This window comes from Delphinapterus leucas, chromosome 15, assembly GCF_059928025.1.
Source record: "Delphinapterus leucas isolate spDelLeu-1000000601 "Yukka" chromosome 15, BTC_Dleu_Yukka2, whole genome shotgun sequence".
Classification (NCBI taxonomy): Eukaryota; Metazoa; Chordata; class Mammalia; order Artiodactyla; family Monodontidae; genus Delphinapterus; species Delphinapterus leucas.
In genome coordinates, this window is record NC_143143.1 from 965730 (window position 1) to 1033743 (window position 68014).

Below are 68014 nucleotides of genomic sequence, written 5' to 3' on the forward strand. Positions count from 1 at the left end.
ATGGAGCTCTTCCTGAGCTGAAGCCTCTGCGATGCACCTGTCCTGAGTATAATGATTTCCCACGTTCTGTGCTTTGTTCACATAGTGAATTATTGCACCTGAGGTCAGGTTCATGGGAACCCCTGAATCTGTAGTCAGCCAGGTAGACTGGAGGGAGCCTGGGGACCCGGGGCTCAGAACAGGCACCTGAAATTGTGGAGGGACCTCTTGGGACCGAGCCCTCACCCAGAGGACTTACTGGTGGAGTTGAATCGAGCCGTAGGATGCCCCGTTGGTGTCGGAGAGTCACAGGATTGGTTGGTGTTTGGAAAAACCAAGCAGTTCCTTTTATGACCTACCTGCCTGGACGGCATGGCACTTCCACCGTCCTCTGTGGGTCAAAGCTGTCACGAAGGCCTGGCCCGGTTTCCGGGTAGAGGACACCCGCTCCACTAGTTGGAGGACGATGTTTTCGGGGCCGTTCCGGGGCACACGGCGCTACAGTCGTGAAATCGTGACTTGGCGATTGGCCCGCTGCTGACCACGGCATCCGGTAACGAGCCGTGCCCGCGGGTTGGTGGACGCGTGGGCTGTTTCAGTTTGGGGAGATTACAAATAAGGCCAGAATAAACACCTGTGCACAGGCCTGTCACTTGGACCGACTTCACTGCACCCAAATACCCAGGCGTGGTTCTCTGTCCTCCTTAACTTGGAGGTGACAAAGCTGTCTTGCTGGGTTCTTCAGCGGGGGTTGCGGGGGGGTGGGTAATGAATACAGCTAAGCGCCTCACCCTGTGTCTGGGGCAGAAAAGGACTCAAAACGCAGCTATTAATATCCTTGTTGTTGTGGGAGGGTGGGGAGAGACAGGTGACTTGCATTTCCCCCGAGCAGTTCCTTAACATTTTGTACTGGATAATTCTTTGTTTTCTGGGGCCACATCCTGTGCATTGTAGGACGTTTAGCAGCATCCCTGGCCTCGACCCACTGGGTGCCAGTAGCAATTTTTTTTCTTGGTAGAACAGGGGGAAGAACCATTCAGAATTTACTCCTAAAGAGCCTACAGCATGTGCAGGGAAAACTACAGGCGTTTCTCCGCAGATCGCACGTACACAAGGCATTATTGGCTTCACAGGTGAGAGAGCCTCTGGTGTGTTCTCTGTAACAAAATCCACATCACCGTGTAAGCAGGTACCACTGTCGTGTTCACTTACGATTCCAGGAGGAAAGGCACGATTTGGCAAAAAATAAGAATAATAATTTTGTTTTTGGATCCTAAAGTCAAGTGCAATTATTGAGAGATGCACTTCTGACAACAGTCTTCTGTCACTTCTCCAAGCTAGGACAGCCAAGAATACAAAAATGTGTCCTGTCTCGGCCAAGTGTCCCCTAGGCCAAATCATCCTGGATGAGAACCCCTGCCCTCCAGCGTCTCTAAATTCCAAGGGCAGGAAAGGCTATTTATTTGCAGAATAAAAGGCACATCTCCTGGGGTGAGGGAGGGAACGCAGCACGGCTCTCCCTGCCCCAAGGGTACCTGGTAAGGACCTGGTATCAGAGCCTTGGTCACTGCTGGCCCCCCCACTTTGTAATTCACAGGCCCTCAGTCAAGGGAACCAGCAAGTTCAGTGACACACTGGTGGCCACGAGCACAAGTTTGCCATCACCTGGGTCTCAGGTGTCCCACCTGGAAAATGGGACCAAGTTGCATCTGTGTAGCCGTCAGTACCAGTTTGAGGAGTGGCTGCAGACCCCAAGAGCAGCCAGTATGTCCTCGCCAACTGGCCGGCCGGCAGTTGACGGGCTGGAAATATTAGGGGGAACCCCACCCGGGGGTGTGGTGCTTTGCAGAGGACACTGCTGTCGCCGGCAGTCGGGCAGGGGGTTGCAGGGGGAAGGGAGGTTAGGGATCTTGACAGAGCTGTTCTCAAATTGTGACTGGGAATCGGCTATATTATTTAATAATACATGAACACGCAATAACCATAATCATGATAACGGGAGTCTTTTCCTTTGAGAACAGTTGACCTTCTACAAAGAGCTCCCCTCCCTGCATGTGATCCTCAAAGTCAATCCTATTCCCAGTTCAAGGGTGCAGAGACAGGCCCAGACATGACCACACAGAGGAGGCTTTGGAAGCCAAACTCTGCTGCTTCCCTCTCCGGGGCCCCTCGCTCCCCTCCTAGATTTGAGATGCCCAGGGGCCCCTTTCCCCTTGGCTAGGGGAGGAGGAGACCCTTTCAGGACTCAGGGCTCCAGACCGCTCCTGCCCACCACCTCCTTCACCCCAGAAGCCAGGAGGGGATAAGCGGTCAGGCTCACAGCCGCCCCCCCAACCCCTGCCACAGCCCTGCCCCCCGGCAGAGGTCCGGGCTGCAGGAGGCATTCCCAGGAGGGACCTTGGCCCTGGGGAAGCTTTCTGGAGGGAGGGACAGGGACGGCTGCAGCCCAGCAGGGCCCTGAGAGCAGGTGCGTTGGTGGCACGGTGGAAGGCCAAGGAGGGGACCTGGCTCTGCCCGGCCAGTGCCCTCCTCCCCGAGCCTCAGGTCCGTCATCCTCAAAGGGCAGCCGTGGTCAGCACTGGGCAAGGGGAGGGCACCGCTGGCTGGGCCGAGGGCAGGAGTCATTTGTTCTTGGGTCAGCAAACATCCCCCCGCAAAGGCAGCCCCGTCACAGGCGTGGGGTGCCAATACCAGCCCTTCAGTTCCTAGAGAGCCCCACTGGCCTGCCCGTGGAGGGGTGGGGCCTGCAGCAGGTGCCCCATGGTCCGGCCCATCCAAGGTTCCACCCCCTACCTTTCTGGGGTCCGGGACTCTGGGGACAACTGTGAGGATCCTGAGGGGTAGTAAGTGCTGGGAGACCCTCGCGGCTAGAGCTGCCCCTCACCTCCCTGCTGAGTAATTGATTTCGGGGCCCCAGTGTCCCTCAGTTTCCCTGGACCTTGGCCAGGGCCCCCTGAGTCTGCCCACGGCACGCCCGACCTCCAGCTCTCCGGAAGGAGGGGGCGGGGTGGACCCTGGGCCGGGAGGGGGGCCCAGGCTCCTCCCTAAGAACCAGCTCTGCCCAGCTGGGCGATGGGCAGGTCTGTCTACCCCAGGCGTGGGCCGTGATGGTCACAAGACTCTTCCCAGGGCAAAGAGGAGCAGTGTATCTGGATAAGCAGCGCTGTCTCTGCCATAAAGCCATCATAAAAGGACAATTTATTAAGGCCAACCAGGGACCCGGTGCTGTGCGAAGGTCTTCACGGCCATTTAGGAACTGCACTCTCACAGCAGTCCTGTAAGGTCGGCATAGTTCCCTCCATTTTATTTCATTTTTAATTTGATTCTGTAGCTTTGAATAGCTAATACATTTCACGGTCTGGCAGTCAGAATGACATAAGGAAGTTGACATAGCAATCTCATTTCTATCCGCGCCCCATCGTCCCCCAACGGCCAAAGGCAACCCTTTTCCTTAGTTTCCTTTTTATCCTCCCAGGCTTCCTTCTGCAGGTACAGACATGAATACAGTCGCTGGCCCTCCACGGATACCAAACTCTGAGGATGCTCAGGCCCCTTACATAAAATAACACAGTATTTGCATGAAACCTATGCACATATACTTTCAGTCATCTCTAGATTACTTATAACACATAATACAATGTAAATGCCATGTAAACAGTTGCCACTGTGTTGCAAACTCGAGTTTTTGCTTTCTGGAACTTTCCAGAATTTTTTCCCGCAAATATTTTCAGTCTGAGATTGGTTGCATCCCGGGACACGGAACCCAAAGGTACAGAGGACTGACAGTATACATTTTTATAACCCTCCCTTCCTTACGCTAAAGGTAGCACGTCACACACCCCCAGGTCTGCACCTTGATTTCTCATTTACAACAGACCCCGAGGTCTTCAGTATCAGTGTACGGGGATCTCCTGCATTCCTTTTGCATGGCCGTGTACTACTATATCATACAGGCGTCCCACAGCTTATTTAGCTGGTCCCTCGATGAGGACAACTTGGTGGTCTCCCATCTTCCTTTATTATAGCCGCTGCCCCAATGCTGAGCTTGTACACCCCCAATTTCACATTTGACCAGGTGCATGTGTGGCACAGATTTCCAGGAGTGGGATGGCTGGGTCAGAGGACAAGTAAGGTCCAAGGTAAGTATGGAAGAAGCTGCCAGATGCCCCTCCTGCACCCTTGCCAGCAGTGTACTTGAGGGCCCGTTCGCCCAGCCCTGCCATCAGAGGAAGGGGTCTGACTCTTGGATTCTGACAGATGAGCAATGGCGTTGCAACGCCATTATCACGTGCGTTTTCTCTTATGACAAACATCTTTCCTGTGTTTGTCATTTAGATGTCCTTTTCTATGAAGGATCTCTTCGTATCCTTTGTTCCTTTCTAATATTTATTTATTTTGGCTGCACCAGGTCTTAGTTGCGGCACACGGGATCTTCGTTGCGGCATGCAGACTTCTTAGTTGTGGCATGTGGGATCTAGTTCCCCAACCAGGGATTCAACCCCGGCCCCCTGCATTGGGAGCACGGAGTCTTACCCACTGGGCCACTAGGGAAATCTCTCCTTTGCTCCTTTTTATTTGTCTTTTTCTTTTACATTTCTAGGAGCCCTCTGTACATGAGGAAGACCGTCGTAGTCTGTACTTTGTGTTGTGACTTGCTTATGGTGATTTTTGCCTTAAACCACTTTTATGTGTCTGGATTTTTAATCATGATTAGAAAAAACTGTCCCCACTGCAAAGTTTTAAAGGAAGTCACTCACGTATTCTTCAATATTTTAATGCTTTTTTAATCTTATTCTTTTTATTGTGGTGACGTGCACATAACGTGATATTCACTATTTTAACCGTTTTCAGTTCAGTGGCATCAAGTATATTCGCATCGTTGTGCAACCACCGCCATCCATTTCCAGAACCTTTTCATCATTTCATGGTTTCTTTTTAAAAATGTTAATTCTTTGATCCATTCAAAATGTATAATACTGCTGGACCGTGTGGGTAAACCATGGACCCAACTTTATGTTTTACTAAATGGTTATCATGTTGTCTCAACATCATTTATTTAAAAAGCCCCTCTTCGTTTCATTTTATCAAGCCCATTTTATTTTTGTATTTATTAAAAAAAATTTTATTTTGTATTGAAGTAAGTAGAGTTTATTTATTTATTTTTATTTACTTACTTATTTTTGGCTGCGTTGGGTATTCGTTGCTATGCACGGGCTTTCTCTAGTTGTGGTGAGAGGGGCCTGCTCTTCGTTGCAGAGCACAGGCTCTAGGCGTGTGGGCTTCAGTAGTTGTGGCACGTTGGCTCAGTAGTTGTAGCTCGTGGGTTCTAGAGTGCAGGCTCAGTAGTTGTGGCGCACGGGCTTAGTTGCTCCACGGCATGTGAGATTTTCCTGGACCAAGGATCAAACCCGTGTCCCCTGAACCGGCAGGCGGATTCTTAACCACTGCTCCACCAGGGAAGCCCCAGAGTAAGTAGAGTTGATTAACAATGTTGTGTTGGTTTCAGGGGTACAGAAAAGTGATTCAGTTATACATACACATGTATCCTTTTTTCAAATTCTTTTCCCATTTAGGTTATTACAGAGTACTGAGCAGAGTTCCATGTGCTGTACAGTAGGTCCTTGTTGGTTATCTATTTTATTTTTCAAAATATTTATTTAGTTGGCTGTGCTGGATCTTAGTTGCAGCATGCAGGATCTAGTTCCCTGACCAGAGATTGAACCCAGGCACCCTGCATTGGGAGCACAGAGTCTTAACCACTGGACCACCACAGAAGTCCCTGGTTATCTATTTTATTTTATTTTTTAATACATTTTTTAAAATTTTACTTTTATTTATTTTTGGCTGTGTTGGGTCTTTGTTGCTGCACGCGGGCTTTCTCTAGTTGTGGTGAGCGGGGGCTACTCTTCGTTGTGGTGCACAGGCTTCTCATTGGGGTGGCTTCTCATTGCGGAGCACAAGCTCTAGGCGCGTGGGCTTCAGTAGTTGCGGCACGGGCTCAGTAGTTGTGGCTCGCGGGCTCTAGAGCACAGGCTCAGTAGTTGTGGCGCACCGGCTTAGTTGCTCCGCGGCATGTGGGATCTTCCAGACCAGGGATCAAACCCGTGTCCCCTGCATCGGCAGGCAGATTCTTAACCACTGCACCACCAGGGAAGCCCCTGGTTATCTATTTTATTTTTGTTTTCTTTATTTTTGTTTTGGTTTTTTTTTGCGGTACGCGGGCCTCTCACTGCTGTGGCCTCTCCCGCCGCGGAGCACAGGCCCCGGATGCGCAGGCCCAGCGGCCGTGGTCCACGGGCCCAGCCGCTCCGCGGCATGTGGGATCCTCCCGGACCAGGACACGAACCCGCGTCCCCTGCATCGGCAGGCGGACTCTCAACCACTGCGCCACCTGGGAAGCCCCTGGTTATCTATTTTAAATACAGCAGTGTGTACACGTCAATCCCAAAGTCCCAATCGTTCCCTCCCCAGCTCCTTCCCCGACGCCCCCCCGCCCCCCACCCCCCCAACCATAAGTTCCTTCTCTAAGTCTGTGAGTCTGTTTCTGTTTTGTAAATAAGTTTGTTTACCAAGCCCATTTTACAGTCGAGGAAACTAAGACCCAGAAGTGAACCGATGCGAACGGCTCCAGCACAGGTGTGATCTCTCTCCCAGGTCCACCCTAATGCAGCCTCCCCGGGCCCTGCTTTCCTGATGTTGATGAGACTATTTAGACAGTGCTCTTAGTAACCAAAGGTTACATGAAGAGACTGCGGTCCAGTTAGGGAAATGAGAACAGCGAGGAGAGAGTCAGTTACACCGATCACTCACTGTGGTGTCCTGCTGAGAGGGCCACAAAGCAACAGCCTCTGAGGACAGAGGGTGTGGGCTAAGGGAAGGGGAAACACCTTTCAAATTCCGGCTCTGAAAACATCCTGGAGAGATGGGCTACTGCTGCTGCCGCTGTGTTTATTGGCAGCCGTTCCTGTTGAGGCTGGCAGCAAGCTCCAGTGTGCCTGGTTGCCCCACGAGGCCAGGGGGCCCCAGCAGAGCAGGTCACTCAGAAGGAAGCCCACCCGTGGTACCGGCTGCAAACGCAAGACCTGCAAACCTCTCAGTACTTTCTCCCGTTCCCTGAGCGGCCTGAGATGGTGGGAGGCCTGCCCCCCTCTCCCAGAGCCTTGGCATTTTTCCCTGTTCTCTACTCAGAACTCAGACTTGTGGCCTCATTATTATTTCTGAGAAGGATCCAGAAACCGTCCAGGGGCTTGGCCTCCCATCCAAATGCTGGGGAGGGGGTAGTGGGCCAGGCCGTGTGACTGGACGGGTCACCTCCCCAGCTTTGTCCTCCATCTGCAGCACGCGGAGGCTCTCCTCTCCTGGGGTGGCCCTGACCTGAGGCCGGGGAAGCATCCTGGTTCTGCCTTTGCTGGGTCTGTTTTCCCATGGCAACCATCAGCTGGGCCTTAGGTGGGCACTGTTCCAAGGGTCTTGGACCCCTAGACATAGAGGTTATGGGTTGAAGCCATTTATCACCATTTTATGTTGTTCTCTTTCCAATAGAAGAGTAGTAGTTCTCTTTACGCATATCTTGGTCAAGACGGGAAATCAAAAGAAAGATAGGGGCGCCTATCAGGAGGGGACGCCGGGTGCCCTTTCCTCATTTGTGGGGCCGGCCTACCCCACAGACAGGGAGGTGTGTGTGTCCCTGGACCCATCTCCTCTTGTGATAAGACCACTAGACCGTCCCCAGACACGGGCTTCCGCTGCGATCACTCCTGGGGAGGGCGGGGTCTCCGAGGGCCCTGGTGAGGCTAAGGGATGCGCGGGGGTGGGCGGTGGGGTGTTCAGGTTTAGGGTTAGGGGAGGCCAACTGGAGAATACGAATGTGGAGTCCAAACAGGAGCCTGCCCTTCCCCCGAGCTGAGAGAGGGCGAGCTCGAGGGAGAATGGGGGTGCTCCCGGCTCGGTTCGACGTATGGGGACGACTGCCGCCACGTGTGGGGCGCAGGGCACGCCGGGGCCGCCACCACGCAGCGCGCACTGCACCTGCGGTCATAGGTACCGCCCGCCCGCCTTGCACAGGTGGGCGCGGGGGCGGAGCCTCTGGGTGGTAGGAACCTTGGGGCGGGGCGTCGGCGCGCGGCAGCGGGCGGTGCCTCGGGTGGGCGGGGCGCTGGCGCGCGCGCGGCGGGTGGGCGGGGGCGGTGCGCGCGGTGGGCGGTGCGGCGTGACGCGCGCCGACGCCGATCCCGGAAGCGGTGTCAGATGCTAGGGAGCCGGGCGGGCGGGCTGGCGGCGGGCGGTGGGCGGCGGGGGGGACTTGTTGTTCTTCGCGAAGTCCGAGCCGGAGCGCGCGGCGGAGGCGGTGGCCGACGGGGAGCGCGAGAGTGAGCGCGAGCGCGAGGAGAGCGCGTGCCCGCGAGGAGCCGCCGCGCGCCCGCGCCCCCCGCGCGACGCCAGGTGAGGATCTGCCGGGCAGGGCTGGGCCAGGGGCCTGGGGCCGGGGGACCGGGCGGGGGGGCGCCAGCCGCTGAGTCACGGCCCCCTCGGACCCGTGACCAAATTGGGCCGGACCTTGGGACTCCGACCCGGCCGGCGCACCTGCCGTCAGGTGTCCCGTCCCGAGAGCGCCGTGCGGGCTGGGGGCCTTCCTTCTGGGGAGGGGAGCGCACCCCGGACCCCAACCCCGTGTCCGGAGGCGGCGGGCGCAGGGCGGGCCGGGAGAGGGCCGGGTGGGGAGCGCGGCGTTCCGGCGGGCCCGGTGCCCCCTCCCGGCTCGCCCCACCTGTTTTGCTCTCAGGCCCCGGAGATAAGCTCCGGGGGAAGCAGGGGCCACGTGCCGGGGAGCGCGTGGCGACCGGGGCGACTCGGGCCTCGCGCACCCGGGCGCTGCCCGGCTCGTCCGCGCGGTCCCGCCCCGGCGGCGCTCAGGCCCGGCCTGCGCTGCCCGCGCCCGGGTCCTCGCCGCGCCGAGGGTGGTCAGGGCGGAGAGAAGGGGCCTCGCCGACCAGGTCGCGGTCCGAGCAGCCGACCTGCCGGGGCTCGCGGAGGGAGGCCTCGGTGTGGGAGCTTGGGGTGGGGAGGGGGACGGCGAACGCGTCACTTCCCGAACCCCATGGCTCGCGGCTCATTTTTCTCCTCTGTGAATGGGGTGTCTCCATCCCTTCTCACTGGAAATGCGGGTCCTTCGGTGCCTTTTCCGAGTTCAGGACACAAGCGATGTGTCAGTAGTCTGCCTGCTTCCACACACCTTCTCCGGAACCCGGGAGGGAGGGAAGTGTTGGGCTATGGCCCCGGGTCTGCGTTGGAAAAGCACATCGCTTTGCCCTCCGTCTCCTGTCTCCCGTTGTAGTATCCTCACGCGCCACGTGTCCTGGAGTCTTCACCCAAGCGGCACTTGCCCACATTCTGCCCACATTCCCGGAGCACTCGGTTCGGGTTGCTGGAAGTCCCCTGATCTCTTTCGTGTGTTAATGATTACGCTCTTGTTTACCTTCCCCACGGCCCTGGTACCCCAGGCAGAAGTGAGCTCTTCTCCCTAACAGTTCATTCAGAGTTGACCAGCACTCACCACCCCCTTGCCAGGTGCCTGGCCTCACTCGGGGAGCTCCCGCGACTCGCGTGCCCACACCCAGCCCGTAGTGACAGATCAGTGGCTCCCCCGCAGTGTGGCTTGGCGGCCCCACTGCCCTCCCCTTGCCCCTTTATTGGCATTGGCGAGGTTTTGCCCGCACAGCGGTTGCTGCACAGGTGTCTTAATGAAGTACGGCTGTGTGCCATGTGTGCTGTCTCTGGAGCCCGGTCTCGAAGCCTGATGTCTTCAGGGGGATGGCGCTTTTTAAAAAAGCATTTGCCTAAGCGGGTGGGAGGGCCTGGGAAGCTGAAGGTGGGCTGTGCTGTGGGTGGGGCACACCTGCAGCTTGTTGCATCCTGGGTGGTTGACACCTTTCGGAGAACTTCTCTCCCTGGGTCCAGTAGGAATGTTTGCGTCTGAGCTCGGTAGAGGGTGTCTGCTTTTATGACTTAAAGCTAGACCTCTCGCTCTTCCAAAATAAAACATTTATTAACTCAGAACCACAAGTGAGTCTTCTTCCCAGAGTGCCTTTGCCTCTTGTGCGTGAGCATAGCTGGCCTTTAAGGGCTGGCTTCCAAGTTCAGCATCGCTCACTTTCAAGGTGGTTGCTAAAAATGGGAGTTGAATCGAGGCTACTGGGGAAGTCGGCTCCGGGGCTTGCTGCGTCCCAGCCCTTTTTCCAGCCCTGCAGCTGAGGCTGCCTCGGAGCCAGGTCGTTTTCCGGACCATTCTTTGTCCCCCGCGGTGCATTCTTTCACTCTCGGGCTCTGCCATAGCTGCAGAGTTTGTTTACAATCTCGGGCAACCTAGAATTCCTGCCCGTGTCCTGGCTGTTCCCGAGTCTAAAGGTTTCTGGACGGACTTTCTGGATGTCGGGTCCAGTCCACACGGGAAATGGAGCCCCGGCCAGCTGGGAGCGTCCTCTGTGTAGCCGCTCCTCAGAGCAGTAAACAGTGACTCACCCTCCCCTCTGCTCCCCGCCCCCCTGTTCTCTGCTAATGGAAGATGCATTGCTCCGCTATTTACTTTTGCTTTTTATAAGTCACAGACTCGTCATGTTTCCTCTTTCTTACAGTTTCAGGAAATTGAAAGTGTCACCTTAAAATTGTAGGATTCTAGAGCAGGTAGAAATGAACCTGTGTGGTCTCAGTCCACACACACACACACACACACACACACTCCATTTTATGTGAGGAAACTGAGCCCCGAGCCTCCTCGCCGGCTTGTGGGGCGGGGCCCCGTGTCCGGGGTCTGTGCAGCACCTGCCTGCTTTTCTGCGCTGCCTGTCTGGGTGCCCTGGGCCAGGGGGCAGAGAGGAGATGGGGTGGAAGCCGCCCCAGGCCCCCTCCCTTCAGTGCAGTGCTAACGCACTTGCTTATGTGGCAGACCTTTCACCTGCCAGGAGTGGGGTGGGGGTGGGGGAGCAGGTAGGTAAGAGGGTCCGCTGCTCTCCATCCAGCGAGGGGGGCAGGGCTTGGACAGAAGGACCAGGTCTTGGGCTCAGCCCTTGATGTGTGCTCAGGAGGGGGCACCCACCTAACCACAGGGAAGGCAGGGGAGTCTTTCTGGTGATGCCAGGGTTGGGGGAGGGGAGGGCAGGGGGCTCAGAAGTGGGAGGGTACCCAGCACAGATTTGGGGGGGGGCTGGCATGGCAACAGGTGGTCAGGAGAGAGGTGGGCTCAGGAGGGACTCTGACCAGGGGGGCTCCCTCTGCCTGCTTGGAGGGGCTGCATTTGAGGGACCAAGATAGGAATACAGACGAGACGCAGGGGGCCTGAGCCCAGGCGGTGCTGTAGGGCCGGAGCATCTACAGGGTGATGCAGGCCGAGCCTAGCAGGTGGGCATGGAAGGAGAGGTGAGGCCTGGGGGGCCATCATCACCTGAGCTGGAGACCCAGGAGGAGGGCAGGTTTGGAGAGAGGGTGAGCCTCCGGGGCCCGTGCAGGCTGTGGGTTCTCCAGGGGCATCCTGGGCTGGACTTGGAGGTTGGGCTGGTTGGAGCCCTGCATGGCACAGCTGGGCTGGGGGAGAGCAGAAGCCAGAAGGGGACCCCCCGGGGGCTTGAGGGGATCAGGGCCTGGCCTGAAGCTCTGTGGCAGGAGCAGAGGGGCACGGGGCGTGGCGGGTGCGGGGCGGCGTTCCACCTGCTGTCAGCCCGGCAGCTGCCTGAGTCACCTCTGGACGTAGCCAGGATGACACAGCTTCCTCGGGCTGCAAAGGCAAGGTGACCAGACGTCCTCCGAGGCAGGCAGACAGTCACGTCTTGCCGGAGGGCGGCCAGCCAGGGCCAGCCTGGAGGCTGGGTGCAGGCCGGGCTGGTGGGGTGCGCGTAGAGGTGCGGCAGGACACACACCCCGTCTTGGGGAGCTGGGGCCAGGCGGTGGGAGCCCTTCTGGTCCTGGGACCTGTCTTCAGCTCGTTGGTTCGTGGGATGAGTCAATGTGTGCTTGTTTGGCAGATGGGTGCCCACTGTGCGGCCAGAGCGGGGGCCGCCGCATCGCGGTGGCTTCTGGCTTTGGGGTTCGCTCTCGGCTGCGGGAGTGGGAACCTGCCCTGCCTCCTCCTCCCCCTCCTCTGACCTGACACCCTCGAGGCCTGGGAATGGCAGGGCTGCTCCGTCTGCTTGTCTTGGGCTGAGGGGCACGGGCACGGGCCGGACAGGAGCAGTGTTTCGAGGGCCCACCCTGCTCGGTATCAGAGACGCGGCTTCTCATGCGCAGGCTCACGATCTGGGCAGGCGGGCTAGCCGTCCAGTCTAGGCGCGAATCTGAAACTCTAGAACCTCCCTTGCTCCTAGGTAATCCAAACCCGGGGCTGTTCGGGTGGGTCAGTGCTCCTGTCAGCCACTGGCTCCCGTGATGGAGAAAATGTCCCCCGGGCCCTGGACCCCGGCCCAGCCGCTCGAGGTCCGGAGCACACGGGGGACGGCCAGGCCGTGAGTCACCTCAGGAGCTAGGTCACAACCGAGGAAGGGGTTTGTGAGAGGGAAGGTAAGAAGTGGTCCTGGCCCAGGCCCACCTGCCTTCCGGAAGAGCAATCCTGAACTGTCAGACCTGGCTGCCCTGCCCTGCCCTGTTCCTAATGGGCCCGGAAGGGGAGGGACGCCGCAGCCCCCGAAGGCCCTCCAGACCACGCGGTTATCTGAATTGCCTCCATCTAGTCTGCTGGGGTTCCCTTTTCCTAGAGAGGAAGCCCTCTTCCGTGTTCAGCTGTACGTGAGAATGGAGTTTCCATTGGGTTGAAAACCAGCCTTAGTTAGGCTGACGGTCGCCTGGAAGGTGTTCTGGGGTAGAAGTGCTGGCTGCACGCTGTCTGGCCCAGCAGCTCCTTCAGGGCTTGGGGAGGGGGCGAGCGGAGGGCAGCCCCGCCATCCGGGCTCCCAGCCTAGCGCTGGCCACCGAGCTTCTGGGGTGACCCCACCAGAACGAGCCCAAGGGCTCTCTGCACGTGTGTCGCCAGGTTCTGTTACTCGGCGGCAGTGCCCGGGCATCCTTCCTTGTGCGGGGCTGTTGGAAAGACGTGTGGGGTGACCAGGCTCCGATGCGGCGGCACTGGGCACCCCTGCCCGTGCCCAGCTGTTGTCTCCCACCCCAGCCGGTTCCAGCCGAGTCCCAGAAAGCAGTTCGTCCTGTGTGAGCTCTGCTGGCCCATGAGGTTGCCTGATGTTCCGTGGTTCACAAATACCCTTTTAGGGCAGTTGTTTCAAAATCAGGTGTTTTGTAAACTCTTCTTTACACCTACAAAACTCTTCTCCGAACGTCTTTCCAAGAGCGAGCTGTTGTTTTTCTGAAGTCAGAAGTGATGTGAGGTCGATACTTTGTGTGTTTTGGGTGTTGGGCGAGAGGTGAGTAACCGTGCCGCTCCTGTCCCTGTGCCGAGTCTGCAGAAGGGCCCTCTGCCCCTGGGCCTGACTTTGGTGTGAGCCCCTTGGGCAGGCACCGGGCCGGGAGGAGCAGGTCCCTGAGGAGGGGGCGGAAGCCAAGGCAGTGGGGGTCATGATGCTGAGCAGGGCGGTGGGTGTCTGCTCCCGCCCTGGACTTGCCACCTTTCCGCAGGGCCGGGGTGCTGGTACAGGCCCTGCAGCCCGGGGGCGTTGAGAGCGCGGCCCTCGGCCGGAGTGTCTCTCACGGCGTCACCTGCGTGGCCCAGCTGAGGACATTTGGCACTGGGGCCCTTGGTTCTGATCCCCTCATTTTTCAGAAGGGAAGATCGAGACCCACAGAGAGAGGGTGACCAGCCCCTCGGCTCCATATTTACACGCATTCGCGCCATCTGCTTGGACACAGAAGGTCTGAGAACTGAGGAAAGCTCCCTGAGGTCAGACCCCGGCTGGGACCCCAGCCGGACCACTCTCTCCCGTCTCTGCCGGGGCTCCTCGCCCGTGGTCCTGGGCCCCAGTAGCCCAGGTGGTGGACGAGGTGGGCTCAGAGCCGGTGGACGTAGCCTGAGGGTCTGCCTGGGCGACCTTGACCTGGTGGACAAGGGCGCCTAATGCTCGTGGGACCTGTGCAGAGGGCAGGGGGCCGAGCCCACGGGGTGCTGAGGCCCAGGCCTATGTACATCCTGGGAATGGGCGACCCACCAGGCAGTGTCACGGTGGGCAGGTCCCCAGGGGAGGCGTCCCTGCCCTGAAGGTGCCCGGGTCCTGGCCAGGCCGGTATGTTACTGAGGGTCTGCTCGGGGGGTCCGAGCGGAGGCACCCCCCCCCCCCCCGCCCTTCCTCCTTTTCCCACCGGGTGGGAGCTGGTCCGGGTGGGTGGGCGGGGCCTCAGTCTGTGGGAATGTGAGCCCAGCTCGGTAAACAGCTGGTGACTCACCGCCCAGCTATGCCCTGGCGTGCTGGGAGCGAGCTGGAATGATAGCCGCTCGTCCTGGAGAAGTTTCTCATGGCCTCACAGCCGCCTGGCCCACCAGCCCTCCTAGTGGCTTCTCCAGCCCAGCGTTGACCCCTGCACCGGAGGGAGGGGCGGCCCGTGGGGCACTCTTGGGTCCCCCCAGATGCCAGGGGTCAAGCCAGAGTCAGGAAGCAGCTCTTACTTCCCTACTAGGATTGCCCCAGGAGCGGCTGCATGTCTGTCTTGAGCACACATGTAGCTGCGAGGAGAACAGAGGGGCACGGCTCCCCCCGGAGGCCACACTGGCCCTGCTGCCGTCCTGCTCTCCCGCACCAGCGCCCTGGAGAGTGGCTGTGCTGCGGGGGGCGACCAGGGGTCCAGAGGCCTGGGTGCTGAGACCCTCTGGTGGTGAAGGGTGGCGGGCCGCGGAGGCAGGGTGGGTGGGTGGAGGGTCCAGGCAGTGCTACAGCGAGGGTCTCAGGGCTGCAGGAGAAGGCCGTCCACCCAGGTCTCCCTCACCTTGAGAATGGAGGCTTTGCTGTGGCTCCATCTCTGGCCCCAAGACCCTCCTTGGGTGTTTCTCTGACGTTCTCTCTGCTCAGTTCATCTCATCCGGCGTTCGGAACTTGGGGGGCAGACCCCGACCCTGTAAGCTGGAGACACGGCACACCAGCGAGTCGGGCCGGGTCCTCCCCATGCCTTCCCCAGCCGCAGGCACGAGGGGCCTGCTTGCTGCCCCACAACCTGCGCTGTCTGCTCGGCCTGCCCCAAGCCATTGTTGCTGTGGGCTTCTCTGTTTCCATGACGACCATCGGGGGTTGGCTACGTCCCAAGGTCGCCATGGCAACTATCAGAGGGGAATCATGCTTGGGATGCTTTGGCTGGCTTTTTCATGAATGATTAGAATGTGTGACACAATGCAGACGCGAAAACGAGAAGGGCGGGGCGGGCGGCGGGGGCTGGCGGGCGGCAGAGACGGCTCCCGCCAGACGGTCAGTGAGCTCTGGAGGTGGTGGCTCCCACCTCCCCTGGTCGCAGGCTGGCTGGCGTAGGGAGCCCCCGCCCACGCTCTGGGCCTCAGGTCATGGCTGTGGGGCAGCCTAGGTGAAGGTGGTGATGTCACAGCTGCAGTGCCCTTGGCGGAGGTAGGTCTGTTGGGGAGGGTGGGGCCTGGCCAGGGCGGGCACGGGGCTCCCCCCAACCCGTAATTACGGTGAGCTCAGCAAGCCAGGGGCTCCCCACCTGGCCTCTTGGGGGGCCAGATGGGCCCAGAGTGATGGGGTCTTGCCAGGGCAGGGGCTGTCCCTGGGGCCAGTGGCGATTCACAGGGGCTAGGTGTGGCCTTTCGGGAGGGGGCTTTGCTACGGCGCACTTGGACCCCTGAACATGGCGTCCTGCCACAGGTGCAGACGTCTAGCTCGGGGCCGGAGGCAGAGCAGGAAGCAGCCACTGCTTCTGCCCGGTGCCAGCCCGTGGCGCTGGCGCTCGTGGCCCGGGGGCATGGGCGGGGGCAGTGTGGGACAGCCGTGTGGCTGCCAGGCCCCAGACAAGGTGCATGCGGGCCGCTCTCGGGCCGCCGCTGGAGTTGGGGGTGTGGGCAGGTGTCCTCCCGGGCCCCCTGGGCAGCGGCTCAGGACCACCAGGATGCCCCTGCTTGCAGGGTTCTGTGACTGGACAGTGCAGAGCGGGGAGCTGAGCCTCCTCGGGGCATCCCTGCAGGGGGTCGTCCCTGCTTTGGGTCACCTGTGCCCAGTCAGGAACTCATCACACTCGCTTCTGTGCTCTGTGATTTTCAGTTACCATTTCCAAGCGGTTCTGTCCGGGTGACTGTACCCAGGTTATGACGACTAATCCCAAAGCGAACAAGGCGTTGAAGGTAAGGGGGGGGGGATGGGCACAGGCCCGGGAAGGTCCCTCCCGGCCCCCGAAGCCCCTGTCCCAGGACCGCCCTAGAGTTGAGGAAGGAAGCCTGTCACCGGGCGTGGGGAGGGGCCGTGGGCTGGAGGAAGTACCTTTGGGAGAAGTGATGCTGGAGTCGCGGGCTGTGGCTTCGGGAGACGCCGGCCCTGGCGTCTGGGGGTGGAGGGGTGGGTGCCTGCCGGCCAAGACGTACTTGTCAGCCCAGCCCCGGACGTGGGCAGGGTGGCGTCTGGTTCCGCAGAGCCCCTGGTGGGGTGCCTGTGAGCGGGCGCTGCAGCTCCGGGCCTGGTGTCGTGGGTCCGCGCCAGGCGCTGCCTCCCTGGGACTGGCCGCTTCCCTGCTTAGGAGCAGGGCTGGGTCTGGCCGGAGTCAGCGCTCTGTGCGTCTGTGGGCTGTGCCCTTCCAGGCGCCTCCTGGGGTCCCGCTGGGTCCACGTAGCCTTGTCCCACCGGCCTTGGCGGGACCTAACGGGCCTGAGGGGTGCAGAGGGAGGGGTTGCCGCCAGCCCCGCACCAGGCACTGGAGAGTCCCGGGGCAGCACAGCCGGGCCGCGTCCTCGTGGGGTTTGGGCGACAGAGGGCGACCGGCTCTCGGCCGGGTATGGCCGACGGCCCCCCCTCAGGGGACACCCTGCTCCGTACCGCGTGCACGATGCCAGGCGACCCCGCGGCGCCCGTCCCCGTTCCAGGGTGGAGGCCGGGCCGGCCTGGGGCGCAGAGGGGAAAGGGGCCGAGCCCTGGCGCCCGTGGTGTGTGTTCCGGTCCCCACCCCGACCACGAGCTGTGGCCCCACAGGTCAAGAAGGAGGCGGGCGAGAACGCCCCGGTGCTCGGCGACGATGAGCTGGTGTCCATGTCGGTGCGGGAGCTGAACCAGCATCTGCGCGGCCTCACCAAGGAGGAGGTGGTCCGCCTGAAGCAGCGGCGCCGCACGCTCAAGAACCGCGGCTACGCGGCCAGCTGCCGCATCAAGCGCGTGACCCAGAAGGAGGAGCTGGAGCGCCAGCGGCTGGAGCTGCAGCGCGAGGTGGAGAAGCTGGCCCGCGAGAACAGCAGTATGAGGCTCGAGCTGGATGCCCTGCGCTCCAAGTACGAGGCCCTGCAGACCTTCGCCCGCACCGTGGCCCGCGGCCCCGTCACGCCCACCAGGGTGGCCACCACCAGCGTCATCACCATCGTCAAGTCCGCCGAGCTCGCCTCCGCCTCCGTGCCCTTCTCGGCCGCCTCCTAGTGCCCGGCGGGGGGCGCGGGGTGCTGGTCGAGGGCCCCACGGGGAGCGGACCCCTTCACGCCGGAGTCAGATCGCGGACCCGTGCCGGGCTCGGACCAGGGCTGGAAAAGAGTAGGTTCCCGGGGGCCCGAGTGCCACCTGCTCCGCACACGCACGCGCCCACGCGGCCCGCCTTCCCCCGGGCCCTGCCGCCTCGCTCAGGGCCGTTTCCAGGGCTCTGTCTTGCGCTGGGGGAGTTGGGATGTGTGGAGGGAAGGTCCTTGGGAGGTTCGCGGCCCAGACGTCTTCCGCCCCTCCCACGAGCAGCGCGTCCGTCCCCCGCTCGGCCCCCCAGCCGGTGCAGGACCCCCTCACCGCCCTGGGTGCCCCAGGAGGAACCGTGCCCCAAGGGGTCCGAACACCCCGGGATCCTGCTTCAGCCTCAGCCAGAGGCCTGTGCCCCGTGAGCGGGTGGAGGAAGGGCTGCATGTGCATGAGAGCGTGTGCGAGCCTGTACACACGAGTGCGTGCAAGCGCACGTGCACGTGTACCAGTTCTCCCATCAGTGTGCCGGTAGCGCCGGGGACCTTGGGGAGCGGCTCGTTAATGGGGCTCGGGTGAGCCTTGGGCTTCCCCTGTGTTGGGTGACCTAGGGCAGGTCCCCATCGAGGAGCAGCAGCCGCCTGGCCGGGGAGGCGGAGCCCTGTGTTCCGTGTGGAACAGGTGTGAAGGCGGCGGCGGCAGCCTCAGGCACGGGCCACGGAGCTGGGCAGCGGCGCCCGTGGTCCTGTCCGTGGGTCCTGCTGCTGGAGGAGGTGAGAGCAGGGAGAAGGGTGGGGTTGGAGAAAGAGGAGTGTGGACGGTGGGGGGAGGTGATGATGGGGGTGGCACTGGGCTGGAAAGGTGGCAAGGACCAGCTGCCTGGAGTGCTCGGACGGTCTGTCGGCAGAGGACACGGGGACTCTGCAACCTTGGTGCTTAATCATCGCCTGGACCCTTCACCCGCTCTTCCTTTCTGGCACTCGGAGCCACTGATGACTGGGGGGCCTTTGCTGGGGTGTCCTTTCCCAGAGAGCCGCTGCGGGGCTTCCCGCGTGGCTAGGCAGGGGCCGCCCCTTCCTGCCCCACCTGGGAAGATGCGGGGGCCGAGGGGTGGGCGGCGAGCCCCGAGCCCACCACAGGCCAGAAGCCCTGGGCTCCAGCTCGTGGTTTCCTCTTGGCTTGCCTCCCACCATTTAGTAAGCCCTCCAGCAAGCTGCAAAGACCCCGCGCAGGGTGCCAGCCGTCCCGGGAGGAGTGGGGGGAGGGGGGAGGGCCCCAAGGGCTACAGCCAGAAAGCGTCCCCCTGTCCTGGGAGAGGGCGCGGGGTCTGGGGCGTCTGGGTCCTTCCGGAGCCACGGCCGGTGTGTAAAGAAGCTGTTGATACCATAGCCATGGTAGGTAATCCACATTGGATATCAGTAAGGACCACGGGGATATTTAAAAGAGAGAAAAGTATATATATATATAAAATTAGATACACATTTTATCGTAGATTTTCATACCTTTTCCTCCTACTTGATACTGTAGCCTCTCTAGGGCAGAGCTGCCTGGGAGTGTGGGTGGGAGCGGGACCACCGCCCGCGCCTGGCTTCTCAAGCTGGCCGCTCTCGCCGCCCACCGCTGCCCTTGGGCCGTGCCCCAGCCGGGTGCCCCGCGGGGAGGGCGGCGGCCCGGGCTCTCCGAGCACCCGATCCCGATCCCGCAGCCTCCACTCCCCGGGACCAGGCCTGGGAGACCAGCGTGATCCCTCCCCCTCCTCTCAGAGCGTTGAAATTTCATTGTCACAGTTTTAATATATGGATGTTTTAATTTAAGAAAACAGGCACAGCCCCCTGGCCGGGGGGGCTGGTTTCCCGTCCCCCGTGCTTCCGGCTCGCTCCTCCGGGCGACAGGGCCCTGCCTAGGCCCCGCTCCTGTTTCCCGCACCTCTGGCCTCTCCGCAGTTTCATTTCAATATTTATTTTTGTGCTGCTTTTATCATGATATAAATTATTGAGAAGAGACCCTATGTCGTGGCCCCTGTGGTGTGACGTGCGGCCCGCGCCCGCCCGTCCCCTCCCGGCCACACCTAATTTATTGCTGTACATCTCTGCCGTGACGCTTTTGTACCTTTCAATAAAGAGTTTTCTGGTTTCACGTCTTGCTGCACGGTTGGCGCTTTGGGCCAACCCTCCCTCCTTCCCTGGCCCGGGGGGGGGCGGCGCTGTGGACCACTGCCTGCGCCGCCACCCCATCCCAGCCCCATGGCTGGAGCCCCCCCGGGGGTGGGGTCACTGTCAGATGCTACTTGTGAGTGGGTCTCCGGGGCTGCGCGCGGAGGGCTCAGGCAGGTGGAGGCAGGCGGGCTCCCTTTCTAGGTGGTGGGTGGAGTTCCCAAGGCCCCTACTGCCCTGACGAGGAGCCCCTGTCGGTGGACGCGGCCCCCCTTCCCAGGGCGGCTCTCTTGGCGGGGGCTCTAAGGTGAGCTCGCAGTGGGTGGGAGAGATGGGGTCTGCCTGGGGCCGAGGGCAAAGCCAGTAAGCAGACTCCCCTGAAAGCCAGAGCCGGGGGCCCGGCCAACCTGGGCCTGCTGGTGGGGGAGCGGGCGCCCTGTCCTTGGGATGCTGCCCCCTCCTTAACCCCCTGACCTTGGAGGGTCAGGTGGGTCAGCACTTGGCCTTGGCCTCTGAAGGAGGGTCAAGCTTGCCAGGAGATCTGCTGCTCGTTGGGGTTTCTGAACACGGGCAGCCCTCCCGCCCCCCCCCCTGCCGGGCTGACTGGGGTGGCACCTCGTAACCAAGGGACTGTGCTTCAGCGCCAGCCACTGGGCTTGAGCCCCACCCCCAGCTTCCGTGTGGCCTCCGCCGGCTCCTTCCCCGCCAGCCCCCGAGCTCCCTTCTGCGGAGTCAGGTGCGGGGATGGACGCACTCGGCACAGTGCGGTCGCTGTCTTCCCCCAGCTGAGCAGATCCCCGTAGCAGCCCCGGGAGAGCCCACACCCCGGCCTGCTGCTCCCGGGAGCCCCTGGGTGTGTCCCTGAGACCAGAGCTGGCAGCAGCCTCTGGGTGCAGGCTGGGGAGTCACAGACCCCGCCCGGCGCTGGGCTCCAGGAAGGTTGTTAAAGGGTTCCTGCCTCCAGGCCGCCCAGCTGCTCTGGGGGCCGCCACCCTGCGGCGTGGACCGCTGGGGCCATTTCACAGGTGAGAACACCGAGGCCAGAGCACGTGGGTGAGACAACCGGCCTCCGTGGCCACCCCTGGCCCCACGCAGTGCGGCCTGGAATCGGGAACCGGGTTTTCATCAGAGATGATGGAGAGGTGGCCCGCGGTCCCCTCCTCGGAGCACCCATGCTTCCCCGTCAGCAGGGCCAGGCCCGTGAGGCCGGCAGCCCCTCTGACCTGCTCTGAGGCTCTGTCCCACCTGCAGGTGTGTCGTCCTCACTGCTTGACTTTGTTATGTCGGAAGCGCCTGGCCACGGGCAGAGGGGCCTGTGGGGCTGGGACTGGTGGGCAAGCAGCCCCTCTTGCCAGCTCCGTGACCGCAGGCAAGTGGCTCCACCTCCCTGGGCCTCGGCCACCCGCCCGGGGCCGTTGTGAGGATTGCGTGTGTGTGACATTGCTGGCCCGGTCCTTGGCACACGGCGGGTGCTCCCAGAGCGCCAGGCCTGCCTGAGAGCACCCCAGGACCGCACGCTGTGTCGGGGTCTCCAGAAGGCGGCCCTGGCCCACATGCCCTCTGGGTTCACAGCCTTGGGCAACTCAGGGCCCTGGGGCAGCACCGCCTCCCCTGGCTCACCGCAGGGTCTCTGCCCTGCAGCCTCCAGGAGACCTCCCTCCTGGGTCAGCGGGTCTCTGGGGGCCCCGTGGCCACTCGCAAACCAGCTGTCAGACGTGGGGGCCCGACCTGGGCCTGCCAGTCGCAGAGGGCGCGGTAAGGCAGATGGGGGGCCTCCCAGCTGGCGGCAGGGAGGAGGCCGGCCTATCTTATCAGGCAGCCAGGCTGGGCCCTGGGAGAGGCCGCTGGCCTTGAGTCCCGTGCCCCAGGCCCAGGGAACAGGGGGACAGGGGTGACCCCACTCTGCCCTGGAAACCGTACGCTGGTTCCTGCCCTGCTCAGTCTCTCTGAGACCCTCGGTGCCTTTCCCTCTCTCCCTGGGTGACGTGGGAGCCGGCGGCCGGGAGGTGTGGGAGGTCGTGGCTGGGTAGTGCCCAGGCCTTCCTGCTGCCGCGCTGCCAGCTCTGCATGCCTGCCCGCGGGCGCACCACCCCGGCACCTTTCCCCGGCTCCCGCCTCACCCTCCTGAGCGCCCCCGACACACTGGACGGACCAAGGCTCACAACCCGCTGCCGCCCCTCCCCACGCGGGGCACCCCGACGTCCAGGGCCCACCCTCACTCCCCCTGTCCTGTTCCGCCTCCTGGGCCCCAGGCTCCCGGGCACCAGCCCCCTCCTCGGGCGGGGCTGGCACGGGGCCTTGAACTGGAGAAGCCAAGGCTCCGGACCACACAGCCGTGCGCACGGCGGGGCAGGCCATCCCGGCTCTAGTCTGAGCTCATTGCCTGCCTGCTTTGAGCTGCTACTGTGGCCCGCAGCCCCAGAGTGGACGGGGACCCTCCCCGCTGCACCCAGACTTCGCACGATGGGTCTCATCTGTCCGCCTCACTGTGGTCCATTCATTAGAGCACTGACCCTGCAGGAACACAGGCCACTAGAGTCACTAGAAAACCCAGGCTGTTTATGCATAAATAAGTACAGTTCACCAGGAAGCCGGAGCCCTCCACCGCTGGCCCCAGCGCCTCCCAGACTCCCAGCAGCCACACCGGCCCTTCCTCCGCGGGGCCACCCCGCCTCCTGCACTCAGTGTGGAGCCCTCCTGCCTGTAAGGCCCGCAGCTCTGGGCTGCCCAGCCCTGCCCGCGAGCTGTCCATCCAGGGAGGCCACCCGAGCCGATGGCCAGGTGAGCCCGGCAGGTCCCTGGGCTTGTCAGATAGGCTCAGGTGCCCTCTTCTGAGGCCGAGGGCCCACCAGGCGATGGTGTGGCCCCGGGGCGCCTGGCAGGGCTACCAAGTGACCTGCTCCACTGGCCAGAGGTGGGATGGGCAGTGGGCTCCACGGGCCTAGCAGGAGGCTCCTAGGAGAGGCCTGACCTTTGGCAAGACGGTCGGTGGGTGAGGGGCCCTGTCCTTTCCCAGCGGCCTGGACCACTGACCCCACCAGGCCGCTGCTGACCCCGGGGCCCCTACAGCTCCTCCGCGGGGATCAGCATCCTCTTCTCCATGTTGCGGCCCTTCCTGCCCCTGCTGGAGCCACCATCTATGCCAGGGTGGGTGCTGGGCAAGGGGTCCCTGCCCTGGCCGGGTCCCGGGGCCTCGTGTGTGGCCTGCTGCGTATACTGCTGGTAGGCGGGCGAGAAATTGTGGATGGCGTCCTGCACGATGTCCTGCGGGCTCACGGTCTCCTTGAGGCCGCTGGAGATGCTCTGCATGGGCGCCGTGGGGGCTGGTGACAGGCAGCGGGTGGGCTGGGGTGCTCCCTGCGCCCCATCATCTCCCCCCGTGCACCCGGACCCCAGGACCTGACCCTGTTCCCCACCAGCCTCGGGGCTGCCTGGGCCAGGGCTCCTGCATCTCCAGGCCCTGGCTTCGGCCAGCAGAGGGTGACTCCTAGGACCCCAGAATCCCAGCCCAACTTCTCCACCCCAGCCCAGCACTGGGGCTGTCCCAGCCCAGACCCCCTGCCAGAGGTGGCAGAGAGAGACCGCTGTGAGCTGGCCCCCATCCTCTCTCCGCCCTGGTGTGAACTCTTCACACCCTCTGCCACTCCAGGCTGACCGGTCCAGGCTCAGGCCACCCCTACCCAAACAGGCCATTCTTTAGGGACACCAGCACCAGCCAGCCCTTGGCCTCTCTGGTCAGGCTGGTCCAGGCTCCTGGGTATGGTCGCTGGGGCCCCCAGGCTCAGGCGCTGCGCCAACCCCCTATCACCGAGGGACCCTTGGGGGCCCAAACATCAGGTCCAGCCCATCTCACTCAGAGTTCAGCCCGCCTGCCCGCCGGCCTGCCTGGCCTCTTCCCCTGGACCACGTGCAGGTGAGGCACCTGTCTGGAGCTTGGGTCCTCCGTGGGGCCATCTCCCTGCCCATCAAGTCGACATTCCCAGGGCCCGTGGGCAAGACGGGGGACAGAGACATGGTGCTGGGGGGCCCCTTCTCCTCTGAGCACACCTGGCAGGTGAGGGCGCAGCGCAGAGCGATGGAGCGAAGAGCAGCTCGATGCAGGTGATGAGGTTCTGGCAGCCGGCGGCCACCGTGCCGGCCGCACGCCGCTCCCATCGGTGACCTGGGCCTCAGGGATGGCCCCACACCCCTCCAGGATGGCCAGCAGCATCCCTGGGGGACGGCGATGGCCACTCAGGTGCCTGCCCCGGACAGGAGACTGGACTGCAGCCACCCCCAGCCAGAAGTCCCCCTGAGGCCGGCCTCATGGGCTTGGCGGGGGTCTGCAGGGTCTGAGGTCCAGAGGGGCTGGGAGCCTCCACAGCCAGGGCCTTGGCACAGCGGACGTCCAAGAACTCCCCGAGCGCCTGTCCTGACCTCTTCCTGGCCCCACCCCTCACCGTCCCCTGAGAAGTGGGGTCTGGCTGTGCCCAGAGCCTGGCCCAGGGCCCGCTGAGGACAAGGCTCCACCGCCCCCCGCATGGCCTCTTCCCCACACATTGGGCCAGACCTGCCGGGTGGGGAGCCCACCATCTCCCCCGTGCTGGGGGCTTGATGGCCTCCCACTGAGAGGGCCGCCTGCTGACCCGGCTACAGCTGGGGCATCTCTCTGGGCTCCAGCCCCTGCCTCAGGAGCCCCACCCACCCTGCCAGAAAGAGAGGAAGATGACAGCCTTGATGGTGAGGAACTTGAGGACAGGCTCAAAGGGCCGCAGGAGCTCCCTGGTGGCGAAGTAGAAAAGGAACAAGGCGTAGAGGGCCAGGCTCACGGAGGCGTTGTAGATGAGGGTGACGTAGAGGTAACCGCTGTGGATGCTGGGGGCCAGAGCCGGGGCCGGTGGTGAGGGTGGGCCCGCGCCCCCATGCCCTCCTCACCCTGCCAGCTGTGCCATTGGCCTGGGCCCCCAGCCTGGGCACCGGCAGTGGCTCAGACCTGGACCCTCCCTCCAGGGCCTGCAGATGGCACCCTAGGGGAGCGGCAGAGGAGATGGTTGCAGGGAGTCGTCTCCAGATCCTGCCCCCTTCCAGGCAGGAGCCCTGCTGCCCCTCCCCTCTCTACCCTCCCAGGCACGGGAACGGCCCCCACGTCGTGGACCCACCATTATGCGTGGGCGCTTCGTGTGCATGTCAGCTGTATGAGCGTGTGCGCATGTCAGCTGTATGAGCGTGTGCACATGCTCATTGTGTGTTCCCATGTGAGAGCACGTGTGTCTGCACGTGTGCATGTGTGTGAGGGTGAGTGCGCGTGCGCACACCTGAGCATGCGTGCGCATGCGCGTGAGGAGTTCGTGTGGACCCAGGGCAGGGGCACGGGCCAGCACAGAGCTTGGCTCTCTGGGCCCGAGCGCCCTTAAACCCACGCTCGCCCTCCAGTGGCCCTGCTGTGGGGTAGCGCCGGGGAAGGAGCCCATCGCTGCCTGGGCCGCGAAGCCCTGGAGTCCCCAGGGCATGTGTGTGACAAGGGTCTGTTTGCCGTGGCCTTGCCCCCGGCCCTTTCCCAGGAGGAGGAGGGGGAGGGGATTTGGCCCCTGCTGAGCCCTCTGCTGAGCTCTGCCTACCTCCCCTGTGCCCCCCAGGCCGGGCCCACCCACCCCCTCCCTGCCTGCACGCCAGCCTGGCCTCACTTGAAGTCCCCGTCGTGGTATTTGCCGAACGCCTGCAGGATGATGGTGACCAAGGCCATGATGGGCTTCACAATGCAGAACTGCAGTGTGGCCTGGGGGTGGGGGAGGAGAGTGAGGGGACGGGGGAGGGGCCGAGGGACCCCCAGCACACTGGGCGGTGAGGGGCGGTCAGGGGGCGGCTGGGAAGGGCCGGGCACTCACCTGCTTACAGAAGCGCAGAAACCCAATGGAGTAGGACATGTGCCTAGAAGGCAGCAGGTGCCATAGAAGCAGCTGGGCCTGGGGTGAGGGAGTCCCTGAGGTGTGTTCCTGGAGGACACACCCCCAGACTGGCCTGGCTGCCCACCCTGGGCGTAGGGGTGCCCGGCGGGCTCTGGGGAGATGCTCATCGGATGGGTTTTCCCCAAATCTCAGCCATGATGGCACTCTCACCCCCCAGGTACTGGAAACAGAGGCTCAGGAAGCTGTAAATGACAAAGGCTGCAGAACAGGGGTGTCGGCAGTGAGCCTGGGCGGTCCACGAGGGCACCCGGCCTGCACGAAGGCTCCCTGACCGCTCAGAACTCCTTGGCGCCCATTTCCCAGAAGACAGCTGGGGTTCAGCTCACGCAGCAGGACCCACTCCTCACGGGGGCTCCCAGCTGGGTTCTAGGACCACATGCCATCCCTGGTGGGGGTGGGGCCTGCAGCAGTCACGGCAGCTCTGACGCTCCCCACCCCATTTAGGGCCCGTTCCATTCCACCCCTAGGCTCTGGGCAGGCCCAGCTGCAGTCTGGCCCCCAACTTGGGAGCCTGGGAGTCTTGTATCGTTAGCACCACTAATCCCGACTGTCCTGCAGGGGCCTCGCTAAGCCAGACTCAGGCCTGGAGGGTGGGGGGCCCCAGGGCAGGCGGGGGGAGTGCAGGCGCCTAGGAGCCCCTCACTCGGCTCCCCCTGCCAGCCCAGCTTGGGGCCGCTCTGGGGCCCGGGGAGCTAGCTGTGCTCACCTTCGTAGCAATCCTGCACGGAGTCAAAGTAGACGTAGTGCTGGTGGCCCCCCAGGAGGAGAAGGCTGAGCCAGGAGTCAAAGGCGTAGATGGGACGATGAAAAGCAGGCGGATGATGTAGTGCTGCTCGTCGGGGACGGTGCAGGAGCGCAGGTGCAGGTAGATCTGGGTGGGCGGAGCAAGGCAGGCCTGGGGACACGGCCCACCCGCCACCCAAGCGGGAGGAAGCAAAGCGGACCTCCCTGGGCCCTGCCCTTAGCGGACACTCTGCACTGGGAACATGCATTCACTCACGTGCCCATTCATTCATTCAACGAGAATTTCCCCAGGGGCAGGGGGATGGGCGGCAGTCACGGCCCCCTCGTGGTCATGACTGGTCTGGAGAGCAGTTTGGCATTTTGACACGGAGGCATTAAAAGGGCTGATACCCTTTGACCCTTTCTAGGGATTTATCCCACGGAACAGATTTATTCAGAAACAAAAGTAGGATTTGCGTTCAAGGACGTTCATGGTAGGGACGCACACGAGGCTGAGCACGGCGGTGGGGCCCGTGACTGAGATGCAGCCGTGCAGAGGGCTGCCCTGCAGCCCCGAGTCGCCAGCGTGGGGAGACGCTCCGACAGAACGCAATCGGTCACATCAGGATGACAAACTGAGCAGGACCCAGGTGTGTGAAAAAGCAGGGTAAAAATGAAGGGAAAGACATCCCTGGACAAAAGGAAAAGATGGGTGGTTCTCATGTTCATCTGTATACCTTCTTAGATGATCCACATTTTCTACGAGGACAAAAAAAACAGTGACAGGGTCTTTGGAAGGAAGAGGCCCCGGGGAGCCAGCCAAACAGGTAGCTGGCTGTAGTCCCAAGAAACTCTGGGAGGCTTCCCGGAAGAGGTGCCATGAGAGGAGGTGGAGAGAGGGCAGGCAGAGGGCAGGCTGTGTGCAGAGACCCAGCTTCTTAGGGCCCAGCATGGGGAGTGGCGGGGGCAGCCTGGCGTCAGAGTCAGGTTCCTTATCAGCCACTCCCTCCCCAGCTGGTGCGGCAGGAGGGCATGGCCTGAGCAGCTATCAGGAGATGGACTTCTGCTCCTGGGCTGGCACTGCCTGGCTGAGGGCCTTGGCAAGCCGCTGTTCTCTCTGTCCTTGGTTCCCCGTCTTTAAAGTGAGGGTCCAGTCTCTCTGTCCCATTGAGCTCTGAATGGGTGGGGAGGGTGGGACTCCTCCATGGGAGTGCGGGTGGGGGCGGGGAGGAGGGTGGGCCCTGGGAAGTGCCACCCACGGGGTCTCCATCAGCACTGTCCAGGCCGTGGGGCCCCAGGACGCTGGGCTCCAAACACACGTGCCCAGCTGGCACCCAGAATTACAAAAGGTCAGGGCAGGAGACAGAGGACCAAGCCAAGGCCCAGACTGTGGCTGGAACTGGCCCGGACCCAGGTGCATTGGGTGCCCGTCCCCCTTACTGCTCCTTGTCCCACAAATCACAGCCGACACCAGACCTAAAGCCATTCTGCCACCAGGGAGGAAGGCATGGCTTCCCTGCAGAGGCAAATGCACCACCCTCCTGTCCGGTCTACCTGTCCAGATGCTCCAGGGCAGCTTGGTAAGACTCAGGGCAAATGCTGCCTCCTCCAGGAAGGCCTCCCAGATGGCCCCCACCTCTTCCGGCCACTCTCAGCTGCACCCAGCCCACTAATACGTTTGCCGTGTCCCCCTTCTATTCTGGTTATTTGAAGCCACACCTGGACACGCACCACACAGCAGGCAGCTCTCACTGAGAGGGTACCGCCCTGCCTCGGAGGCCTCTGGCCACCTGCTTCCCTGCCAGCCAGTCTCCTGGCTCACCCCTCCAACCCAGTCCCTATGACAATGCCAGCCAAGTCATGCCAGCAGCTCTGCTCTCAGCTCCCCGCAACGACAGCCTCCCCTGGCTCCCCAGCACCCCTGGGCTGAAAGCCAAACTCCCACATGATGTCGGAGGCCCCTCCTACAGGTCCCAGGTGCCTCCAGCCCAGGCAGCCCTCTCCCTCCCAGCTCTGCTCGTGTCTCTCTGGCGCAGTCCTGGGCTCCTCTCCCACTGCCTGAGATGCTCGGGACCCCACTGCCCAGCCCTGCACTCGGGCACCACCTCCTGTCACCCGCTCCCTGGCTCTTGCTGCCAGGCTTGGCACTGCTGCATCGGAGGGCTGCCTGTCTCCCCAGCTCTGGACCCCTCCAGCCAAGCTCTGACCCTGCTTCCACTCCCAGAGCCTGGTCTCACTCCTTACAGAGCCACGTCCCAGCCTCACCAGCTTTCCCGGGGATGCTGCACCTCTGGAGGGGAAGGACCTTTCTGCTCCAGGCTACGTGAGCCTAGGAAAGACCCCGGCCTCTCCCAGCCTCAGTCTTCTCATCCGTGAAAGGGGACAGTACTGCTGACCTCAGTGAACAGGCTGAGGGGCCGACGAAATGCCCCGGGGGAAGGGCCTGGCACCTGGCTGGAGCTCTTCCCTCTGCCTGGAAGAGGCCGCCCACCTTCGGGCCCAGATCTCTCCCTCCCCTGCCCCCTCCCCTGGCCCGATGCTGCCTCCTCGAGCCCCTGGGCACTGCTTCTCTGGCCCGAAGGCCTCCGAGGTCTGCACCCAGGCCATTGCGCTCGTGGACCCACAGCCCCAGTAGGGCCGGCCAGGGCCAGGCTGAGCTGTGCCTCACGGAGAGTGGTTCCCAAGGGAGCGCACGGGGGGGGCTCACCTGGTGGCCGGTGAGCACCAGGGCGGTCCACACGAAGACGCCCGAGATGCCGCGGGCCAGCGCCGTGGTGAGGAAGAGCTGGGAGGTGCCCTGGGAGCTGTTCCCCACGCGGTCCACCTGCAGCCCGGTGGGCATGGCCAGCGGGAGGCTGGACTGCGGCCCGGCTGCCCACATCAGGGGGTCTCCCAGGAGCCCTGAGACATCTGCAGAGGTGAGGGAGGACACAGGCGGGGGGGGGGGGAGGGCAAAGGTGCACGCAGACGCCGGAAGCAGCCCCAGTGCCTGTGAGGGGGAGAGAGTGGGCAGGGCCGGCGAGGCTGTGCTGAGCGGGGCATGCTGGGCTTCGGCCACCGTCCCTCCCAGGGGAGTTCCGGTCTGACCCTCCTGCCCTCTTGCCTGGGCTCTGGGCAGCCCTCTGTGTGCAGAGACCCAGGTCCAAGGCCCGGGCCTGGGCGCCCTCTTCCCTGGGGTCAGCCACCTGGGTGCAGACACCAGCTGCCCGACTGTGTCCCGGGACGATCGGTCCCCACCTCTGGTGTCCCGGGCTTGCGGGGAGCCTGCTTTTCAGGGGCCAAAGACATCTGAGAAAGTCGGGGAGCCCCTGGTGCCCTGCCTACCAGGGGTGGAGTCCGGGAACCAGGCCAGACGGGGTGGGGAGGCACCCTGCACCCACCGGGCCTGCCCGAGCATCTGGTGCCCAGCTTGGCCAGGGCCCCCGGCCACCCCAAGCCCGCTTGCTAGCCCTGGGCGCCCTGTTCCTCAGCTGCTCGTAACCCACCGGGGTGCCGGGCGCCTCCCCCCTCCCTCCAGACCTGGTCACAGGGTCCGGCACCTACCTCTCAGGCAGGAAGCTCCTGGGCCAGTCCTGGGAGGCCCGGCCTCCAGGGAAGCCTAGCTGGTCATTTGTGTGGCCACATGGCCCCCACGGGCGGCCCCCGCGGGGCTGGGACCAGGCTGCCTTCCGGAGGCTGGGCCAGGCCTGGGGACAGGCAGCCGGCACTCCACTCCCGGCGGCCCACCGGAGCCTCCGGCTGCGGGGAGGCGCCGGGGCGGAGGGGAGGAGTGGAGGGCTGTCCCCTCCCCCTTTGACACTCTATCCCTGCCCCGGCTGTTTGCTCAAGGCAGCTGGCTCCCAGGAACCCGCCTGCGCCAGGTGCCCTCACCTGCCTGCACCAGGAGGCCAGGCAGCTGCTCCCCGGGCCTGAGATGGGGGAGGGGCTGCGTGCGTAATGGGTACGGGCTTCCAGCTGGGGTGATGAAAGTTCTGGAAGGAGGTAGAGGTGGCAGTTGCATGACATCAAGGGTGTATTAAGTGCCCTTTTAAAGCGGGTAAATTTATCATGAGAATTTCCCCTAGGTTAGAAAGGCCCCCGGCCCCAGGAGGTACATTGGAAGCATTTCTGGTTTTCTCTGCCAGGGGGTGGGGGGAGGGGAGGAGGGGATGTGGGTGAGTCACAGACAGGCCACTGGGCCTGCCCTGTGGTCAGCCCTGGGCCAGTGGGAAGGGCTCACCCCCCTGGGCTCTTGGAGGTGCCGGCAGGGTGGGGGGCCTCGGCCATCTACCACGCTGGGTACGGGGACTAAGTGCCCACATGGTCCCATCCTTGGTGCCGCCTGACCCTCCCTGCGGCCCTGGATCGTGGGGTCAAGGGGTGGGAGTCAGGGACTCCCACGTGTCCAGGGTCCCCCAAGGGTACAGGAGGGTCGGGGGGAGGCTGCCAGCCCCTCGGACACACCACCCCGTTCCCCCACCCCTCCGTCCACACTGCCCCCCGGGGGGTCCCCCAGACTCTCCCTGAGGCTCCCATCCTGACTCAGGTAGAGCCCCGGGACCTGGCCCGGCTCCCCTCACGGCCTCCTCCGGTGCCGACTCTGCTCCTGCCGTCTCGGGTGTCACCTCCTCTCTGTCTTCACCTCTTCAACTTCCACAGGCACGTCGGGAACCCCGCGCCTTGCCCAGCCCACGCCCTGGACACCGGTGTCCCGCGTGGGCTCCCACTTGGCCCGGCAGGGCTGGCCGGTGTGGTCTGGCCCTTCTCCAGCGGACATGAGTTCCTGTGAGCCCCGCGCCCGCCCCCGAGCCCTGCGTGCCCATGGCGCCCGGACCTGCGGCGCTGTCTGCTCGGCTGCATTTTATAAACCTGGGGCTCCCCTTCCTTCTCTGGCTTCCTGACCAGGTCGCTCCAGAGGCAGCCCCTGCTCTCTGGCCACCTGGGCACGCCCCTTCGCCTCGCTGGGCCTCTGCTTTCTCGTCAGCAAAGGTGAGTTTAGGGTCTGCCAGCCCCTGCCTGGGGTATGGCATGCAGGTCCCTGCAATCCCTGGGGACCTGGGACCGCACCCTCTTGCCTTCCCCCTAGCCCCAGACCCCAGACCCCGAGCAGGGCCACATGCCAGGCGCAGCCGGGAGCCACAGGGCCCCCGGGGTGGGTAAGGCGTGCTTCACCGGCTTAGAGGGCACGACTGACACGGGTACCGGGTCTGGGGGAGCAAGGGACTTGGCACCCCGGTCCTAGGAGGGGCCGGGGACAGGCTGACCCTGCGGCCTCCCATGGGGCTCTCTGGCTGAACGAGGCCCCACCCCTGGCGGCTGCTCTCACAGCCAGCACCCACTCGGGAGAGGCGGCCTGGCCGGCCTGGCCTGATTTCCCTGCCTGGGGCTGGACGCTGACCAAGCCTCTCACAGGACAGACCTGCCCGCCCAGACGCGGGCGGCTGACGCCTCTGACCGCTGTTTACCGTGACCAGGTGACTGGGCCCTGGGCAGCTCCCGGCCCAGCTGTGGGGTGGCCGAGGAGCCTCGGGCCAGTCACAGACCTCAACACCCCCCTCCCCACGCCTGCCCTTCACCCCAGGGTCCTAATGGCCTCATTGTGGCACCGAACCTCCTTCCAGGCTCCCCCACTGTGCCAGCCCCCATTCTAGGCCAGCCTGCCATTTCCGGTGGCACATGGCTCTCTCCCACGGGGGACAGGCTCTCCCCTCCTGCCTTCCCTGAGCCAGGCCCTTCCAGCTCTGAGCTGCCCACTCTGGGCTGGCAGAGACAGGGCTGGAGGACAGGGTGGTGGGAGGCGTCCTGACACGCCCCCTTCCCCAGGCCGGCCCACCAGGTTGTGGCAGATGGGATTTGGCCCTGGGCTTTGGTGGCGGCCCACACAATGGCCACTGACTCAGCTAATGCCACCACAGCCTGGGCCGGGGTGACTGCAGAGGCCCCCAGCACACCCCTGCAGCCTGGGGACCCCGGAGCCACCCCACCCCTTTCTCTGGGCCTCAGGGGCCGGGGGGCTGAGGGTCCTTCCAGCCCTAGTTTGGGGGCAATTTGGGAAGCTGTGCCTCCCCGTGTCCAAGGTGCTGGCCCCTCTGGGCAGGGCACTGGGCCCCCAAAGCCGGGCAGGAGCAGGGCCCTGGGTCCGACACGAGGGCTGGGACCCTAGCCTGGCCTCTCACCGTGTCTGTGACTTAGGGCCAACCGTGGGCCTCTCTGAGCGTCAGTTTCCGTGGGTGACGGCCGGCCGTGTGCAGCAGGTCAGCCCTGGTAAGAGCGGGGACTCGGGAGGCTTTGCCCACTCCTCTCACAGGCTGCTGGCGCTGGGGGCTGGGTGCGGGGTCCCGCCAGCCTTGGGCACATGGGTGGTCTTCCTCTACTTCTGGGCTGTCGGGCCGACCAGCCCTGCCCTGCAGCCCAGCGGGACCCACATGGGGCCTCGGAGGCTTTCTCTCTTCACCCCGTAGGCCTCCCGTCCTCTGTCCTGCCCATGCCAGGCCGAGCCCCTCCCCAGGCCTGTTGCCTTGGTCCCCAGGGAGAGCCTGTGACTGCCCAGGGCCTGTCCATACCTGCCCGCTGCCCCAGAGCGAGCTGCCCCAGCCCTGGGGGGCACCCTTCCGTGAGGACCTGGGGCAGGGGTGCCGACCTGGGCCTGGCCCGGCTGGGCTGGCCTGAGACCCTTTTTGGTCACCAGGTGGCATCCTGGGGCCTGGCAGGGGGCACGGCCTCTGGGGTAGAGATGGGGTGGGGACGGAGCAGCTGTGAGTCTCAGAATTTCAGGGTGTGGGCGCTTCTCTCCAGGGGTGCACGGGGCCCCAGGCTGGACACCACACCTCTCTCATGGCTGTGCGTGCACACACACACACGTGTACAAACACACACACACGTGTACACACAGGCACACACACGCACAGCTCACCTCCCTGGTGGCTCCCTTGGCCATCTGGCCAGACCCCAGGTCTGTCGCAGGTCTCCAGGCCTGAGGGGGCGACCAGGGTTGTCCGGCCCTGCCACCGGGCCTCCAGATCTCTGCCATCCCTCCTCACAGCAGCCTGGGTCAGTCTGATACGATTGCTACTGGCAAAGCGCTGGCCTTGCCCCAGACCCAGAAAACCCCTCCATGCTGCCCGCCCCACCCGCCCTGCCAGGCCGGCCCTACCTGCCCAGGTAGCCCGGCCACACCCTCCGCCATGCCCTGCCCAGATTCGGGACCAGCCATCCCTCCCACCCACTGTCCAGCTGGCTGTCGAGTCTCCGACACCCAGGCGTGGATCTTTCCTGGACCACTGACCAGGTGTAGCTCTGGGTGCTTCATCTCCCTGGCCCATCTGTGTAGGTGGGGGGGTTCCCACGCCCACTTCAGAGGTGCAGCGAGGGTTAAACAGGGTGATGCAGCATGCGCCGCGCATGGAGCTGGGATGTCCACCCCCCGCCCCGCCCCGTTCACGCGGCTCCGTTTTCCTTTCTCTGGTCCCTTCGCCCCTTGATGCCCCACATCGGGGAGGGCCCTCCTGCCTGTTCGCTCCCCCACCTCCCCTGTGCTCCGGCGCCCCCCGTCTTCCCACAGTCCTTCTGGAATTTACGAGTTCCCACACGAGACCGGGGTTCCCCTCTGCTTCTGGCTGTGATTGCGGAGCCTCGACGACAATGCCTCTGCCTGCTCTGAATTCGTTCTGATCCATCCGGCCGTCACTCTCGTCAGCTACCCGGCACCCGCTCCTGACGTCCGATTTCACTGCAAGGCGCTAAACAAAACAGCCTACGCCAGTTATCCAGCTGGGCCCCGCGGTCACTGCCTTATTCCGCGGGTTATTTGTCATAATTGGTTCAGGTGGATCCGGGGCTCTGTCAAACCCTGGATAAGCTGCTCAGACTTGTAACCATGGGCGGCCGCCCTCCTGGCCTCTCTTGACCGCCGAGGGTACCCACTGGCCCGCCCTTGACTCTGAACTGTAGCCACAGGCCCATGTCCACTTAGGAAAAGGGAGCTAGAGGGAGGGGAACTTGGGGTTCTCTACTTGTAGCTCAGCAAGAAACCGTGTCGGGTGAATCATACCGCGTTGGTCCAAGGGCATGGCCTCGAAAAAGGGAAACTCATCCACCAGTCCATGCCGCAGGGGCTGGCAAATCCGCCCCACGTTCACTATTTACATTTGGCCATAAATTGCTGGAAGTTGTAATTACAGTTTGATCGCTGGGAATAACGATTCCCACAAAGCCGACAGCTCTGCCTGCGGAAACTGCGGCTTTCTAGACCTCTTTGCTGGAGAATGTGTCTCTCCTCCTGAATTACAGCACCTGGGAGCAGAGCAACGTGGAAAGCAAAGGGCCAAATGCCTTTTCATACGAGTCGCATGTCTTGATTTATAAGGCAGAGCAGAGCAGTGAGGCACTGGCTTCAATGACGGAAGCCTTTGGTCTCAGCCTGTATTCTTTAATAGCTACCAGACAGCCTCGGGCAGCTGTGAATAAGTGCCACTCGGGAAGGCGCTGGGGACCCTGGTTTCAATTATACGTCAGTTGCCCCACCATGTTCCGGGCGGGCAACCGTGGGACTGTGCAGATGACAGGGGCTCAGGTGTGTTTACATCCTGGGGCCACCACTGATCACCTGGGGGTCTGGGCGACCCGCCCTGTCCTGCTGAGCCTCAACTTTCTCCACTGCCTACCTGCCTCTTAAGGGCAGTCATGAGGACTCGGATGGCCTGTGCACTGCCAGGGCCTGGCTCACAGGAGGCCCCCGCACAGAGGCTGAATCAGAGCCAGGCAGAAGCACCGAGGCAAGTCTGCCTTCAGTGTGGACAAGGCGGTTGGCCCACTCCTTAGAGAGAAAGGGGTCCAAAAATGAGTGTCAGCGAGGGCCCGGGTGACGGGTGACCAGCGTGGACTCCAGGCTCTCTGCCCACGTGAAATCCCAGACCTGCTGCTCGGTGGCAGCCACGCCTCAGTTTCCTCATCTGACATGTAGATGAGAGCAGCGGCCTCACGGGGTCGTCATGAGGATTAAACGTGTTACCACGACTGCAGGAAGGGCTGACCCCAGACCTCACCAACAGGCAGCGTGGGCCAGTCCTGTCGTTGTGCACTTAGGGGCCAAATCAGAAAACTACAGCTGCAAATCTGAACTTAGCCCCAAGTTGGAGCCTGACCCACGGTTCAGGTTCCCCGCTGGCCAAGCGAGAGAAGCATGTTTCCACGGACAGACACATCTGATTGTTAGATGAGGGGTGTGCATAATTACAGGCTGATTCTGAGCAAGGAGGCTCCTGCCCGGTTGTGCTCCAGTGTCATCGGACGGTGCCCTGCCCTTGCCCCTGGCCCAGGTGCCGGTTCTCCAGGGGTTGCCCGCCCCCTGGACCTGCTGACGCCGCGCACATCTCCTTTACTCCAGTGCCTGTGTCCCCACACCTGCTACGAACTGTGTCACCTTTGGGGTCCGCACACGTGGATGGACAGGGCCTTCCCTTCTTCTCCAGTTGGTCAGCTGCTTTCCGGCTTTTAAAACTAGTGTCCGTCCAGGCCCTCCCAGTGCAGACGCCAGGTGGGATCTTCTCAGGAGAAAGACTGGACTGAGAGCAAGCAGGGAGGGAGGTGCAAGGCTGTGGAGACGTCACACCGCAGTCCCTGAGCCGGATTTGGCCACCAAGGAGCCCTGTGTCTCCCGGGGTGGGTCTGCCTGTTTCCCTCGGTCGGGGGTCGGGCCCTGGGTCCCTCAGGCTCCCCACACAGGAGCCCGCAAGGTGCCGAGCCTGTTCGGGCATCAGCGCCCGCTGTGGGAAGTCTGGCGGATCCCCACGTGCGACTCCCTGGCCCTTCTGATGCTGAGGCCGCCTGGTCACTGCGTGAGCCTGGTGTGCACCTGTGGATTTACCCGACTGTCCCCAGAGGGGACGTGAGCTCTGCAGGCTGATGGTCCCCCCCGGGAGGCTGCTGAAGGAGTGAGCCCTTGAAGACAGCTTTCCTCCGTCCCACCTTCAACAAACTCACTAAGTTCTTTTCAAGTTGGACCAGCAATGCAGCCTCTCCCATCACCTGTCCTCAGCAGGGGTTTCTAAAATCAGACTCAGGGGCTTCCCTGGTGGTGCAGTGGTTGAGAGTCCGCCTGCCGATGCAGGGGACACAGGTTCGTGCCTCGGTCCGGGAAGATCCCACATGCTGCAGAGCGGCTGGGCCCATGAGACATGGGAGAGGCCACAACAGTGAGAGGCCTGCGTACCGCAAAATAAATAAATAAAATCAGACTCATGATTCCAGAAGCTTTTGGTTCCAAGAAAACCAAATTAAAACATCCCTTTCTGATCTCCTAAACACTCGGATCCACCCCCGGTGTTCCCCGGAAGGGCATCCCGGCTGCCCACTCTGTTTCAGGATCCCAGCTGGTCTCTGTTCCAGACCCCGGCTCTCACCTCAACTCTCCTGCTGCCCCTCTTTTCTCACGAGACTAAGAGTCAAACGGCACAAAGATTTACCGGTCTGGTCTCTAGTACGACCAGTGACTCAGGTCACCACATCTGGAGGGATGAGGGAGCCCAGGTGGGTCCCAGGCCTGGGTACCTACAGGCCGTCTTCTGTGGCAGACACGCTGTCCTGAAGGCAAGCCTCGCCTCGCGCTTCCACCAACCCTTGGGGTATCTCCAAAGGATAAACCCAGCCTGACTTGGAAGCCTTCAGTAGCTCCTCGCAGCTCAGGATCAAGTCCCAAGGGCTCAGCAAACACAGAAGGCCCTGGCCACCTGTCCCCAGCCCTCGGGCTTCACGTTCAGCCGGCCCCCAACACCCTACAATCTGTGCTTCTCCCGCCCCCTGGCCTTTGCTAGAAACACCCTCCTCCCGCGTCAGGATCCCCTTGCTACAGAGCCTTCCTTGGGCAGCGGGGCGCTGCCTGGTCTGCCCCACGCGGGCCCTCCCCGGCTGACCCTGTGCCCGTGGGGTGACGCACTTCTGCCCCCAGCCTTCAAGGACGTGGCTCCGGAGGCTAGGGTACCAGCACACAGTGAGAACTGGAGCCGCGTTTGTGGAACGGAAGGCTCAGAGAAGCCACGGGAAGAGGGGCAGGATGAGGGTGCCGGCAAAGCCGGATGCCAGGAGCCGAGTGTTCACCAGGTTTTCTTCCCCGCTGTGGTTCACCACAGTGAACATACACTGTGTGCCTGAAGGGTTCTCTTCCCCGCTGTGGTTCACTACAGCGAACGTACACGTGTGCCTGAAGTTTGGCAGCATTGTTAAGGACAGTGTTTGGGGCACGCATTTATTTTTAATAAAAAAAAATTTCCCCCAACAATTCGTCTGCACACTGAGGGCCGTGACTCGTTCTGCCAATTCTCAAACATGTGCAACTGTGTGGACCCTGGGAGGACTGCTTACAACGCCCCAGGACACATTCCACGTCCTCCCTCCACAGGTGACGTCAGCCCCCAAACCAAAGTTGGCCCGAGACGTGCATGTTTCTTCCAGCTTCAAGGACCAAAACCAGATAAAGGCACTCCTTCTGACTGAGGGAGGGTCTTCAAATCCTTGAGAGGGCGTCTGAGTTGCCACGTGGCCCTGCTGGACAGCAGGGGTGGTTACTCCGCGGTCACCACACCTGGCATGTCCGGATCTCCTCTTTCAAGGCCGTCACCCCCTCCATGCTCTTGTCCTTTACGGCTAGGGCGAGAAGGACTGCTCTGTTTCCAGCTTCCTGAGACACAAACGCCACCAGATTCTTTGCGAAGACATGGATGAGAGGCTGGCGAAGGCAAGGAGAGATCACTTTAACTGCAAGAAACCTGTTTTCTTCTTAATGCCTTCACCGAGTACCCCTGAGGGACCCAGAAGGGCTTCCCACACCACCATTAAAGCACCACCCGGTAAGTCCAGCGCAACAGCGATTCAGATTCAACAAGACTCTCCAGACACTCCAGTCAAAAACACACTGCTAAGGAGCATCATTAGATTTGTCTCCTCAGTGCTTTCTGGCTCCTGTCTCTTCCAGCTATTTTTACTCTGGAAGGACCCATGTGGGTCTGCAGAGGGAAACCCTGTCAAATGTCACAGGTGATCTTTCCTGAGCGGAGTAGGCACTCATCACCATAACGTGCTATGACAGGGTCAAAATGAGGGGAGGCCTACATTACAGAATCAACTCGTCCGGGAACAGCAGCCACCAAGGGCAGGCGGATGCCCTCAAGTGCACGGAGGCTGCGGAAAATGCTGTCTTGGGCTGGAGGCAGGTCTCGCCTACCAGATGCTCCACATCCGTACAGACAAATTACAGGCACGGGGAGCCCTTCCCAACCACTTTACCTCGTCCTGCCCGAGAAGGACTTTAGTGGTCAGCACGGGCTTGCCGACGTCACCGGTCACATTGCTGGGTTCCAGGGAGACCAGGGTACCCATCTTCCCGAACTGGGTCACCACCACCAGGATGTGAGTGCTGAAAGCTGTACAGATCACCTGGGTGGGGACCCCACACACCACTGCAGTCTTCTCTTTCGATATCACCAATGGCTTACCTTCCATAGCTGGGACTGCTCGATGGCACCTTCAGTTTACGTTAAAAAGATAGAAAAAAAAAAAAGAGTCAATCGATCAGTGGCAGGTAGCCTTGAGGCTCCAAGAATAAGCATTATTGGGCATTAAAACAGAAACACAAGTAGGCCCATTCAAAAGCCTGTGCCTGTTCATCCATACAGGCTTCATTCGCCCGGAACTTTCTGGATCCCTTAACTAGACACATACGTATATACAGACAGGCGGGATGTCAAAATACACTTTCGCCTCTGGAGGCAGGTGAGAACTCCCCTTCCCCACGCGTCGGCCCCCGCCGTCCTGCATCACTGTGACGCCCACCGCATCCCAACGGCTCTCATTTGAGTCTTGGGGGCCTCAGTCGTGCCATCGCGCGGGGGTGGGGGTGGGGGGGAGTAAGCGCCGCAGGTGCAGAAACCCGGCGGAGCGGGTGGCGGCGCCCGCGTCACCCCTCTAGTCCGCACACTGAGGTTTCGTTTTCTGCGTTTGGGGAAACCATCGGTCCCACGGGAGAAGCAGCACCCCCACCAAGGCGGAGGGCAGAGGGCGGCTGGAGCCGCCCGGGGCCCGTGGGGACGCCCACCCCCTCCGCCCCCGGGACGCCCACCCCCTCCGCCCCCGTCCGGCCCTGCCAGATCCCCAGCAGCCCCGCCGCCCGCCACGCTGCCCGCCACGCTGCCCGCGCTCACCGCGCCGCGCCCGGAAGTGACGCACGTGGGCAATGCGGGCCCGTCCCCCGGCAAACCCCGCCCTTCAAGCCGCAGGCCTGCGCGCTCGCTCCGCCGCCCCCCCGGAAGTGCAACCTCAGGGCTTCCGGTCCCGCCGGCGGCTTCCGGTCCCGCCGGCGGCTTCCGGGCCCATCGGTGGCTTCCGGGCCCTGGGCAGCGGGCTTCGGTGCTGCCGGGCAGGGACGGGCTCGGCCCCGTGTCAGCGGGAAGGACCTGCCCCCCCCCCCCCAACCTGCAGGCCTCGGCTTCTCGGTTCCAGGCCCTCAGTCGAGGGGCCTGGGCCTTTCTGCCGGGGACCCTGCAGCTCTTTGGTTGGGGAACCTCAGGAATGGGGTCTCGGGCCCCTTGGCCGTGGGCTCCAGGACCCTCACAGAAGCACAGGGAGCTGAGAGAGAAAAGCAGGGCCGGAGGGCAGTTAAAGCGCTGAAAACATTCCACTCAGGACCGTTGACATAGGGCACAAGAGACCTCAGTCATCCCCGAATACCGTGTGGACTGAAAAAACAATGCACCACCTAAAAGTTGAGAGTTACGTTTTATTCGGTGGACAAGACTGAGGACTTAAGCCCGGGACACAGCATCTCAGATAACTCAGGGACTGTTCCGAAGAGGTAAGGGAGGATCCAGGATACTTAGGGGCTTTTACAGCAAACACCGGGTAGTCGGAACGTCAGAAGATACTGTTCATTAAAGAAAACCAGACACCTCGAGTTAAGGAATTTAGTGCTTTTCTGTGTATGGGGAGATGCCAGAGTCTGGGCTCACTGAAATCATTCCTTTGATGTGCACCTCAGCTCTCTGGGGCCAGTATCCTTTGCTTTCCACCCTGAGGAGTCCCCGCAGGGTGCAACGTCCGCGGACTGTGACGGGATGGCTTGTAGGTTGCAACATCCTTTGTTTACTGTTATGGCAGGTGACATTTTTCACTTAAAACCGCAGGGGCCAGTGGGAATTTACAGCCAAGGAGCAGCGTTAGTTAGGTCAGTGGGTGGGAAATTACTAAGAGGAAGCATCAGGGGGTTGGGGGTTTCTAGCCAAGGAAACCTAGCAGGATTCTCGCTGAAGGTAGGCCTGGGCGGCATCAGACCACGTGGGGGTCGGTGGGGGATGAGGAACTGACCAGCCCTTGGGGGGAGGGTATCAGATATGGAGGACGGCGGGGGCAGTTCTTGGTAAAATTGGGAAATGCAGAAGTCCAAAAAGTGGAGGCCTGGTTGAAAAAGAGTTCGTGGAGTAAGAGTTTGGTGGAGGAGAGAATCTTTGTCAGCGTCATAACAAAGGCTTTTTAACCACTCTAGGCAGTGCCAGGGGCTTCTGCCCTCAGCAGCCCATCTGGGATATCCTCCCATGTCCAAGGGCATAATAAGAATAGCTAACATTTATTTGGCACTTAGTATGTGCCAGGCGTTGTTCTAAGTGCTTTCTTTTTTTAAAAATTTTATTTATTTAATTTATTTATATTTGGGGCTGCGTTGGGTCTCCGTTGCTGCGCGCGGGTTTTCTCTAGTTGCGGGGAGCGGGGGCTACTCTTTGTTGCGGTGCGCGGGCTTCTCATTGTGGTGGCTTCTCTTGTTGCGGAGCACAGGCTCTAGACATGTGGGCTTCAGTAGTTGTGGCTCGCGGGCTCTAGAGCGCAGGCTCAGTAGTTGTGGCTCACGGGTTCTAGAGCGGAGGCTCAGTAGTTGTGGTGCACGGGCTTAGTTGCTCCGCGGCATGTGGGATCTTCCCGGACCAGGGCTCAAACCTGTGTCCCCTGCACTGGCAGGCAGATTCTTAACCACTGCGCCACCAGGGAAGCCCCTAAGTGCTTTCTTTATAGTAACTCACTTAATCTTAACATCCCCATTAAGTAGAGTTGTTATCCCGGTTTTATAGACAAGATGTTCAGGTTCAAAGAACTTGCCCAAGGTCACAAAGCTGATAAGGGCTGGATCTGGGCTTCGGACCTTTACCCTTAATTACTAGTCTCGCAACGCAACTCGCATGCCTGGGTAAAGGGGAAGACGAGGGACAGTGCTGCCCTTTAGCAGGATGATTTCTGGTTCCTCCCAGGGATTCTGAGAGCCCCCCAGCCCCCCGCATATCTTCCCTTTCTCCACGCTGGAAGTGGTATTGGCAGGGTGGGGAGTCTTGTCTGATACTGCAGTAATTTGAGCCTTGAGACTCTTCCTGAGGGGATGAACACCCTTCAGAACCGCACACTCAGAAGGCTTTCTCCCCGGCTCCCTGACAGGCCTGTCAGGGCACATTCTACCCCACCCCCAGCCTGGTCTGTCCACATCACTTAACCCCTTAGGAAGCTTTGGGACCCCTCATGTCCTTACCGCCTTTTCTCATGATGTAATGGCTCCTTGTACAGTCCAAGTTAAGTCAAATGAAGCATGTTCATTCCACAGTGATTTCTGGTGGCCTGAAAGAAAAAGGCAAGTCTACAAAACATCAAAATAGACATAAAAATCAAGAGGAAACTTGTTTTTTGAGCTTTCTTGCAGCCAGTTCACAGTGGGAAAGGTTATGAGTTTTGTGGTTCCAATACTCAAAAAGGAAGAAACATATCAATTTCTCAGGAGAGTCTAATTTTTTGTTGGTTCTAAATTTAAACACACATCCACCGCACACACATCCCAAAAGCCAATTGCCAATGTATTGCCATGTGAAACCTCTAAAAGGTTCATTTACTTTTATTCACCAATTCATGCATTCTCTCTCTCTGTAGGCAGATTGGTACAAGAAATCTGACCCTCCCCACACCAAAAACAAAAACAAAAACCCCTAAGTCTGAAATAAGCTTATCACTTTTATAAAAGAGATGTTGGAAGAACAAAGTGGATGATGTTTTGATGGCACTGGCTGTTTTTTGGTCTAGATCTTCGATAAAGACTAAGTTCGGAGGAAACGAGGTGTGAAGGCTGTCCTCGGGTGAGGTGGTGGCAGTCCGGGGAGGAGGCTTCTTGGTGGCCTAAGTGGATGTGTGGGCAGAGCTTACACACTTAAAGTAGTGGAGCAGGTGCTCACTGCCTGCCACTGACCATTCTCCAGTGCAAGATGGAAATCAGACTGGAAAGGAAGGTCCCTTAAGTGAATTCACTTAAAATGGGAATCAAATAGTAATGATGTCAATGGTGGGGCAAAAGATTTTGAGAATTTATCGTGAGAAAGGAAAAAAGGGGGGGATATCTTGCATTTGTCTTGTATTCAAGGAAACTTAGGTTCTGAATGCAATTATAAGTTAATTTGTAGAACCGACAAAGAATTAATCAAGTGTTGATTTGGCAGCTCATAATTTTTCCAACAAATTGTGTGATAGCTCTTCACATTCTCCTTCACATCATGTGTGATTTTCTCAGGTCCGTTATAAAGAAGATCAGTTGCGCTAAAATATACAGGAGCACCTTCCATTTCCCCAAGAGCCTCTCTCTGATATTCGAGTCACTTCTTGTGGGAGCAGCAGCCTGTCATTACCTTGTCAGATTCGTGGTCCTCAGTTGCACGGCCAGGACCCCCCACTCTGGCCAATTGCTTTGGGCTAGATCTGAACATCCCTCAGTATTATTCCATTTATGGACTTTCTGAAATCTTGCATCTTTCATAAGATTTACAATTTGACTTGATTTGCACTGTACTTCCACAGCCTCACAACATGATTCCCAGGCCTTTCAGTGTTGGGTGTGTGTGTGTGTGTGTGTGTGTGTGTGAGAGAGAGAGAGAGAGAGAGAGAGAGAGAGAGAGAGATTCTGGAGCTATACAGGGAGGGGTGTTTGAGTGGAGCCCAGTTATATAAATGGTCAATTCATTCGTGAAACTCTCTGTGCTATGAGAATATCTGTTTTCCCCTGCAGCCTCCTGACTGCAGGTACCCAGGTAGCCAAAACTTGGACCAAAAGGACCTCCTGGGTAGCACAGTCTTGGAATGAGTAAGGCTTTGCCAGGGTTTGCCTGAGTCTCGTAGAGGCAACATCCTTCTAAGTTTTTGTGAGACATGATAATAGGTGGAACCACTTTATTTTTTAAATTTAAAATAATTTTTTAGTCGCGCCTTGAGGCTTGCGGGATCTTAGTTCCCCAACCAGGGCCTGAACCCAGGGCCTGAACCCAGGGCCACGGCAGTGAAAGCACCGAGTCCTAACCACTGGACTGCCAGGGAAGTCCCAGAACCACCTTATTTATATAAATTAAATAATCACTGTCACTTCTCTTGGCCGGTATTTTAAGAGGTGCTGGGTAGCAGTTGTCAGAGATTACATTTGTGATGCAGGCCTGAGACACAGCCATCAGATATTTTATGACATTTAGATTATAGATATTTTGGAATGAGTGAGGGAAGCTGTATCCATAGGATTTTTTCAAGTGTAGGTGACAGACACAGATGTGAAACCATCTTCTGCCCCAAAAGGAGCACAGATGGGCTTTTCTCTGGGCTGAAAAGACCCAGAGAGTCGCCTGATGTCTTTCTCCGCCTCTTAGGTCTGCGGGCGTGTGGGCCCTACTCTCAGATGGGCTGTCCCCCGTGCTGTGGTAGAATCTACCGCCTCCACACCGCAGGAGCTGTCCTTTCCCCATATACCCAGTGAAAGTCCCAGGATTGAATCTCCTTAGACCAACCTGGGTCATGTGCCTGTCCTTGAACCAATCACTGTTTAAAAACAAAGTTAATGTTGGGAATTCCCTGGCCATCCAGTGGCTAGGACTCGTCGCTTTCACCACTGTGGGTTCAATCGCTGGTCGGAGAACTAAGATCCTGCAAGCCATGCAATGCGGCCAAAAAAAAAAATTAATGTAAAAGCACCTTCCCACGCATCTGGGAGTTTAAAAAATAATTCTAAATAATGTATGTCAAAGAAGAAATCGTAAGTGGAAAGTACCAAATATTTAGACCTCCCCACTGGAAACCACTCGTCTACTTTCTGTTCCTACGGCTTTGCCTGTCCTGGGCATTTCCTATAAACGGGCTCACACTCTGTGGCCTTTCATGTCGGCTTCTCTCCCTCAGCCTTCGAGGTTCATCTATGTTGTGGCCTGTGTCAGTGCTTCGTTCCTTTTGGAGAAACCCATTCTTGCTTGTTCAGTAATGGGGAGGATTAAATGACATCCCATTTGCAAAAGGGCCTCGTTTAGGGCCTGGCACATACAGCGCGCTTAATAGAGTCTCCTTCTGTTCATGGGTCGTTGGAATCCACTGGCAGTGCCCCACGCACAGGCCCTCGTGTGATCGGTGGCTCCAGCCTCTCCACGCTCAGGCTTTTGCAAGGAGCAGAAAGACCAGGAGGGGCGATGTAAACCGACCTGCCCAGTCCCCTAACCGTTAGGGCTGTGAGGTCCTTAATACCACCATCCCGTTTCTGGAGAAAGGCTGTGATGATACCGAAGCTGGGTCTTTCTGTGACAGGACGTAAATTCCTAGGCCGGCACAAGAGCTGTAGAGGCAGCGAGGCCCAGCACGGCGACCGGGGTCAGCCTCAGGGCTGTCTGTAGATCTCCCTCAGCTCGGCAGCCCTGCAGCCAAGGGCAGAGAGTCTTGGTGCTTGTGGACCCTGGTTGTTACCCCCAGCCTCGCCACTGGCCTTTCTCTGCCCCCAGCGGGTGCGACCTGGTCTTGTGGCACGGCTGCATGCCCGGCAGTCACGTGTGTGGCACAGCGTCTGTGCGCTCTGCGGTCGCAAAGACCCTTGACTAAGCGGCAGCACAGAAGTAAGACAGTTCTAACCAGGGGGCTCCGGGACACAGAAACGACCTTTTACTGCACCCAGTTATCTAGAAAAAGATAGTGAACAATTAATTTTTTATAAACCAGGTTTATCCAAGTTGAGGGAAGGGATAGGATATAAAGATTAAAGGCAACCCATTGAAAATCACATATATTTTACTACGGAAACAAAACCCTGAGACTATGTGAAATTCGAATTTTTCCCGAGGGAAATGAATGAATACCATTAAAACCGAGCCCAGTTTATAAGGGTCCAGGGAGCTGTTCACCCGGAAAGGGCATAAATCCTCTTCCCAGGGAGCATTTAAAGATCATTTCTGAGAAGCCTGCTGCCCAGGGTCGGAAGTGAAAGCATCACTTTCCCGTGGAGGCCGGTGGTGCCCTCTGGGGCAGGCGCTCGCCTTGTGGCCTACAGGTGCCCTGAACTTTGGAGTTCTATGTCAGCAGGAGTATTTTTATTTAACGTCACATGGTCAACAAAGAAAATCCTCTATTTTTGGACCTAATTCCTGCAGGGCACAGAATTGAGAGTTTAGCTTGTCACTTTGTTTTCTGCTGAACTTAGTCAAGCTCAAATATTACAATCTTTTTGTTCCTGGAGTGAGGCTTCCTGCCCTCGTTAGAAATATTGAAAACTGCCTTGTACCCACATCTTGCACTATTTGTTTAGTTCTTTAGTAAATGAAACCTTAATCCATGTGCAATTTCTGAAAGCCTTTCTTTCAATATTTTAAGAAGTTATTTCCCCTGATAAGAAGCCGTCTTGTTGCCCCATGTCAAGCCAAACGACAAAGACTGCCAGGCTGGTTATTGTTCGTACTCTTTTCTTTTACAGGGAGAGGACGGAAAGCCAGCGTGCAGCTTTGATAAACGTTTGCCCAATTGGATCGCATTCAAGTTGGTGTGTAAAGCAGTGGGTCCAGAGTGGTGGGTGGGGCTAGGGAGGGGGCAGGATGAAGTGGAAAGAAACCCAAGCCCTGCCCCCAGGCCCTGGCACTAACTTGCTGATGACCTTGGACAAATTCCCTTCCCTGCTCCGGGCCTCTGTTTCCTCATCTGTAAAATGGGCAGATTGGCCGGGTGGCCTCCAGGTGCCTCTGTTCCATTCCTCTGTGCTCCAGCCCTCTGATGGGGACAGGGCCCTGGGGGATGGACTGGAGTTGGTTTTGTCTGAGCAGGGAGGGAGCGGAGTGGGCTGGGAGGTCGGGCCCACCTTCCTGAGGGCCCATTCTGTGTGTGTGGGCTGGGCCCAGGGCCTGTACCACATGGAGGTTCTGAGAAGGTAGATTGGGCACAGCACATGGACTTTCTGACCAACAGAACTTTCCAGGAATGCCAGGGCCTTCCATGGGAGGTGGTGATCGCCCTCCCTGTGGAGTCGTTGGGACCAGGTGGTCATCGGGGCTAAGGACGGTACCAGGATGTCTGCGCTGGGGAGACTGGACTCAAAGTGTTATTTGTTTTTTTATTTTAATTTATTTATGTATTTTTTTTTTTTGGTGCTGGGTCTTCATTGCTGCACGTGGCCTTTCTCTGGTTGCAGCGAGCCAGGGCTACTCTTCGTTGTGGTGCGCGGGCTTCTCATTGCAGTGGCCTGTCTTTGTTGCGGAACACGGGCTTGAGGCACATGGGTAGCTGTAGCACACGGGCTCAGTAGTTGTGACTCGCGAGCTCTAGAGTGCAGGCTCAGTAGTTGTGGTGCATGGACTTATTTGCTCCGCGGCATGTGGGATCTTCCCGGACCAGGGCTCGAACCTGTGTCCCCTGCATTGGCAGGCAGATTCTTAACCACTGTGCCACCAGGGAAGCCCTGGACTCAAAGTGTTTTGAAGGCCTTTCCAAATCCCAGCGTCTGTGGTTCTGTGTGTCGAGGTGAACTGATGACCACAGAAGATGTGGCTAAATCCCACTAGAGTGTCCCCAGCAAAACACACAACTAAACTCAACAGGGTCCGGCCACACCAAGTGCTGGCAGGAACTCGGAGCAACTGGAGCGTCGCTGCCTTGCTGCTGGGAGGGCCAATCCGGGCAGGCACTGTGAAAAGCAGTTTAGCTGCTTCTCATAAAGGGGAATATACACCTACCATGTGACTCAGCAATCCCATTCCTGGGTATTTACCCAGGAGAAATGAAAATTATGTCCACACCAACAATTATGTTCATAGTGGCTTTCTTCATAGTGACCAAAAACGGAACACAACCCAAATGTTTCCAGCAGGTGAACGGATAACAAACTGGGGTCCATCCACGTGATAGATCATTACTCTGGGCACGTGACAGTGTGGATGGACCCCAAAACAGTACAAGGAAGGAAGGAAGCCAAGCACAGAAGGCAGTGTGCTCCGTGAGTCCATTCATGTGATGTTCCGGAAAAGGCAGGATTATGGATCAGTGGTTGCAGAGTGGGGGTGAGGGGCAGGTTTGAATGCAAATGGGGGGGCACCAGGGGATGAGGGATCTGCTGTATCTTGGCTGTGATGGTGTTTGCAGGACTGTGTATTTGTCTACACTCTTGGAACTGTGTGTCATGAGTGAACCCTAAGCTGTGTAAATTGAAGAAGGGCAAGTAAACGATTCAAGCAAAGAGCAGAGAAACGATAGGAACCTCTCACCCCAACCCAAAGCAGGCGCCACCCATTGGGGTGGCTAAAGTGCGAGCACAGATGTAGGGGAAGCACGTGTTGGCTGGGGTGTGCAGGCCCGCCACACCCATTGGGGTGGCTAAAGTGCGAGCACAGATGTAGGGGAAGCACGTGTTGGCTGGGGTGTGCAGGCCCGCCACACCCATTGGGGTGGCTAAAGTGCGAGCACAGATGTAGGGGAAGCACGTGTTGGCTGGGGTGTGCAGGCCTGCCACACCCATTGGGGTGGCTAAAGTGCGAGCACAGATGTAGGGGAAGCACGTGTTGGCTGGGGTGTGGAGGAATCGGCGCCCTCGGGCACTGTTCACGGGCTGTAAAATGGTGCGGCCGTGGCGTGAAAGCCACGTGGCAGTTCCTCAAAACACTGTGATCCAGCAATTCCACTTCTGGGTTTGCCCAAAGGAATTGAAAGCTGGGTCTTGAAGCGATATGTCAACATGCACACCCACGTTCACAGCAGCATTATTCACTGTAGCCAGAAAGTGGAAGCAACCCAAGTGTCCATGCACAGATAGACGGACAAACACAGTGTGGTCTGTCCCTACAGTGGGAAATCATTCAGCCTTAAGAAGGAAGGAAATCTTGACACCTGTTACAACGTGGATGGGCCTCTTTTTTTAAACTTTTTTTTTTAGTGGCTTGAGAGATGGCAATTTTTTTAAATTAATTAATTAATTTATTTTTGGCTGCGTTGGGTCTTCGTTGCTGCGCGCAGGCTTTCTCTAGTTGCTGAGAGCGGGGGCTACTCTTGCAGTGCACGGGCTTCTCATTGCAGTAGCTTCTCTTGTTGCGGAGCACGGGCTCTATGCACGCGGGCTTCAGTAGTTGTGGCTCGCGGGCTCTAGAACGCAGGCTCAGTAGCTGTGGCTCATGGGCTTAGTTGCTCCACAGCATGTGGGATCTTCCGGACCAGGGCTTGAACCCGTGTCCCCTGCATCGGCAGGTGGATTCTTAATCACTGCGCCACCAGGGAAGTCCTGGATGAGCCTTTAGAATATTGTGCTCAGTGACCTAAGCCTGTGTAGGTGCCGAGGATTCCAAGGGCCCTGTCCTGTAGCCCATGGTGGGGAGGGGGGCAGACACGGAACCAGGACTGACAGGTGTGGCGAGCACCGGGGGAGCAGTGTGGGGCTGGGGCCCAGGTTCCAGGGCTCTTCGCAGCTGGGTGCCGCCAAGCCGTCCTCAGGAAGCTGCAGCTCAGCCGGGTCCCAAGTGATGTCTGGGGAGTGGGCAGCTGAGTGATGGAACAGGTGGGCAAGCGTCTGGCGCTCGGAGGTTTTGGATTCACTTTTCCACACCTAAGTCCCGGTAGATGGAGTCTTATTTCTTTTCTTCTTTCCTGAAATTTACTGATATCGTTGTTGTTGTTAGAATAGCTAACATGTTCATACCCTACAATATCCCAGTACACAGAGGGATCCAGGGTGAAGCCAGCCTCTGTGCACAGCAGGTGTGGCCAGTGTCCTGCCCAGGTGCTGTCACCTCAGCTCCTCAGTGCTCACAGGTCTGCTTCCCACTGCCTGGGCCTGCACTGCATCGCTGGGGGCTTTCTCTGAAAGTGCTGAGGTCGCTCATCCATTCATCCATCCATCCATGTGTCCATCCATCCGTCCATCCATTCTTCCATCCATCCAGGAGTGAAATGTTTGCTTGGTCACTCAGTCAATGAACATTTTCTGTTAGGAGCTGGTGTGAGGGGACCCCCAGATGCCCACCACCTCACTGCAGAGAAGAGACCCGTGATGAGCAAATAGCTGAAGGTCAGGGCAGTCAGGTAGAAACAGGAGTAACTCCACCCCGACAAATGGAACAGGCAAGATTTCAAAGGAGGTTGAAAGCAAGGTGGAAATACTCCCCTAGGAAAACAACTTTGAAAAATAAGATGGACCTATAAGCAAAGAGGTCCTAGAAACACAGGATCTACTGCCTGGTGAAAAGGTCAGTAATGACACTTTGTCACAGACGTGACATTTTGGCGTGGTGGGGGTGAAGAAATAGTTGGGACTTTTATCAGTTTCCATGGTCACACATTTCTGTACTATTTGAATTTTTAGCATATTTCAGAAAAGAAATAAAAAGGGGAAAGAAGGGAATGTACTCCTGGCCATGGTGGCAGGGGATTTTGCATCGTGTAGACGCACCCAGAGCCCCCAGCCGAGCCCAGGCCGGGATCTGAGTTGGGTCTGGCAGGAATGAGCTGCAGGGCGGCCCCCAGCCCCAGGGAGAGCTGGGTGGGGAGTGCCTGCGTTACCAGAGAACACCTCTGGGGGGCAGCAGAGGCCACAGAACGCTCTCAGCGTGCGGAGCAGGGACAGGGCTGAATCCAGTGTGGGCGGAGGAACGGAGGAGCCCTGTCCTCCTCTGCGCCGGGGAAAGGGGCGTCCTCCTTCCCTCAAGCCTTCCTACCCCCATCCACACTAGGGCAGGGCTGGCCCCCTGCCTCTTCCCCAGAGGCCCGGAGCCAGTTCTGTTCTCGGTCTCTCTCCCCTGCCCACCCCTCTGTCTGTCTCTCTCCCCACCCCCACTCCCACCTGCTTCTCTGTGTGTCCCCCTCTCCCCATCCAAAGAGTCATCTTAATGACAAACCTCTTTGTCCTTTAAAGGTGTCGACATCTGTCATTTACGTCACAGGCACTTACAGAGCTTGTCCTGAGGGCTGGACCCTGAGCTATGCACTGTAGGGCTAGCAGGAAGTCCAAGTCCAACCCCAACCCCTGGGGAGACCGTAGGGCACTCACAGCTAACAGGATTATAAATCAGACCACAGCATAAGCGTTATAGATCAGGACTAGGGAATACAAGCTGGGCTGGACTGTCAAGGCCGTAATGAAACACAGAGTGGGTGTGCATGCTGGCCCCTGGGTCCTCCACAGTCGCTATGATTGGGCCTCAGGTTTAGCTTTGAGCTTCCTGGTAGCCACAGAGAAAAGGGAAACAAGATCAGGCACCCAGGTACCTACCTCCCTGCTCATGGTCAGAAGCGCCAGGCTGTCCAGACTCCACAGGGAGGACTGTCTGTCCTCTCCCAGGCTTTCTGGAGGGGCCACTGAGGTGTCAGGGCGACACCTGGGCACTCTCACTGCCCCTTGCTGGGATGTAACCCCAAAGCATCACTCAGACAGCACAGGAAGGTTGGGGGGATGGAAAGCAAGGACCCAGCCTCCCCCGGGGCTAAACCTTGAGGAATTGAGGGCCTTGACCATTCTCTGAATAAATAGCAGGGCTCTAAGCCAGGTTAGGTTTATATTTTTATAACTTAAAAAAATGGAGACATGAAGTACATGCAGTAGATGCACTTGGTGTGACAAACGTGTGTGATTGTATAACCGTGACCGCGGTGCCCCATCTGCCCAGTTCCCTCCTGTCCCCCAGCCCCCGTGACCCCTGGTCTCTTCTCTGTCCCTGTAGTTTTGCCTTTTCCAAAATGTCATATGAACAGAACCCCGTGGTGTGTGCTGGCAGGGCTGTTGAGGGGGTGAGCTGTGCAGGCATGCGTGTGTAAGTGTTTGCATGTGTGTGTACCTGTGCGCGCGTGTGTTGCCGGTCCCTCCTCGTGCGCCGGTGGCCCTGTCCGCCCACCACCCTGTCTGTCTGACTTGCCACCTCCGCTAGGGATGAGCTCCCTTGGGAATGAACCTCCATCGCTCGTCAGCTGATAGTCCCCCCTTGTTTTCAAGTGGTTCCTAACTGCCAGCCTCCAGTGAAGGGCATGGCCCCCACTCCACCTCCTGGGCACTGATGGGCACTTTCGTAAAGACACACGAGTGACGTCGGAAAGTGAGGCTGTGGCGCGGGGACCCCGTGGGTACAGCCCCTGGAGGGGCCCTTGTTCTGCTGCGCCTCGTGTCCGTCCTCCCCGCGGGACGCTGGGGGCGAGCGGGGCCATGTGGGTACCTCCGTCCTGGCTCTTGGCATCCGGCTGTCCTGGCGACCCTCCAGCATGAGAGAAGTCAGACCTTTGGGGGTGGGGGGCACACAGGGGGGGCTTTTTAATTCATCCAGGTTGTGGTTCTGCTGAACCCTCCCAGGCGGCCAGTCAGCTGCCACCAGCGATCCCCTGATGTCCCGGCCACCCGCTCTGGGGGGCAAGCTCTCTGCGTTCCCACTCAGCTCACCTTCCCCGCTCCCGACTCCGCGGCTGGCCAGGAGCCCCGAGCCCCGCTGCGGCCGCTGGAGGAGCCGAGGCCCAAGCCTTTCCCTCCCCACAACGAGCGTCAGGCTGGCTGTGTCCTGGTCCTGGGAGGACGGCAGGTTTTGCAGAGCGCGGCTGGGATGCTGGCGAGGAGGCTGGCAGTGGCCTGCCCCTTACTGTTACGGTTGCCCACGCGCTGGGCCTCGCGTCGCCTCGGGCTCTTAGAGGGGTTTCTCCATCCGCCGCGTGTCCGGGGAGGCTCCAGCGCCCCAGCACAGGGCTGGGGGCAGGGGAACTCACTCTGGGACGAGGCCCTGCAGAGCAGGCCCCTCCTGGGGAGCCCGGGTCTGGGTGCGGGTGTGTGGGCGGTGGCACTGCAGGGCGAGGAGAGGGGTGGGTCTGCCGCCAGCTCCTGCCCACCCCCCTGCACATCAGACTTGGCTGCATCACCAGGAGGCAGTCCGGCAGCAGCCTCCTGCACCTTCTCTCCTGTACCGGAAGGGCGTCCCTGCTCCCGGCCTGTCCTCTACCCGCTTCTCTCCCGCCGCCATGGGTCTGGTTTCCCTCCGCAGCCCCCAGGGCCGAGGCCCCCGAAAGCCTGCACTCTGGGAGCAGAGTGGCCTGAAACCAGAGACATGAACACCGGGGGATTTGGCTTAAACTCATTAAACGCCATGAACCCGCCTGCCGAAGGATCCCAGCCAGCGCCTGCCTGGTCTGTTAATCTCGTCCGGGCCTCGGGCTAATTTGTTTAGTTGTGCCGATCAGTTGAAGGTTGATTCGATTGGACTAGGGTTATTTATTTGTGCCCGGATTTGCTAAGTGTCATTGGAGGTACGTGAAGTCTTCATTACGGTGGCGAGATGGCTTCATTAGGGTGACGGCCACTCCTGCCCTCCCCCGACCCCCCTTCTCCGAGCACCCAGGCCCCCTCCCGCCTAGGGAGAGCGTGGCAGCCTTGGGGGGCTGGTTCCCTGGTGCAGCCTGGCTTGGGGGGTGAGCACTGCGTTGAGGGTCCAGAGACCCAGGTTCTGATCCATGCTCTGCGTTGACCACCTGTGGCTCTGCTCAGGAAATGGTCACTCCTAAATGAGTTTGGGTGACCTGCTCTCTTGCAGTCATCCCCCTCGAAGGACCCTAAAGGCATCCACCTCCCCAAGCCTCAGTTTTCCCATCCACAAACTGGGAACACCCATCTTCTCTCTTGCCGCCTCCGGGGTGGGCTGCATAGTCTGCGAGCCCCTGTGACTTGTGCGCCAAGGTCACAGGGAGGGCAGGTGGGGTCCGCGGGCCAGCAGAGCGCACTGCCCAGAGCTAGGCTCTCTCTCCAGGCAGCTGGGAATGATGGATGGTGCTGCGGGGCCGCCCTGGATGAGCAGACCTGGCAGTTTGCCGCTCTCCTGCCCCGGGGTCAGACGCCCGGCTGGTTCCTCTTCCCCGTTCTGTGTCCTCCTAGCCCATCCTGGGCATCGACTCTGGGGCTTGTGCCTGGGGCCGTAGGCGGGCAGGTGGGAGGCCCCATCCCTGTGACAGGGCTGCTCTCTGGGTGCCCCCCTCCCAGCCAGCAGGCTCTCTGGCACAGAGCAGGCACCGAGGATAAGAGAGTTCTGGGTGGAGCTGGAGGGCCCAGGTCACAGGCTAGAGCGACTGAGGTCAGCGGAGGCGAGCAAGGGGTGGGGGTGCCCGCCAAGGAGTACCCGCCGTGCCTCGAGATTGCCAAGAGGGCTGGAGTGCTGGCCGTCCTTCCTCATCGCTGACGTAGGAGCCCAGAGCAGGGCAGGGTGGGCAAAGGGTCCGGGGGAAAGATCCTGCCCACGCTCCCCACCCAGGGGCACCCCAGAACCAGCGGGCTTGTCCTTCCATCCCTTCCAGGAGAGGAACCAGAGCCATAGACAAGCGTCCCCCTGGGTGGTATTTCCTAAGTGAATATCCTGTGTTCTAAGAGCTCAGTGGGTCTCAGCAGCTTAGGCTGATCCCTTACCTGAACCTGGGGGAATCTGAGGCCCAGAGAGGGGAAGGAGTGCCCCCAAGGTCACACAGCGCACCAGGGGCAGAGCAGGGACCACCGTTGAGGGTCACACGAGGAAGAGACTGGTACTGACCCAGGAGCCAATCCCTCCATCTAAAGACATCAATTTGTTAAGGCTCAGAGAGGTTAGGTGGCCTCTCTAGAGAGGTTGTCCGGGGCTGCACAGCTGCTCCACTGAAGAACTGACTGCAGACCTGTCTGTTTCTACACCCATCCCTGTACCTCCCTGTGCAAGACAGGCATCAGGGCTGTTCTGGGAAAGACTTGGGGATCTCCCTGGAAGCCAACCCTGAGAGGAGGGTCTGAGAAGGAGTGCTGTCATTGGGAGGTCCTCTCAGGGCAGGGGGGAGTGAGTCAGGGAAGGGTACATGTCACCCTGTGGATGGCTGCGGCTCCCCCCTGCTCAGGGCCCTGGGCGACACTGTGGAGCATCCCTCAAAGCCATCCCCCTCCAGGCATTGGAGGTATTTCTACACCAACTCCATCAGGCGCTGGTGAATGTCTGTGTCCTGGACCATCTCCTCCTGGGATGTCTCATGGTCCTCATGTCACCAGGAGGAGACACCAGATGGAAAAACTGAGTCTCAGAGAGTCTTGACTGGGTCAGAGCCCAAAGCAGCCACACCAAGAAGCCTTCCCTCCTTTTCTCCAGCTGGGTCCCACCCCTCATCAGGCTCCTGTCCCACCAGGCCGTGAGCCCCCCAGGGAAGGGTTTGTTTCTAACTCACCTGAATGTCCCCAGCTGCCCACATGCTCTGGGCCCCAGGAAAGGGTCAGTCATGTCCTGGGTCGGTATCTGGATGGTCTGTCTGTTTTACCATGTGTCCCAGTTTGCTGTATGACAAACCATACAACAATGATTTTACTATAGCTCATGACTTTGTGGGTCAGGAATCCGGGCTGGGCTTGGGTGGGCGGCTCTTCTGCTCCACATGGTGTTGATGAGAGGCCACCTGGGCAGTGTTTGTCCTGTGGCTGGCTTATTTCACTGAGCCTCATGTCTTCCTGGTTCCTCCATGCTGTAGCAGGCGTCAGAATTTCCTTCCTTTTTAAGGCTGAATCATATCCCATTGTGTGGATGGACCACATTTTATTATCCATTCATCCACTGATGGTCACTTGAGGTTGTTTCACTTTTTGGCTATGGTGAATAATGGTGCCGTGACCATGGGTGTACAGGTATCTGAGTCTGAGTCCCCATACGCTCTTTTTTTTTTTTTTGTGGCCATGCCACATGGCATGTGGGATCTTAGTTCACTGGCCAAGGATCCAATCCGTGCCCCCTGAAGTGGAAGCGTGGAGTCCTAACCACTGGACCACCAGGGAAGGTCCCCCACCATACACTCTTGAGCGCACAGATTAAGGGGAGGGGGTGCAGGCTCCACATCAACAGGAGGAGGGCAGGGACTTGCAGCATCTTTGGTCCACCACGCTGTGCTGTGCAGAGAGAGGGGTTGCCTGGACACTTTGGGTCACGTAGCAAATAGGGAGGCAGCAGAAGCGACGGCAGATGGTGGGGGAAAGGGGAGCTGGGGACCTGCTGTCTGGGGTCTGGGAGGATGGGTGGGAAGCAAAAGTGGCCTGAGAAGTGAAAGCAGGGGCTGGAAGCCTCTGGAGAGGGCGGGGCTGTGGTCCTCAGGTCTGGCCCAGGGGGGTGTGGTTTCAGAGGACACAGGTGGCCTGGGTGTGAGTCTGGGCTCTGCCGTCCAGGAGCTTTGTGACCTGAGCTCTCAAATGTCCTCCCTTGGGAGATGGGGAGAAATAGCACAGCCGCCCTCGCAGGATGTAGAGAGAATTCAGCGGGGAACTCCTGCAAGCCTCTTGCCTGGCTCTGTCAACTGGGTGATGAGAGGGGCCGTAGACTCACCTCCAAGGGCCCAGGGTTATGCCCACATGGATCAAAGTTGGCAGGGCTGGGGGCTGGGGGTGGGTGGCTTCCCAGAGGACCAGGCAGAGAAGGGCTGGTGGTTCCCTGTGGTGTAGCAGGGCTCACCCACCTGCGGCAGCATCCCGGGAGCCTCCCTCCCAAGGCCGTGGTGCTGGGCCGGCTCCCTTCCCGGGGCCCCTGCCCTCGGAAGGCTGGACCAGCTTCCTTACTGGGACAGGGCCGATCGGGGGAGCCTTCCAGGGCCTTCTCACATCAAACTTGGGAATGGGTAACATCAATCCCACGCCATTCCAGTGGCAAAGCGTGTCGTGGGCCTGGCCCAGACCCAAGGGAGGGGAAACAGACTGCTTCTTGGTGGAGAGAACCACTGTGGCCATACCTGCAGGCAGCTCCCCCAGAGTCCCGGCCACGAGAGTGCCGGGCGTGATGCCCCACCACCATGGGCTGGGGCCGGGAGCCCCTGACTCTGGCGGGGGTGGGGACACTGGGGCCTGAGCAAACGGCACCGGGAGCGTCCGCAGGCGCTCGGTGTATGCTCAGGGCGTGATGTACGGGGGGGTGACTAAGTCAGCCAGGCTGGACCCGCCGGCCAGCCAGTGGGTGTCCTGCCCTGGCACCTGGAGGGCTGAGGCTGGCGGGGGGGCACCTTCCTCGGGTCGCTCCCTGCCCCCCACTCCCCGAGCAGAATCCCGCCCGCATCGTCTCCCCGAGCCTTTCCTTGCACGTCAGCCAAGTTCCCATTCCCCCAAGGCTGCCTCACCAAATATTCCTTCTTTCTCATCACCATAATTGTTCATTTGTAGGTTAAGCTGCACCTGGGGTTCTCAGAAATCCACTCGCTCCCTTGCAACTTGCCAACTTCTTCAATGTCTCGTCCTCCTCTGCCTCATTCCTTCTTCTTCTGGAGGAGGAACCTGGCCACAGTGGGGGGGCGTGGGGGGCGTGGGGAGGGTGGCAGCTCCCGGTGCAACCTGTAGGACTTTGCCTGGAAACGGTGGGACTCAAGCCACGCTCTCAGCTGGAGAGAAGGCAGCCCGATCTGTCTGTCTGTCCTCCCTTTCCAGGCACCGTGGACTAGAAAGATTAGTCAGGCTTGACCAACATTTTCCAGCACCTTCCATGTGCCAGGAGCTCTCTTCGTGCCCCGGTGATATTATCTTGTTGAACACTGAAGACCACACCCCCTGTGGTCCGCATTTTGTCCCCAGAGAACCAGGCTCAGGAAGGCGTGTGGCTGGCCCCAGGTCAACTGGACGGTGATGAGCAGAGGTGGGATTCCAGTTTGGCTGGGAAGAGACCAGTGGATAGGAAGCTATGGCGCAGAGGGCTCATGGCCTTGGGGTGGCACCCCCGGCAGGGGCACAGCACTGGCAGAGCAGGTGGTAGGGAAGCTCGATGTCCTGTGAAGGAGTGGAAGCCAAGGCTGGGGCTGGGTCCCGTCCTCCGTCCTCCGTGCAGCTCGTCAGAGCCCCCGGCCTCAGGGGACTCTGCTCACCTGCAGCGGCGCCCGGGACGTTATCAGGAGGGCGGCAGGACCTGTTGGTCAGGCCGAGTACTGGCGGGGCGGAGGCAGGAGCCGTCCGGGGACTGGGAACAAGGCCAGAGCCCAGGCGGACTGGGCACCTCGGGGCCTGGGGAAGCTGTCACCTAGCAGGGCTGGCAGAGGGCCGCACAGGAGAAGAGGCCTGATTGACTGCAGACCCCAAGCCCAGAGGCACCCCCGCTGCTATTCCGCCAGTTCCTGCCTTTCTGAGATGGTCCAGGGTCCCCCTCCCGCCCTGCAGCAAGAGGGCCGGAGCCCCAGGCCAAGGGTGCTGTTTCCTCCCTCCTTCCCTCCCTCCCATCCAAGCAGCCAGCGCACATCAGTACAGGGAGGGAGCTCTGCTGGGCGTGGGGATATGGTGGTGACGTGATCACAAAGGCCACCGTTTAGCAGGAGAGGGAACAAACAGGAAACAACAGGTCCGTAATGTGTGCTCCGGGGGCTGAGCCTTGTGGGAGGAATAACGGGGCCGCCGGCTTGGGTTGCAGGCCTGGGGAGTCCCTGCTGAGGGGAGATGAAGGGACATTTGGGCTGGGGCAGCGGGGAGGCGAGCAGGCCATGGGGATGGAGACAAGGAATCAGCTGTGTGAGGGCCTGAGGATGCGGGGTGGGGACACAGGTGAGATGGGAGGCTGCCATTCGCTGAGCAGCTGTGTCCTGGGCCAGCAGGTGGGGTGGGGCAGGTGCAGGGCCCCTCACTGCACTGTCCCTTCCCCCGGCCCCCACCGGCATCTCCTCATCCAGGACACCTGCCCGCCCCGGCTGGAACAGGCCTGAGTCCTGGGGGAGGGCCGTGAAGACACAGACAAGCCTCTCTCCTCGGATGACAGTATCACTCGTCACTGACAGGAAGCAGCTCTGCGCTTCCCACAGACCCTGAGGGGTTGGGCTGTGTGTTTTTAACCCATCATACAGATTATTATTCCATTAGTGGAGTCACACAGTGGGGGCAGCGGGACTTTCATCTCCAAAAGGCCTTGCGAACATTGATCACTAAAAATTAAAGCATTCTAATCTCCAAATGCCTCTAGGCTGCAATATTTCAGCTGAGAGAAACACAGCCCTGGTTACGGGAAGCTCCTGGTGGGGGCATTGTTCACAAGGCAGTGGGGCAGACGTCAGACACGTGGGGAGAAGGGGTGAGCGGCCCTGTCCCCCCAGCCCCAGTCCCTCCGGCCGTGCTGTACTGGGGATGGAGCCCAGTTCTACGCTGAGGTCTCGTGCCTTCTGCAAGGAAGCCGTTTGCCAACCTTGAGGGCTGTGTCCCTCTGCTTCTGCTACATCCCCGGGGGGGTTTGAGAAGAGGCTGCGTGGTGCTGGACGGCCCCCACCCCGGACCTCCATTCCTCGTCAGTTACTTGGTCTCTGGGGCCCCTTCCCATCCTGATTCCCCCAAACCCGAGAGAAGCTTCTGGCACCCTGCTGCCTTGCCAGGCTGACTCTCTGGTGTAAACTCCAGTTCAGCCAGAAGGTTGAACTAATAATGCAGGTTCTCCGGATTCATTATGTTCCCCGGGTTTCTCTCCCCTTGGGAGCCCTTGATGTCAGATGAGCAGATTTGGGGAAACAGAGTGGCCAGGCGGCGGGCCGTCCTCAGGGTGGACCAGGGCAGGCTCAGTAGGTGTCGGATGCAAAGACCCGGGGGCCTTCTGCGTGGGTGCTGTGTGCCTCGCGTGTGGACATGTGTGTGCACGGTGTGTGTGGCCCCTACAACCCAAGATTCAGAAAGCCAGGGCTGTCCAGGCCTTCATGGCCTGACGGGTGCTTGGGGATGGGCATGCCCGGCCACCTGCCCCAAACACACGGAGAAGGGGTCAGGCCTGGTCTCGGGACTATTGGGAGGATGCTGCTGAAGCACGGTTTTGCAGGCCCCAGGTTGCAGGGGATGGTCCTGGTTAGTCCTGACTTAGCAGAATGCAGGGGGTCAGGGAACTCTCAACCCGGCCGCAGGGTGGTCCAGCACCTTGGCTGGTGGCAGGACTGGAGTGGACATCTGGTGAGCAGGAGGCCGTGGCTGAGGGTCCCCATCGGAGACCAGGGTGGGGCGTGCTGGTCCAGGACTCCAGAGAAGGGCTCTGATGGTGCCACCACGCTGGCTGTGACTGACGGCTGTTGGTGTCAAGCTTGTGGGCGTGCGGGGTGGGATTCTGCGGAGTAGCGATCAGCAAGGGAGGCTCTGGAGTGACGCTGGGAAGGCCATGCAAACCGGACCCCAGTCAAGAACTGGGAACCAGAGCCTTGCGGAACGAGCCGCAGTGCTGCGTCTGGGGTGAGGGTCGCCTGGCCTCCCATCCTGGCACGGCCTCTGAGGCACTGCGCACCCGCGGGTGAGTCAGTCCCTGTCTCTGAACGGCAGCGTCCTTGTAGGCAAGGCCTGAACTCTGAGGTGCTCTAAGAGGTAGAAATCGTGCATGTAAAACACTGGCCCAGGGCCCGCCTGGTCCGAGGAGGGACACAGCCCATCGGGGTACTTAGTGGCTGATCATTGACCTGTTTATGGAGCGGGCCTCCTCCAGGGCTGGGGAGCGTGAGTGCGCACGGCTGCCTTCCAGGAGCTTACCTCCTCGCTGAAGGGACAGACGTTCAACAAGCAGCTCCAATCTAGTGCACTCAGTGCTGTGATGGGGAAAGAGGGGCTGTGGGTGCCCAGAACAGGGGGTGGGGTTCTCAGGGGAAAGTTCCATGAAGAGCTCTCCCGGCTTAGACCTAATGAGTGAGTAGCTCTTCTCCAGGTGAAGCTGTGTAGAGAGTTCTGGAAGGAGGAGCCGGCGTGTGCATAGGCCTAGGGAGAACGAGTACGCGCAGACCATGAGCTGATAATGGTGGTGACTGTGACGGTGATGGGGATGACGGTGACGGTGAGGGTGACGATAGAGGTCATGGTGACGGCGGCGGCGGAGATGATTTATGGTGATGGTGGAGGTAATGGCGACGGTGATGGCGACGGTGATGATGAGACAGCAGTAGCAGCAGCCTTCTCCACCCCTGGTCAGGGTCCAGGCCAGCTGAGGGGCCAGAACAAGAGCGCTGGCTAGTTAGGGACTGGCCGACTTTTCCTATGCACCTTTGCTCTCCGATCCCTCCGCCTTTTCCATGGTCCCGTGCAGACTACACCCCCTGGGTTCCTCCTGCCTGTCTTTAGGCAGGGCTTTGGTTTATGCCACGTCCCATCCCGGGGATGAGGACCACCCAGGCTTCCATGTCCCTCAGCTGTACCCCAAGTCCTCCACGGATGGCCACTCCCAGTCTGGTCAGTTGAGGGGGGTGAGTCTCCATCTTGGAAGGGTAGGCCACTTCTCCCTGGTCCCCTCACCAGAGCAGCCCCTACAATGAGGTGATAGCGGGCAGCTGCTCGACCGCTGTTTCCAAGGCTGGCTGCAACCAGGGGCCTTATCAGGCAGGACTGACCCCTCTGACTGTCCCCTAAACCCATCCTCCTGGACCCAGCTACATCTTCCAGCTTCTTCCTTAAGAGCAAGTAATTGGGATTTGAAATTAAGACCAATTTGGAGGTTCTAGAAATCCCGTAGGGACCCCATGCGGTCATGGTGCAGTTTCTATTGGAGATGAACCAATCTGTGAGCTTCTGCCCCTAAGTGGCCCCCAGCCCACATGGGCACTGGCTGGGGAGCCCATGCTCCCCTTCCACCTGTGACAAGGAGCTGGCTGAGAACACAGGACACAGGCCCTTCCCAGAGGTGTGGCCTGCTTATTCTCCCCACGCTTTCTAGTCTCCTCCACACCCTCCAAAGGTGTCCACGCCCCGCCCTGGCCTCCTCCCTCACACCACACCCTGCATCAGGCACTCATTGGGTACCAGGCATGGGGCTACGCTCACCTTTTTACGGATGACAGAACTGAGGCCCACGAGGCAGACCTCTCCAACCTCTGAGCCCGGATGCTTAGCCACGAGGCCACGGGCCCAGCTCACTTCCGCCTCCCACTGCGTTCCAGCCACATGAGCTCCCCTCAGCCCCGCTCACGCGTACTGGTACAACATTCTGACACTAGCAAAACAATCATCCTTTCATGTTCCCTTGATGCCTCCCACCTCTGGGGCTGAGCCCTGAGCTGCCTCGAGGCCCCTGGGTGGGGAGGAGGGAGGATCCTATCCAGGACAGACAGGTGGAAGACAGGTCAGCCCAGGGTGCAGAGCCAGCTCACAGCGGGGAGGGGCACGGTTGGGACAGCCAGGCTCTGCGAGCGGGAACATCCTCTCGGTTCCCTTGACTCCTGTTCAGCATTTCAACGGCCAGGGCTGGCAGTGATGTCCTTGAGTCTGGCTGGTGAGCGAGGGCGAGCGAACCCTGGATGGGGTGCAGTAGAGGGGAGTTCTGGTCCTGGTGACGGTGGAGAGGCAGGGAGGTGGGGAGGGGGTCGGGGGGAGTAGCCAGGACCTCTGGCGTCCAAGGGGCTTTGGGTGTGGGGACACACGAGAACTTGGGGGCTTCCGCCCTGGTGCAGCGTGGGGAGACTGAAGGCCCCTCGGCTGTGCCCTGCCCACTTCTGACACAACATAGGCAGGAAGAAGCCAGGAAGATGAGCAGGACAGGGTCCTGGCCCCGCGCGCCCTGTGTGGGTGTTTGGTGCACTTGGAAGTCCCGGAGGCTGTAGATCAGTAGGGAAGGGCCATCAGGGATGGAGAGGCCACAGCCTGGGCGGACGTTGTGACCGGGGCAGACGGCCTTGACAGAGGACGATGCGGAGCCGTCCTCGTGCACGTGGCAGCAGCGTGGATGCCCGGCCCTCCCCCCAGACGTCCCCGCAGGACCTGATACGCTCACCAGCTTGGCAAGCAGCCCCCAGCTTTTAATCTGTGGGAGAAGCGACCTTTTATATTTCAGATCACATGAAGTTAATTTGCACTCCAAGTTCAAGAGAGCTCCTGAGAAGGTACAAATGTGATTTCTTAACAGCTGTTCCTGTAGGACTCAACATGACAGAAATGATGAGAAGTGAGTATTCATTTTTAGAGAGAAAGAGATGCTCTCTCCCCAGAGCCAGCCCTGGATGGTGGCCATCAGATAAGAAGAGCTGCGGGAGCGTGGGGGGCCAACTGCTCACCCTGTACGATGTTCCTGACCCACAGCTATCCTATTGCTGCTTGAATACCACCAGTGATGGAGAGCTCACCACCTTGAGGGCAGCCACATCTAATGCTGGTCGGGTTGGCTGTGGGAAAGTCTCTCCAGTGTTGGGTCAAATCTGTTCCGTCGATTGTGCTCTGCCCTCTGAAGATGTACAAATCACCGCCCCCCTCCTGTCTGGTGTCATCCTCCCCTTCTGCTGACCACCTCCAGTTCCTTAACCGTGTGTCCTAAGCTGGTGTCCGGGTCCTCCCATCCTGTCCCTGGGGGTGTTCTGATCTGCCAGTGTCCCTAAAGTCAGGCACTCAGAACCAAGCAGAAGGTTCCTTTTTCTGACCAACCGGCCAAGAGTCCCATCACTTTCCTGCTTCTGGACACCGCACCTCCAGCCAAGGTGTGCTGCTGGCCCACCTGGTTGACATCCAGGGAGAAGCCACATGTGACCAGTTCTGTGCCAATTGCTGTGGGAGGTTGGGCAGGGGACGTGGCTGCAGGAGCGGTAGGTCTAGTCCAGGCACCGAGCTGACACTGATGCGGGCTGTGGTTTTAGGGTGAGCCCAGCTGTCACGTCTTCCCTGCCATCCCGCCCCATACCCATCTGGGCCCTGACGATTGGACCAGGGCCGGTCACCTGACTTAAGCTAGACCAATCACATTAGCAGTTGGGGTAGCAGGTCAGTCCCAGCAGGTGGCTGTGGGGCAGCTTTATTCCCATGGGGTCTGGGAAATCTGATGTCCATTTGCAGAGAAAGAAGAGAGATGGGGTGGGGGAAGCCATGCGGAGAGAAGAGTAAAACGTGAAGCAAATGCAGAGAGGTGGGGGTGGGCGCACACCCCCAGAGCCCCCCTGTGACACCCGCCCTCCCAGCCACGTAGACCCACAAGGTCCCACAGGGAGGGAGAGGGGTGCTGGGGGTCTGGCCCTGAGCCCTTCCTGGTGCCAGGATTCTCCAACGTCCTTGGGACCCACCTCAACCTTGCGGAAAGATCCAAGGCAACCCAAAGCCACCACCTCTCAGGGTCCCACCCTCCTTGCTGCCCAGGGTGACACAGGCCAACAGCCAATGAGGGGCCGACAGCCCATTGCCTGGGGCTCCTGGAGGCTGTGTCATCTTGTAACTTTTGTAATTTTTTCCCGCCACTCCTTGGGGATGTTTACTGGCTACTGGACCTGTACCTGCCCAGGTGTGGAACCTGCCAGTTGGGGCCAGGGGAGGATTGTCCAGGCTGAGGCGGCACGATTCAATGCTTGGCCAAGAGTGGTTAAGGCCAGCGTGGGCTCAGCCTTTCCTGGGCCCTGCTCTGGCGTGAGCAAGGGGCCTGCCCTCTCTGAGCCTCCAGTCTCTCCCCTGCAGAAGGGGGACAGTTATGTCTCCCACCTCACAGGCCTGCTGTGGCTGCTCTAGGAGCTCTAGGAGCCAGTGTAGGTAGAGAGCCTGGCACAGAACCAGTCCCGTGGAAGGCAGGTCCCTGATAGGAGGATGCCTTGCAAGATGGTGCACTCACGTGGCTGGCAGGGGGTGCTGGCAGAGGGCCAGAGGCCTTGGTTTCCCCTCCACGTGGGCCTCCCCCCGGCCCCCACTGCACCACCCCTGTGTTCTGGCGGCAGGCTCATCGCCTTTTATGATACCAGCCTCAGACGTCAGACAGCATCTGTTATGAGCGGGATTGTGCCCCCTCCAAATTCGTGCGCCGGCGTCCTAACCCCTAGTAGCTCAGGATGCAATTGTGGTGGAGAACGGGGTCTTTAAAGAGAGAATTAAGGTAAAATGAGGTCATGTGTGTGGGTCCTAATCCAGTCTGACAGGTGTCCTAATAAGAAGGGGAGATTAGGGCACAGACACACACGGAGGGACGACCACGTGAGGACACGGGAGAAGACGGCCGTCTGCAAGCCAAGGAGAGAGGCCTCGGGAAGAACCACCCTGCCCACACCTGGATCTTCGGCCTCCAGAGCTGAGAGGAAATAAATGTCTGCTGTTTTTGCCGCCGGGTCTGTGGTATTTGTTACAGCTGCCGCGCTGACCGAGAGCATCTCTCAGCTGCACTCTATCCAGAGGGCGATCGGAGGCCTGCCCAGGCTGAAAGAGGGGCCACAGGTGACCCCACCCCTTCATGGGAAGGTTCTGGAAGAGCAGGTGGTCCAGGAATATCGATGGTGGGAAAGACCGTGTGCTACACTGACGCACGCGGATTGCCCAGGAGCGGGACTCAGGCAGGTAGTGCGGAGGGGCAGGCAGCCGCGAGGAGGCCTGCTGCATCATAGACGCGGGCCGAGGTGGCGCGGGGCCGAGCGGGGCCTCCCCAAGCCGCCTAAGCTGCCGGCTGCGAGGGTGGTTGACAAGAGGCGGCTGGGCCCAGGGCCCAGGGCCCACCGTGTAACACCTGAGAGCACAGTCCCGCGGCCCCGGAGGCAGGAGGTGCAGCCGGAGAGCCGGGCGCTTCCCATCCTCTGCGAGGCAGAGGACGGGGAGGTCCCTCCGAGGACTGCCCACCCCGGCCCGGCCCGGCCCGGCCCCGCCCCGCCCCCAGGCACCGGCCCCGCCCCGGCTCTGCCGTCTCCGCCCCAGCCACGCCCCTCCGCCACGCCCCCCACCCCCACCCCCAGCCGGCGCCGCGTCCCGGCTGTGCTATCTTTGCCACGCACTTCCGTCCCCCACGAAACCCCTGTAGGCCGCCCGCGGCAGCCTCAGGTTTTGTGTGCCGTGCTGGGTCACGTCTCAGTGGGTTTTATTCCTCTCATTATGCTGTTTAACAGGTTGTTACAGCCTCTCAGACAGCGTGGGGAGGTGTTGTCAAAGTGAGAGGCTGGAAGACAGTGACTTAGGCGAAGGAGGGGCTTCTGGGCTGCGATATCCCGGAGCAAAATCGAGGCCCCAGGGTGGGCGGGCGACAGAAAACAACTGCTGAGAGCCCCTCGGCGGGGTCTCCTCCAGGTCCCACCTGAGTGCACATGGGCTCGGGCAGTGCCCAAGCCGAGTTCGGCTTCAGGACTGGAAAACCAAGACTTCTCCCCTCTTTTGTCTGTTTCCTCTTCTCCCAGGTCCCTTGGATCACCTCATTCATTCATTCACTCACTCATCCATAACAGGGCCCTTTGGTGCCAGAGGACCCAGAAATGAATGAGACAAAAAAATCCCAGTTTCCTGGCACCGACCAGACACAGCACAGACGCGTGCCCTAAAGCACCACTCTTGTTTCCTTTCTCTTATCTTCAAAATCGATTCGTTTTCAAGCAGTCCAGCAGTTCAAATGGTTAAACACAGAATGACCCTACGACCCAGCAATTCCACTCCTTGCTATTTGCCCACAAGAAAGGGAAACACACGTTCACAGCAGCATATTCACAGCAGCCAAAAGGTGGAAAGAACCCCAATGTCCATCAGCCAATGAACAGATGATAAAATGTGGTCTGTTCACACAGAGGAATATTATTCAGCAAATAAAAAGGGACTGAGGTCCTGATACGTGCTTCAGCCTGGATGAATCTGAAAATGTGGTGCTCAGTGAAAAAAGCCCTCCACACAAGGCCCCAGAGTGTGTGATTCCATTTATGTGAAACGTGGTGAGCAGGGCTCGGAGGGGTGGGGGAATGGGGTGATGGCCGAGGAGTGCAGGAGTGCTTTCTGGGGTGATGAAAATGTTCTAAAATTGATTGTTGGTGGTGGGTGCACACCTCTGGACAGGTACTAAAAACCTTCGAATTATGCGCTCCGAGTGGGTGATTTGTGCGTGAGTTATATCTCAGTAAAGCTGTTGGAAAATCACCATGCCTACCTTCACAGGGGTGTTAAGGATATTAATTATTCTCTGTAAAGTATTTAAAATAGTGCCTGGCACGTGCTAAATGCTCAGTAAATGTTAGCTATTTAAAAATAGTAAATTCCTTTTAAGCACTTGAAATCCCGGGCGCTGGTGCCTCACCTTGCCTCCTGCTGTCCATCAGAGACACTCTCCCCTTTGATTTTGAATATCTGGGTTTCATAACCGGCTCCTCTGCCCGTGTTTTTTTTTTAATGAAGTTCTATTTTTTTAAAAAATTTATTTATTTTATTTTTGGCTGCCTTGGGTCTTTGTTGCTGCCCGTGGGCTTTGTCTAGTTGCCGCGAGCGGGGGCTACTGTTCGCTGCGGTGCGCGGGCTTCTCATTGCGGTGGCTTTTCTTGTCGCGGAGCACGGGCTCTAGAGTGCAGGCTCAGCAGTTCTGGCGCACGCGCTTAGTTGCTCCACGGCATGTGGGATCTTCCCGGACCAGGGCTCGAACCCGTATCCGCTGCACTGGCAGGCGGATTCTTAACCACTGCGCCACCAGGGGAGCCCCTGTCCGTGGTTGTAGTATCGCCTTTGAGGGGCCCTGGCGTGGCCTCCCCCCACCACCTTCCCCACCGCTCCACAGGACCCAGACTCTCGGCTTACGTGGCCTTTTTGGGGGCGGCCCCCTCCCTGTCCTCCCCCACTCACTCGTCCCAGACCCCAGCACCCCTTCCTTCGAGGCCAGCAGCCTGCCGCACACGCGCTCACACGCTCGCAGGCCCGCCCCCATGCTTTGCTTGCTCCCCGAGAGGGAATTTGGACAGACAGGCGCCCTCGAGGCTGGCGCTGGGTTTGGCTCCCGGGACCCGGGCTGGGGGCCGCCTCCACGAAGCTCGTGGATTTCTGACCCAGAGGACAGGCTGGCAAATCCATGCGTGAACTTTGGCAGATACCAGTAAACTGACAGAATGGCTAATAATTTACATGATATTAAAACCGAGCGACTTTGTCTGAGTTAATTAGAAGGGTAAAATGAGATTTATTAAGGGCAAAGCAAGAGCAATCCAACAAGAGAAAGAGTCAGAAATAGAAAAGGCAGGAGTTTGGAACAGTGTTAAGAGCCACGGAGAAGTACTGGGAGGTGGTGTCTGATGAGAAACGACATGTTAATCACGGTAATGACCCCCTCTCCCCCTCGCCCCGGGGAGCCCAGAGCAGCCCAGGGGCCTCGGCTGAGCCATCCTGCCCGGCTCTGCGAGGCAAGAGGGCAGCCTCTTGGTCTGCTCTGGCAGCTGGTGGCACTGGCCAGGGGCTGGGGCCTGTCACAGAGCTCCAGTTCCCAGGAGAGACCAGAGACCCAGCCAGATGAGCGGCCCTTGGGGCCCCAGCAGCATCTTTACATGTACTGAGCACCTACTGTGTGCCAGGCAGGGGCTGGAGCACTTTAAAATACATTTGTTGAGCGCTCACCGTGTGCCGTATTCAGGAAGTGCTGCAGTGACCGTGTAAGTCAGGTTTGTGGGTGCTCACTCCTAGTTTGTGGGTGAGTAGCCAGGCTCGGAGAAGGTCAGCAACTTGCCCAAGGTCACACAGCCAGGAAGTGGCAGAGCCAGGGCCCAGAGCTGCTGGATTCTGGATCCCACAGTTCTCCCGGCTGTTCAACAA

General features: G+C 60.0%; 3 protein-coding genes across 6 annotated transcripts; 1 reads left to right on the top strand and 2 right to left on the bottom strand.

Moving 5' to 3' along the window:
* The first annotated feature begins 8228 nt into the window (after positions 1-8228).
* Positions 8229-19676, top strand: MAFK (MAF bZIP transcription factor K). 2 transcript variants are annotated; one of them, XM_022563494.3, is made up of 3 exons: positions 8229-8421; positions 16167-16246; positions 17085-19676. In XM_022563494.3, exons 2-3 carry the CDS (start codon positions 16211-16213, stop codon positions 17517-17519), a joined length of 471 nt encoding a protein of 156 aa, XP_022419202.1. In that variant the 5' UTR covers positions 8229-8421; positions 16167-16210; the 3' UTR covers positions 17520-19676. The 2 variants fall into 2 exon arrangements, with proteins under 2 accessions (XP_022419202.1, XP_022419204.1); XM_022563496.2 differs by lacking the exon at positions 8229-8421 and adding an exon at positions 11194-15515.
* A 2977-nt stretch (positions 19677-22653) lies between these two features.
* On the bottom strand, positions 22654-29442 carry TMEM184A (transmembrane protein 184A). The gene is given in 12 exon segments (XM_022563536.3): positions 22654-23024; positions 23718-23775; positions 23778-23843; positions 23846-23905; positions 24378-24547; positions 25357-25448; positions 25558-25596; positions 25599-25633; positions 25744-25836; positions 26345-26440; positions 26443-26509; positions 29069-29442. Coding segments are annotated over 12 exon segments (1218 nt in total). The 5' UTR covers positions 29243-29442; the 3' UTR covers positions 22654-22756.
* Positions 29443-37568: 8126 nt separating this feature from the next.
* PSMG3 (proteasome assembly chaperone 3) lies at positions 37569-39585 on the bottom strand. 3 transcript variants are annotated; one of them, XM_089895509.1, is made up of 3 exons: positions 39534-39585; positions 38620-38857; positions 37569-38062 (listed from the first exon to the last, which is right to left on the bottom strand). In XM_089895509.1, exons 2-3 carry the CDS (start codon positions 38833-38835, stop codon positions 37910-37912), a joined length of 369 nt encoding a protein of 122 aa, XP_089751635.1. In that variant the 5' UTR covers positions 38836-38857; positions 39534-39585; the 3' UTR covers positions 37569-37909. The 3 variants fall into 3 exon arrangements, with proteins under 3 accessions (XP_089751635.1, XP_022419260.1, XP_089751634.1); XM_022563552.3 differs by lacking the exon at positions 39534-39585 and adding an exon at positions 39055-39428; XM_089895508.1 differs by lacking the exon at positions 39534-39585 and having other exon boundaries at positions 38620-39428.
* Between the last annotated feature and the right edge of the window lie 28429 nt (positions 39586-68014).

Excerpts from the sequence above, each read along its gene's own strand:
- MAFK (XM_022563494.3), top strand. The coding sequence starts at position 16,211 with ATGACGACTAATCCCAAAGCGAACAAGGCGTTGAAG. Across the intron at positions 16,247-17,084 it reads AAGCGAACAAGGCGTTGAAG|GTCAAGAAGGAGGCGGGCGA; the intron begins GTAAGGGGGGGG and ends GTGGCCCCACAG.
- PSMG3 (XM_089895509.1), bottom strand. The coding sequence starts at position 38,835 with ATGGAAGGTAAGCCATTGGTGATATCGAAAGAGAAGACTGCAGTGGTG. Across the intron at positions 38,063-38,619 it reads TCCTTCTCGGGCAGGACGAG|CCTCTCATCCATGTCTTCGC; the intron begins GTAAAGTGGTTG and ends TGCCTTCGCCAG.